Source organism: Amphiura filiformis, unplaced genomic scaffold (assembly GCF_039555335.1).
Source record: "Amphiura filiformis unplaced genomic scaffold, Afil_fr2py scaffold_24, whole genome shotgun sequence".
Taxonomy (NCBI): Eukaryota; Metazoa; Echinodermata; class Ophiuroidea; order Amphilepidida; family Amphiuridae; genus Amphiura; species Amphiura filiformis.
In genome coordinates, this window is record NW_027305488.1 from 1,747,883 (window position 1) to 1,819,971 (window position 72,089).

The window sequence follows — 72,089 nt, forward strand, 5'->3', positions numbered from 1 at the left end:
AGCGGCAAACAGCATGCAGTATGTATCTAACATTCAAGTGAATATTTGAAATTCGCTTTTCCTTTCTATTTCTTTACTCAATACATTTCTTTGACATTTCCATACAAGTTCTATAATGCTTTATTATGCATTTGACTTTGTCATTCATGCAAATCGGCTAATTTTCATTAAGTTTATATCTCGATCTGATCCCCTTATTGTAATGTTCCAATTATGAAATTGAAATTGACATGCAAAGAGTTCTCAGAAACTCTGACCAGTGATTTATCATAATTATTGTCAAAAATCACTATAGAACACTGAGCTCTGTCCTGTTTCGTGTCCATTTGAAATCAAATTTAATTAAATCACCACTACTTCTATTTACTCTATTTGACTTATCGTTGGATGTCTTGGTCATTTTCTTACTTTTATTTTACCTGAATTTCAATCGTATTTAAATGAAAAGGGGAAAAATTGTATTATGGAAAGAAATGAACGCTTTTAAACCAGAAGCGGGTCGTGTAGCTATGTTGTGTTTCTTTATAGTTTTATGTAACAGGATATAAGGATAAAACATCTTTCATCGGCACAAGTATTGAATGAATATATTGAAACCTGATATGAAATCTGATATGAAATTCTAATAAAGTCTTTAAAATGTTGCAGGATAGGAGAGGCCTGCTTTGTCTTGACACGAGTTGTAGCTTCAACAAGCAAATTGCATGCACTCCCTAAGCCTCCGTCGCAAAAGCTTTTTCATTTTTCCCGCCTTCAGATGTGTTTTTGTGTTCCAATATAAAGCATGTAAGCTTAAAATGTATTTTTATATAAGCCACAACTGTCGTTTTGCTGTCTGCCTTCGTGACGATGTTGATCATATCAGAATGTTCTGTTTGTAGTTATGTACGGTATATTAAATTCCCAAAGAAAACTGCATACGGTATCCTGTTAAGGTAGACAAATTTTGTAGTCAATTAATGGATTTACTCCACCACATTTTATTACAGAAATCCAAAATGTATACAAGCTAAAATGAAACTAAGTTGGTGTCACGCAACGTAGATAAAAAAACCCAACTCCAACGATTGCAATAAAAGTTTGGTTTACGACTATGTTATTAATTCAGGACTTAACAAAAAATGTTAAAATTATAGAGTGAGAGGCATTTTCATAAGCCGTAATGTGAGTAATGAAAGTTTTAATCGATAATTTATCAAAGTCATTAATAATTTAAGAAACGAGATTTCAGTGTAATGTAATTATATCAGGTGGAATTGGGCTGTGCATATTATTCCACCCGATCATTTTGCAACATTTTATCGTGTATGTTACGAGACTTGAAAAGGTACGTTGTTCGGCATTGAGAATTAGGCTCTGAGATTCGAGATAAATGTGTTAATGAGAAGCCACCTGAAGGCTTCATGTCCCAATTAAAATAAGGATATTTTAATCTCTAATGTGGTTCAATAAACCGATTATAATACTGAAATAAATAATTCGTAGGCGTAAACACGCCTTCAGACTTGGCGTTCTTGTGAGATATCAAAGCATCTTTAGTGAACTAATCATTACATCACATTAAGGCTTTACATTGCCTGGAGTGAATTCAAAAATGTAGATGGTGTTTCCACGCCAAGGAATTCATCGGTAATATAATAAAACAATAGCAACTACCTACTGTAGGTTCATCATCATCATCATCAGCCGGCTGCGGAGCAGGCGACTACAAGCTTTTTCCAACTATTGCGATCTTGGGCAAGCGAAACAATTTTGTTTGGCTGCAGCATCCCTTCAGTATCTCCCAGGAGGTGCTGGACATACTGTAAGTACAGTGTGCGCGGCCGTTCCGGTTTCCTCTTCCCATGTGGTGGAATATAAAGCGCATATTCTTTCACAGGCTCGCCGTCTTCAAGACGCAGTATATGGCCGAGAAATTTGAGTTGATGAATCTTGACTCTGGCAACCAGTGGAGAGGTGTTGGTCAGATTGTAGATGGTTTCATTTGGAATCCGATCCACACGCTTGATGTTTAACATGTAGTAAGATCTTGTTTTCTATGTCCTTGGTACAGAAAGACAGTAACACACGTTGTCTGAAACAGTTTGATTTTTGTTTCGATTGGCAGGGACGGGCTTTTTGATTTGATTTGTTCTGATTTTGACAACCCTGGATAACCCAAGAAAGCCTCTATTGAAGCTTATTTCCATTGGGGTCCATTTGAACACCAGGGCGGATTGGGAACAGTCAGAGGTTAACATCCTACTCTTTTCGAAACTGGCTGCGATATACATGTACAGTTATGGCTCTCTGCACACGGGACCGACGGCTTAACGTCCCCTCCGAAGGACGGAGTACTTTCATGATTCATTTACCCAATTCTAAATAAACCATGGGGAGAGCGGAAGTCTGAATTTAATCTACAGAAGTTGACAATTAATTTCAGACTTTTTTTCCAAGTCAATATCCCAGCAAATCGCCACCACCGGGAATTGAACCCGGGACCTCATGTACTATTAAGGCAAGTACCCTAACCATTGCGCTACGCTCTCCACAGGCGCTCTCCACAGGCTTCTCCAAAGGCGTTCCAGTTTCCAAAAAGCTGCCCAGGCTAGTGCTTTTCTTCTTTTTAGGTCTCCAGCAACTGTAGGTTACAGTATATCTACCAAACAAGGTAAGCTATTAATGGCAAGTGATGAATGATATTCATATTATAAGTAATTTACTTTTTCGTTAAATCCCATAATTAATGCGGTTATACCCCAGATGTCTTCATTTGACGTCACGCCGATTTGCAATAAGCAGTAACCATGTGCGCATCGGCGTGACGTCAAATGGCGACATTTTGGGTCTAGCCGCAAAGAAAAATGGGATTTACCGAAAGCCAGGCGCGCTACTCCGCGTCGTGATACCTCTTTCAAAGTGCCATCGATTTTCATTTGTTTTTTCCACATTACAAGTGACGGATGTTCAAAGGTTTTTTTGTCTTAATTTAAACTCCAAAGGCATTTCCTTGGTGGTGGGATATTATTCTTACAAATGCGTTGTGTTTTCGGGCAAATCATTATGATTTGATCGTAATTTGCAAGAAACAAAATTTTGTTCCAATTCTCAGTTGCGCACATAAACCATCCGTGGCAGCTGGGTACCAAAAAGTACCCAGCTCAGATGAGTGAATTTATGCCAGGAATTCAAGCTCCGTCCTTCACAATCAAGATTTCCCCAACCCAAAAGTCGTCTCTGGACATGGATGCACCCAACGGGCTCAAAACACCAACTGGACCACATCCTTGTCAACAGCAAGTGGGTTAATTCCCTGCGCAATTGCAGAGCTTATAACTCTGTAGAGCTGGATTCAGACCATCGAATACTCAGCATACGACTGCACACCAGTCTCCGAACCACCAAAGGTAAACCTTGTAAGAGGCCTAAGTACAACTGGAAGAAGCTGCTTCATGCTCCTACTAAGAACCGTTTCCAGATTGAACTTTCAAACAGATTCCAGGTCCTCCAGTGTGACGACAACGACCAGTCACCAATTTCTGAGAGGTATGAAATATTTGAGAAAGTAGTCGAAGAAGTCGCAGAAGAGATTGTTGGAAAATGTAGCCCTTGTGGAATGCCAAGCTGGGTGACAGACAAGACCCTCAAGTTAAGATCAGAAAGAGATGCAGCCAAGAAGACATATCTACTTGTTAGAACTCACCATGCCAGAGAAGTGTGGAGCTCAACGAGTCATATAGGGCTGATGAACTTGCCTCTATACACAAGCAGATGGAAGACCTGCAAGTAGCAAATGAAAATGGCAATTACAACACCACATGGAAAATAATCCATGACATCTCGGGGAAGAAGAAGAGATCAAATCCCAAAGTGAAGAAGAGAGATGGGACAATCCCCTCAAGCGACAAAGAACTACTTGCTGAGTGGAAGGACTACTTCTGTGCCTTGCTGAACAATGACAATGGACCACCAACATCTGATCTCCCACCACCCGCCGACCAGGACTTGCCTATTTGTGCTGATCCCCCTACCCTGGAAGAGACAAGAAAAGCCATTCAAGCAATGAAAACAAACAAAGCTGCTGGACTGGAGTGCGCGATTACCACTGAGGCACTCCAGGGTGGTGGTGAAGCTATGGTAGACATCATCCATAAATTCTGTGTAGAAGTTTTTACAAAGCTTACGCCACCAGAACAGTGGATTACCAATGTTATTGTTCCCCTTCCAAAGAAAGGAGACCTCAGCCTCATGAACAACTATAGAGGAATCACACTGATGTCAGTTGCAGCTAAGGTGTACAATAGGATCCTACTGAATAGAATTAGGGACCATGTTGATCCTGTAATAAGAAGTAACCAGGCCGGATTTAGACCAGGCAGAAGCTGTGCACAGCAAACGCATATCCTCCGTAGAATCATGGAGGCTTTCCATAGTTACCAACTTCCACTAACTATAACATTCATTGACTTCAAGAAAGCCTTTGATTCCATCAACAGGAAGATGATGTTTTCTGTTTTGCGGCACTATGGTATCCCTGAGAGCATCGTAAAGGCAATACGTGTACTGTATACTAATTCGCAAAGTGCCGTATTGGTAGATGGCAACATCTCGGATCCCTTCCTAGTGACTACTGGAGTATTGCAGGGGGATGTTCTAGCCCCATTCCTATTCATTGTTCTCATCGACTATTTGATGACGATGGCTACCGAGGGGAATAACAGCGGTGTTGAAACACACCCACGTCGCTGCAGGCGTTATCCTGCCAAGGTTTTGAACGACTTGGATTTCGCTGATGATATTGCCTTGCTTGAATCTTCCATCCCGCGGGCACAGGCACAGCTAACCAGAACAGCGGCTGCAGCAGAAAGCCTGGGTCTCATCATCAGTGTTCCCAAAACTGAGTACATGACCATCAACTGTAATCCTCAGCCACCACTCCAAGTATACGGAGAACCCATCAAGTATGTCACTGATTTTAAATATCTTGGTTCCATGATGGGCTCTAGCACCAGTGACCTCTCCCGACGGAAGGCGCTTGCTTAGTATGCATTTTGGAAACTGGAGCATCTGTGGAGAAGTCCAACAATCACTGTTGCAACAAAAGTCAAGCTGTTTAACACCACTTGTGTTACAGTATTGCTCTATGGCTGTGAGTCCTGGGTGATATCTACTGATATGGAAAATAAGATCAACGCTTTTGGTACATCATGTTACAGGATAATGCTGAACATCAAGCGCACCGACCATGTTAGTAATGAAAGGGTCTATACCATCACCAACACTGTGCCTCTTATCAACTCTGTCAGATCACGGCAACTACGATTCCTGGGACATATCCTGAGGATGCAGGAAGATGAACCATGCAGAAGATATGCTCTCTACACCCCATTACATGGTAAAAGAAGACCTTGAAGGCAAAGAACATCCTACTTGTCTTATGTGCAAAAACTGTTGGGGGATTTCGACAACTTTCTACTGCCAGATGCCATTGCCACTTTGGCTTCAGATCGTAGTACATGGAGAAACTTTGTAGTCGCCTGCTTCGCAGCTGAATGAAATGAAATGAATGAATGAAATGAATGTTACAAACTTGTCCACCATAACCTAAGGTCTTATGGTGTTTTCTCTTAATGCTAAAACGTCACAAATCTAAGAAAAGAACATTCTGATATACTATTGCTATATTGTAACTACAGAGCAGATAGCAATATGGCAGGTGCGGCTTATACAAAAGCACATATTTAGCTTAAATGCTAACGCATGATGAGAACGCAAGAAACACATTTTGAAGACGTAAAAGGGAATAGTTTCATTTTCAAACCTTTCGTGTTGGAGGCTATTATGCAGTACAATTTCAAATATGTTTGTTGAAACTACAAATCGTACCCATTCATATCGAGAGAAAGTAGGCCCCGATATCACCTCTCCTGCCTCTAGCAATGATTTCAAGATTACTTAAGAATTTCATATCAGTCAACAAATTTCATATCAGGTTTCCTTCATTCAATTGATGCTTGTGCCGATGAAATACGTTTTATTTAATTTAATTTAATGACATCTTTAACGAGGGTAAACCCTGATCAGTGCAAGCACTGCTTTCCACAGGGGCCCTCGATACAATAAAACATAAACAAATGATTTACAAAGAAATAAATGTAAAATACACTTAGAAAGTCATTGCACCAATTATAAATACAAGATATAAAACAAATAAATATTATAAAATTACAAACTACATAATATATACAGAGTAATACCATAAAATATTTAAAAGATTAAAACACATGAGACTATAAACAGGATAGACTAGTTAGGTTTGTAAAATGTGCTCCTTGAGCGACTTTTTAAAGTTAATAATATTGCTTATTTGTTTTAAATTGTCAGGGAGGTTATTCCATGCAGTTGTTCCAGAGTACCTGAAGGACCGTTTACCAGTTTCAGTGTGAACAAAGATTAGTTTTATCCTTATATCCTGTTACATAACACTAATAAAGAAAAACAACATAGCTACACGACCCGCGTTCATTTCTTTCCATGATACAATTTTTCCATTCTCATTCAAATACGTTTGAAATTCAGGTTAAATATAGGAAATGATCTATACATCGAACGCTAAGTAAAAAGTCTAAAGTAAACATTCACAATGGACAGCTCAGTGTTCTATGGTGATTTTTAACAATACTTGTGATAAATCAGTGATCAGTGTTCCAGAAAACTCTTTACATGAGATTGTTATGTAAATTTCATAATTGGAAAATTACAGTAAGTGGTAAGTGGGCCAAATCGGGACGTCTAGAGATCTTTTTAGATAATTCATGAATGACAAAACCAGCGTCGTATAAAAGCATATAGGACCAGACAGATCTTCCAGTGTCTGTGTTTAAAGTAAGAGATGTCAAATCCTTATAAGAAAGGAATAAAAAGGAAAAGGAATTTCAATTATTCACTTGAATCTGGGGCATATGGTTACAAATAGGAACATGTTTTGAGGGATGCCGTATGCGGTTCTCTTTTGAAAAGTTAAATTCTAATCAAATTTGTCATGAAAGGGTAAAAGGAAGGATTTCAAATTGATTTCAACAAGTAGAAAAACATGTAACTGGAGGTGTCTGACAGAAATACATTATTTATGTTATTAAAGGTAAGATCGTGTTTTGCTTTAAATAAAATGTTATCAATGGTAAAGATCAAATATGAAAACACGAAATTATTATTTTATGAAATGCTTTCATAGAAGATACCTATGCAAATACAAATAGACTATTAACAGTATTTCCCGAAAGCAAATTTAACCGAGAATACATCATCGTCATGAGTACATCGGGTTTTTTTTACTTGCGCAGTGCATGACGTTGTACGCATCGGCGAAGACGTACTTTGCTCAAGATAATAATCTTCTGCACTGAAGACTTGATGTCGTTAATGCATATACCAAGTCTGGAGCCTGTGGTCTGAAGGCGTGTTAACCCCTACGAGTTATTTACATAAGTATATCGGTTTAGAACCACATTAACAGATTAAAGAAATCCTTATATTTTAATTCGAACTTCAAGCTTTCAAGCCGTCTCATTAACATATTTATCTTGAATCTCAGAACCCGGGCTCAGAACCTGTGTTTGATACGGAACAAGTCTCGTAACATACACACTAAAATGTTGCAAAATGATTGGAGTGGAACAATTTACACAGCCCAATTCCATCAGATAAATTAAATTACACTAAAATCTCATTTCTAAATGACTTTGATAAATTATCGATCAAATCATTACTCAAAACACTGTTGTCAACGTTTTGGCGTAACAGCTTACATGTATCTTACCAAAATGTCAGTTATGTAAATCAGGGTTTTAAGTAAAATGAAAGAGGCCTGTCACTCTTTAGTGCTTAACATTTTATGAAATTTGTGTACATAATCGTATAATAAAACTTTTTTGCAATCGTTGGTTTATTTTTAATTGACGATGCATAACACTAATGTAATTCTACCAGTTTTTTGCGTGACACTGAAGTTCTATGTAGTTAGATTTCATGTTAAAACCTGTGCAGTGTAACCGAGAATATATCATTGTCATGAGCACATCGTTAATACGCAGTTGTTGATTTTTTTTTACCTGCACAAAAACAACTGCGTAGTGACGATGTGATCGAAGAAAACATACTTTGCTCTGGATTCTGATGAATGACTACCAGTATGCATATCATAATCATGCATTACTTGTTTTTTTTTAACCCTCAGCGTGTTTATAGTGAATATACTGAGTTTTGTTCCTTGCATGTGTACCGAAACTCTTGCTGTTTATAGTGAGGCACAGGTACTGTACAAACCATGCATGTACCAATTAGCATTTATAGACGAATCCAACGAGCCAAGTCATGGTCAGGATTTGGTCGGCCATCTTTGGGTAGCCGCTAGCACCAACCTGGTGTTTCGAGCGCCCCATTGTGCAAATAAAAGCCGCCTAACACCTAGAGAAGATGCAAGGACGAGGAGGGTTAATAGAATAATATATACAATAGAGATAATTCCGCAGGTGATCCCGTCGCATCTATTCCTTTTGTTCGCAAGTACATCCATTTGTAGCGTTTGATATATGGTGTAGTTAATCCGATTATTATGTCACTTCAACAGCGAATAGACCATGTAGAAGCTGTGTGTTTTGACGAAGGGAACTATAGGGCCTATTGTGTTGTAAACTTTAGTCATTCTTTTGTCTACCTGTGTTTTCGCGGAAGGTGTAAAACGGGTGATGGAATGCAGTTTAAAATTTCCGCCAAGGCCGAATCATTTCACATTTTGGGTGCATTGTAGCCGACGGCTACCCAACTACAGGGTGTATCAAAATGATTGGTACCCATCAATTTTAATGTTTATCGAATAGTCTGCCTCTTCCGAATACAACATTGGATACTCTTGAAATGTCTAAAATGTATAGTTTATGACTTGTTTTACAATTCATCTACAAATTATTTGGATCTCTTGTTGAATTTTGATGTGTCAGGCTCATCGATTATCAATGAAAACTGATGGGGTACCAAACATTTTGATACAGCTTGTAAAGGCTGCTAGTCAGGAGTAGGAATGCGTGGATTTGGATTCGTCTATACCGTACATTTGCAATGACCCAAGGTCACACGGGGAAGGTGTAAATATTGTGGCGCGAGCTATAAACAGCTCGTTCAACAGTGTGATCATGACGATGAACATGTAGCTTCTGTTTTGATATCTCTTGAGGTGAGAAGCATTCCGAATGTCCTGCGCACATTAAACGCATCATGAAGAGACTGCTATTTTCAGCAATACATCACACAATTTATCCTCGTGTGTTTATAGTGCAAATATCTCGCGCCAATATCCATCGGTTGTTGAGAAGGATGTCGATGTACGGTACATACAAATGCGGCTAGTGTTTATAGTGAGCAAGTTTCCGGATAATTTCTGACCGGATAGAACTTATACGCCAATGTACCTTATACCTGCTCCCATTTTAAATATTCTGCTTGTTATTTACTTATGAAGTATGTATAAAACGCCAGAAATAACTATAGTTTTATTACCGATGAAATCCTGGGCAACATAAAAAATTGTTTGTGGATGGATTTAATTAATTTATCACCTTGGTGTGCTTTGTAATTTTTTCTTTCTCTATCATTTGTTTTTGTATTCCAATGATCAATGCCGAAGAAAAAACAAACAAACTAACCAGACCTGGTACGAGTAAATCTGACTACAAACTTGTCTACCATAATCTAATGTCGCTTGTGGTCTTCTCCAAGAATTCAATGCTGAAACATCACAAATCTAAGGAAAACGCATTCTGATAATTTTATACTATTGACATATTGTAACAATATAGAGCAGACAGCAACATGCCAGATGCAGCTTATACAAAAACATATTTTTTGCTTAAATGCTTTGTATGGGAAAACATTTTGAAGACGGGAAAGGAACAGTTTTTGCTTTCGCAGCGGAGGCTCCGGTGTGCATGCAGTTTGCTTCTTGTAGCTACGAATTGTGCACAACCATAGAGAAAGTAGGCAACGCCTACTCTACCTTTAGCAATAATTTCAAGATTAATTCCATATCTGTCAACAAATTTTATATCAGATTTTTCTCATTTAATGCTTGTGCCGATGAAATATGTTTTATCCTGATATTCCGTTACATAAAACTAAACTCAACCCAGAAAGTATCGAAACGATTATAGATGGTCAGATATATCGGGAACTTAAATATATAGCAAAAACCTATTTAATGTATATAAAGCGCAGCTTTCTCCTGCGCATTTTGATACCTCTTTTGTTGCTCTACGATATCATTTGGTCGAGTTATGGGCGCTTGAGTGGCTTCAAGTCGGATTTTGAAAGTTGCACTTGGCTCCTATTCAAGCCAAATGCGCTCGTCGTGTACACACACACACCCCCACCCACCCCACCCACAAAATCAAGACAAAGGACACCGATGTGCTCTGTTTACGTAACCACGAACTTAACTTTATTTTACTCCTTCGACTTCCAACTTCAATACTTGCTACCCTTTACTTATTTCTGACTTATCTCATGAACTCTTTCTGCTGACATCTCAATACTTGGTGTGCCCACCATCACTGTCTATCACTGCCTGGATTCGTCGTCGCATGCTCTGAACAAGATGTATTTTCTTTCCTTGGTCAATGTCTCGCCATTTCCTGAGCAGGATGCGCCGAAGGCCTTCTAAGGAAGGCCTTATGCCTACCATTGTTGACCATTGAGTACAATTGATGGTCATCGCAATCAATTTATCCAACACGCGACACACATGCTCATTTGAATTTGGCGGACAAAAGCAATGGTCATTTATTGGTCACAGTACAACGCATTTGGCTTGAATAGGAGCTAGAAGTGCAACTTTCAAAATCCGACTTGAAGTAACTCACAGTCAGCCACCTGGACAACCGATTCTTTAGAAATGCTTAGTCGCGCTAAAAGTCGATCGATACATGTTAAAATCAGCACAATTCAGAGATACACCTTTTTGCTATGAACTTAATTTTCTCGGTCAAATATAAAGCAATAATTTTTTTTCTTCAGTAATGTCAGTTAAAAACTTGGTGCTTGGATATACATTTTTTTTTAAATCCTAGTGTTAAAATTAAGCATCAAATTGTGTCTTTTAGTGTGATATTTTTGATTTTTATAGGCCTTGAATTCGCCCGCGAGCTTTTTACGGAATTCATGTTTTAGCGTCTCAAACTAATATAGTTTGCTAAAGAAAGATATTTCCCACCCCTGTAAGGCACATCGTGTGGGTCTATATGTTATAGTTTTGTCAGAATTTCCGTTTTTGTTTTACCCTTTTTCCCTTCATGCTCCGAAAATGTCTAACTCAGTACTTTTATCTCGAGAGCAACCAGCAGAAATAGTCGATATTTCCTTTGTTGTTTATCCAGGTCAATTTTCCATTGAAAGCAAATTGCCCGACCAGCGATTTGGTAGCCCAAATCCCCAATTGAGTGTTCTGGTTAAACATGATCAGTAGGAGCGCTATAGGCCTGGGAATTTCTTTGCTATATTGAAGTTCTAGCAACACTGTAGCCATGCCGGTATTCCTATTAAACCCAGGGATATCGATCCACAATGCTAGTATTAGCCTTCGATTTCACGCGTTGATTTTGAAAAATGGTCAGCCGGCAGTAAAAATGGTGATATGAAAACGCAAATTCTGACAAAACTATGATATATCGCTCACGGTGATGTGCTTTAGTAAGTTGGGAAAAATCCTTCATTAGCGAACTATCTTACTTTGAAAAGCTAAAAGGTTGATCCAAAAAAAGGCTCGCGGGCAGAGTTTAAGCCTATCAAAATCGAAAATCTTACACTAAATGACTAAATTTCACGCCTAAGCTTAACACTAGAATTTGAAAAAAAAATACAGTATCAAGCACTACAATTTTTCCTGACATTTACTGAAAAAATGAAAATGATTGCTTTTCATTTGGCCGAGAAAATTAATTTTACATCGAAAAGGTGTAACTAAAAATTTAGCTCATTTCAACACCAAATTCGATCGTTTGTATTGCCTCATTAAATGACTGAGTGAGCCTTGCATAACAAAAGAATCGGTTGTCCAGGATGCTAACTGCTCAAGCGCCCATAACTCGACCAATGATATCGTAGAGCAACAAAAGAGGTATCAAAATGCGCAGGAGACAGATGCGCTTTATATACATTAAATAAGTTTTTGCTATATATTTAAGTTCCCGATATATCTGACCATCTTTCTGGGTTGAGTTTATAATAAAGAAACACAACATAGCTACACGACCCACTTCTTGTTTAAAAGCTTCTGATGTAGGAGATTCCTGTGAACATATAAATAGATCATTTGGGAGCACACCCAAAAATCATCTGGTCGTGTGGAACCAAAAACGTGCCTCAAATTTCAGAATTGTAACGATTGTAATATTTTTATGCATTAGATGTTGAGAAACCCATCCATAAGTACAGCTATCACAAACAAAAACCAATCACATCAGCTGCTTTTCAAACTTTCTCTTCCATTAAATCAACCCGTTGTGGTTCTCAGAATGAAAACACTGTATTTTTGTTACCAGCCATTTTGGCTCGCACCTGATTTGTTGATTGAAACCTGAAGGGTCAACAAATTGTTGAAAAAACACATTCTACATATTCTGGAGGCTTTCTCAACATATCTTGACCTCAGTATATCTCAGCTCGGACCCGATTTGGTGCTTTGAAATCATTTATGGTACTTCCCAAAAGCCTTTGCAATTTAACCGAGAATACGCCATTGTCAATTTGCTGATCGTTACTGTACTACCGCGCAGTTTGAACGTGCGCAGTGACATGTACACAACGACAAAGACTCAAGTCTAAATGGTTATACTAAATGGCAAATCCTTCAATAATTTTGCAACATTTTATCATGTATGTTACGAGACTTGAATTTGTTCCGTGCATGTCGAAAAAAGAGCCTCGAGATTTGTAATGTGTTAATGAGATGCCGCCTAAAAGGTTTTAACTCCGCATTATACTATAGTCTCCGCATTAAAGTGTAAGGATATTTATAATCTCTAAATATGGTTCTATAAGGATATTTTCGATCTTTTAATGTGGTTCAATAAACCAATAATACTGATATAAATCATTCGTAGGCGTAGACACGCCTTCAGATCGCGGGCTTCAGGCTTGGAACATGCATTAAAGATATCAAGGCTTCTTTAGTGCACCAGATTATTATATTACAGAAATGTTTTACGTTGCCTGGAGTGAATTAAAATGTATGCCTATGTTATTAAGGGGGTACTACACCCCTGGCCAATTTTGTGCCTATTTTTGCATTTTTCTCAAAAAATATAGCGCATTGTTGACAAGTAAAATATGTATATTATAGGGGCAAGGACTACAACTACTGCACTGAAAATTCAGCAACTCAAGGCACGTAGTTATTGATTTATTGATCAAATAGTGGTTTTCCCTCATTTTTGACTGTAACTCCACAACTGTTGTCTGTGCTGAAATAAAATTTTCAGTGCAGTAGTTGTAGACCTTGCCCCTATAATATACATATCTTACTTGTCATCAATGCGCTATAATTTTTGAGAAAAATACAAAAATAGGCACAAAATTGTGCAGGGGTGTAGTACCCCCTTAAGGGATCTAAAAGGAGCGTTTATTGTGTTTCGACAGTATTTTTTGTGGGACATGAGAGCACCTCAGACCTATAGAATTGCATTCTGAATACGAAGCATGTCTTTTCTGATATCAAATAATTTTCATTTTTGAAAATCACAATATAATACAAATTTTATGACAAATTATAAAAATTGATATTTTTCAAATTTTTGATATATAACAGTCCTCGAAGTAAATTATATAAATCTAATGATATATTCTTAAAGTGTATGTAGCAGGGAGGAAATGCCGACGGTCAATTGAAAATTTTGACCTTTCATATTGAAGATATGGATTTTTTCCCAAAAAGACCTCATTTTTTTTGGTGTTTTAGGAAAAAAATCCATATCTTCAATACGAAAGGTCAAAATTTTCAATTGATCGTCGGCTTTTCATCCCACCTACATACACATTAAGTATAAATCATCAGATTTATAAAGTTTACTTCAAGTACTGTTAAATATCAAAAATATAAATTTTAATGATTTGCCATAAAATGTATTAAATTGCGAATTTCAAAAATCAAAATTATTTGATATCAGAATGACTTTCTTCGTATTCAGAATGCAATTCGATATGTCTGATGTGCTCTATGTCCCAAAATAAATACTGTCCAAACGTTCATACCCCAGCCCTTAAGGTAAGAAATTTTGCAAACAAGATCAAGGTATGATACTAGTTAGTACTGGGTATTAAACTGGCCTCAAAAAGAAACTTATAATTTTTCACAAGATCATATCTTAAAATCCTCTCCATAAAAATGAACAAAAATTGCACACATGATTACTTCAATACTCTACTCTAAACACGTGTCAGTAACCAAGCAGTTGTCCAACTGACACAACAGTAAAATGCACTGACACGGGACAGCTTCCGGGACCACATTCACAGGCGAATAATTGGAACCCAGCCATAGAAATCTGTTGGGCTGTGAATTTGGTCCAGAAAGGTGTTCCATGTCAGTGCTTTTGCTGTTGTGTCAATTGGACAACTGTTTGGTTACTGACCAGTGTTTAGAGTAGAGTATTGAAGTAATCCTGTGTGCAATTTTTGTTCATTTTATGGAGAGGATGTTAAGATATGACCTTGTGAAAAATTATAAGTTTAGTATCCAGTGGTATTACTTTTATAAGAGCAGATGAGTGGCTAGACATGCCCTCGTTTCATCTTTTCTGTTTCGGGAGCTCTATTGTTCAGAAACGAAAACGCAAGGGATTAAGTAGGATGGTGTGTAAGTTGACTTCATTGTTACGTTTGGGGCATCATGCTTCTCATTTGAAGAGGTAATAATAGGTGCTGTCAATCACACTTATGTCTGTCAATAAAGGTTGGATACGTCAATTATATGCAACACTGGCGTCTCAAGTGGGCAATCTTACTCATGTCAGTCATTTAACTAGGCAGGATAGGCCTACATCAGGTCCGAACGCAAATTTGGTGTCATTATGGTCCATATTACTATGACATTTAAAAAAAGGACCCCTGCCTCTTCTCCTCTCGCTTTCTTCTCTTTCTAGTCTGTCTGTCTCTCCCCCTCCCCAACTCTCACCTGTGCCATCTTTTGAATTATGTGGATATCTGAATTATTTTGGATGTTGTATTTCCTTTACCCTTCTCCCCTCCTCCCTCCCTCCCTCTCCTCCTCCCTCTCCTCTCTCTCCTCTCCTCTCCTCTCTCCTCCTCTCTCTCCTCCTCTCTCCTCTCCTCCCTCCCTCCCTCCCTCCCTCCCTCCCTCCCTCCCTCCCATCCACCAGATCATCTCCGCGTCTCATCATCCCCACTCTCTCAAATAATATACATTTAAAATAGATTTGAGTCTGGCAATTTTGCCTGAAGCAATTATCAGATTATCAATTCCAATGAAAGAAATCCTATTAGTTTCACTTCAACGCACTTCTCTGGTGTTGCATTATTACCAAGTTTTAAGGTGTATTTGGGACGAAAATAATTCCCCATTTAATCGCTTCATAATCATAATATGACCGATTTTTGCGCGATTGCACGAACAAGTATACGTAATTCTTGGCAACACTGATTACTATTGATTAATTTATATTAATCATGTTATTGTATATTTCTACACTGGGCTATTTTCACGAGATACTCCCGCTTAGGCTGGAGTACCTATACACCCAACGCAAGTCAATTGAAGCAGTACAATTTATCGCGAATTTACGACCGTAAAATTTAGACACTTCTTTTGTCTAGATTAGCATCAACCCTCTCACGTTTTTCATGTCAGAAATTAACATAACTCCCGAAACCGAAACAGAAGTTATCTTCGTTCAACTTTTCTGTAGTCAACAAAAGACTAGAATAAAAGGATTGTTCACACGTACCATGCAGTACGACAGCAACTTAGCTAATTTCCGGTAATTTTTACCGGCGTGACCTCTGCTGTTACGTAACGCAATATTGAAAATCAGGTGGCAAATACGGTTTTTCAGAAAACATCAAAAAATGGAATACACGAGTCGTTTCCCCCTTCATTTCCATATTGAGCCCATAGATAAGATATGAAACATGAGTATAAGGCAAAAGAATAACGTGTAAAAGTTGAATTATTGTGGAAAAAATTAATGCTTTTGGTGCGCGAAGTAGCCTAAAAAATGAGAGAAAATGCATGTCACGATCACTAAAATGGTTATATCTACAGCTTTGAGGAAACGCCGGTCTAATGCTTTTCTGTTGTGATAAACAATAATTAACCACAGCTTGTATTGAAATTTCAGCGAAAATGAGCGGTGGAATAACCTAGTCGTAGGTTGAAAAGTTGCGTTCTTTGAGTCCTCGTGTCGTAAGGGCACGTTGCAAGTGTCACGAAATGGATCCCAGCCGGCGCTGTCTATTATACATGTTATATTGATTAATATAGCAATTAAAAACGTCTATTGTTATATATTTTATAAATGCAAAATACTCTATTGTGTAACAAAATATTGTAGTCGTCAAAGAAGGTAGTATCATCTCATTTAACTGAAGTACAAGCAGTTTTGAAAAGATTGTTGTTGAGTGAGATCCTTGAACATGTTGAACGAGAAATAACATAGCAAAAGAATACCCTTTGCCCGAACAAGTTGCGATGGCTTAGTGGACAGAGCGAAGGTGTGCAGTGCGGAAGGTTGAGAGTTCGATTCCCATGTTATTTTATCGATGATGTGGAATTTTTCAGTTCGTTTTTCTTTTCTTTTTCCTCTCCTTTTGTCTTTAATAATATAGGCCTAATGAATGTCAGCTTGAAGGCCCACTTTTTCATGATTTATTTCTTGTTCATGTTTAAGCCTAATCCTACATTCGAGTTCATATCTTTTAAAAAAAATGCATTTAAGTTCAGTAGCTTTCAATATGAAATAATCAAATAAAGCATGTCAAACTTAAGTAATTTTTAAAAGTTCAAGAATATATATAGGCCTATCAAATAAAGGAACGTCAACACAGATTTTCACGATTTTTTAATTGGACTAGACCCCTCCCCTATCGGCAACATATTTTATGAGCTTTTATGCATATCAAATCATGAGATGCACGAATTTCAAACCTAATTATTTTGGCATATTTGTAATTTTTACACAATGTCCAACTTACACCTCGGATTACACCTAATTGGAATCAGCCAAGTTCGTTGTCTAGATAGAGCAGCTAACTTTGATGTCTTATTAAGACTAATCCCCCATAGAACACCACAGTTAAGCGGTCAAAATATTAAGAGTTTTCTTTCATTTTTATCTCGCTACTTCTGCTTCAAATGTAACGTGAAAACCTTCTTGACAGTTATTTACTAATAGGCCTATTATAAATATTGTTATAATTTTTGGAATAACACAACTTTAAATTTGCCCGAAATCGTATATTATGGCTTTAATAAAAAAATATGAAAACTAGGATTTAAAAATATGAGTTAAAATCAAATCAAAAATCAAAGAGAGGTGCTTGCGGGATTCGAACCAAGATCGAACCTCCAAATACATGTATTTACCACTACACTGAAAACGAAAATAAGTAATTTTCCGAAAATAGTTAGTCAAGTGGGTCGAAATAATTAGTCTTCTATTAAAAACGGCACAGGACTAATTTCATGATATTGTCGACTAATGACGGACTAATTAAAGTTTGGTCATTACGAATGCAGGACAAATGATAATTCTTGACTAATTCGTTCAGTGTTGATTGACTAATGGCGCGTCGTCAATACGAACAGGTTTGACTGATATCACGCACTCGACTAATTGCAAGACTAATTAATTGTCGAAATACTAACTTCGTCCAGATAAAACGGGTTTCCAACTCAACACAGCGGGGCCAGCGGGAAAGTTCTGTGCCAGGCAAAATTTGGAGGTAAGCTTTCGTGATTTTTTTCTCCAGAATTACACGTAAAAAATCGTTTTAACAAGTACACATGGAACATAAATTAAAGGTGTACATTTTATTATATATTACACTCGTGGTCGTGGCTTTAACTCAGATTTTAGTCCCATTGTTGGAGGTAATTCGAGTCGTCGTGGCTCATGCTGCATATTGTCATGATTATGGGGCTTAAGCTTATGTAAATTATCAGCAGACGACGGTCGTCTCTTTGACATTGTGAATGTAAGTTTTTATGCAAGTCATCTGCCATTGTCTGTGTTGCCAGGGAATGTAGTTAAAATCTTAAAATTAAATCTGTGGCCATTTTTATAGAAAATAGAAAGCATTGGCATTGCATGATTATGTACATGTTCATGTCAATCATGACATGAATACTACTGTTTTTGGATTTTAATTCCTGAACGCGTACTCGAGAGTCTTGAGTTGACGCGCACACCACGACCTTGAAAATGTACGCTCGCGTCAGAGACCATTGCTAAATGTGAATGTGTGGGAATAAGTTATAACTCTAGAATCAGGATTTTTTCTATAAGAAAATGTAAACATGATTTTTCGTGGCAGATTTTTTGAAGAGTTGTTGTGTAGTAATGTATTTACCACTACATGTATGTACCTTCAAAGAAAGATACCTATGAGCCAGTCATTTTGCAAAGTGCTATTAATCAAAGTGCTCATCCTTCCTAAAATGAAAATATATTCTTCTGTCGACTTGTTAAAGTCTGGTTTAGGAAACAACATGCGTCTGTCAATGTAATTAGAAACAGCGTGGAACAAGGCCTGTTTCCTGTAGAAAGTGAGCGAATGGTAAAATCAGCACCGTTTTGGAAATTGTCATCTGTGTAAGGATTTTGTACGCAAAGGATATTATATTATACAAGTCAACAGTATTCGTAGCTGGACAATTTCGAAACATTGAGTACAACAGAACTATTTTTAAATCAACAACAAGAAGACTGTTGGATAAATATTGTAAATCATTATAATATGTTGATTGTATTCATTCATGTAAGAGCATCATCCAATCATATTATACTTTTCATCCAAAGATACAGATTTTTTTTAAACTTAGGCCTATACAAAAAGTGTGTTTCGTTGTACATTATGAAGTGAACGTGTGTAAGAGGCGTTTTTGGCTTTGGGTCGTTGCGATCCACAATACAATGAGTTATTTAGTATACACAGCTTAGCTTGAAAAACTAGCACAACAGTTGCCAAGAGGGGGCAACATTTAACGTAAAACAGGTGCGTTTTTTTAACTAGAGGGGTTGTAGGTTTATTAAAGAAAACAGGACAGGAATGAAAATTGAAGATTTTACTAAGGAATGGGAACGTGTGGGTGTAGAACGGTAATCATTATTATGAGGTAAGCGAGATAAGAACATAATTTCGCGTATATATTTTGGTAAACAATAAATAAATAAATAGACTGACTAACTAACTAACTAACTAACTAACTAACTCAATCAATCAATCAATCAATCAATCAATCAATCAATAAATAAATAAATAAATACTCTTACTATCTTCGTGCATAGTGCTCGATGCATTAAAGCAGAGCTAATACGAGTAAAACATGTGGAACGAAAGATGTTGCTCTGAGTTTCACGCTAATGCGATCATCAGACAATAAATAAATAAATAAATAAATAAATAAATAAATAAATAAATAAATAAATAAATAAATAAATAAATAAATAAATAAATAAATAAATAAATAAATAAATAAATAAATAAATAAATAAATAAATAAATAAATAAATAAATAAAAAATAAATAAATAAAAAAAAATAAAAAAAAGCGCAGTGATTTATAGTGCGCTACGCACAGGCACAACGCCTAGACGTTGATCCACAAGCCTCAGCACACTTTACAGGTTGTCGCTGACCACTATGGCCCCACATCATTCCATAAACCATTAAACAACAATTCAGGGACTTTGCTGCTTCAAGAGCGCACACCCTAGACATTCCACAAATAACCATCGCAACCAGGATCAGCTCCCCGAGTTTCGTACGGGTTACAACGAGACAAATTAGCAGTGAGTTCCTTGTCCAGGGGAATTTCAAGCTAACTCAATTTTTCCACGAGAGCGTACTAGGCACCGCCAGGGTTCGAACCCGCAACCTCTCGCACCACAGTCGAACGCCTTAACGATTGAGCTAACTTGACTGCTTGAATGAATATCTGAAACACATCTTTGTGTAGTCCCACTTTTTGAATCTAAAAATGTAAGTCCAACTTATTACATGTATAAAATTAACATTATCAGATACAGTATCTTATGTATAATAATGAGCCATGTTAAAGGCCCATTCAGTGATCCCAGAGTAAGTGTAAAAAAAAATAATTTGAGAATAAAATACTTAGTGAAGGATATGTTATTATAAAATATATTGACAAAGAATTGACAAAGTTAAAGCCCCATTCAAATACATGTAGCTAATTATTGGAGATTCATGTAAAATATCTTGTCTTTAATAAGCCGCTTTCGGCTTAACCACCAGCAGGCTATGTTAGCACATCCATGACAAAGTATCTGAATTTTGATGATTTTTATGATTCTCCGGATGAGCAAATCACTGAATTTAAGCCGTATTGTTTTTGTGGTGTCAATCCGTTTTAAGGGATGTGGCTGTAGGAACAAAGACCAAACATACATATTCTTGTTTACGCCGTAATATTGTAGTATTTCAACCATTTTACAACTTCAGCTGTGTAACTTGCAAAAATTCCCGCTAAAAAGTGGTTCTTTGAATTCTTTAAAATACATTAAAAATCGCATTGGACTTTTCGTACTGATTATACTATAATGATTACCTGCCTATAATGTTCTGATCACACTATAGACTGGGATTATATGTGACCCCATTGCCAGGCAATTTGTTCCTATTGTTCCTTGTCTGGAAAAATTCAGGGACCGTGCTTTTAAATAACCCGCCAGAACACAATAAGGCCATTGACCTGTGTAGTGGTCATACGTTGTTCATTCGACCATAAAGATTTCTAGTCCCTCAGCAACTCATTAAAATGCGTTGCATCAGGTCAGGGATTCTATTATAATAATTCTAATCCTTTCTTTGAGGTGAATAGATAAAAGAGAGTTCTTGAAAAACAGGTGTGATGTTGTAGATAATATATTATCATCAAAGTTGCTGGCATATAGGACATTTCGTGGAAGTGGCGCTTATTATATATTTCTTGTAAACACAATCTAATGTGGTACTCTGCTACATGGAGAAGGTCGGTCTGCAAATGTCCATGCATGAAGCTATATAGTAGAGATATTATAGCTTCATGTTCAGTGTAAATCAATTAAAATACTATAGCTGGATATCAAAAAATCGTGATGCATTCCTTCTTGTTATGGACGATATTAATTTTGATATTACTGTGACAAAATCCATTCCTTCTCAATTGATTAGGCTCCAGTCTTAGGCTTTCTTTTCTAAAAATAAATCATAGGGCCTAAAGGCAATTAAATATGGGCTAAACCCATATTCGGTATGCGGAAAGTTTTCATAGTCATCTATTACCTATACCAGGGGTCCGCAAATAGCGTGGCTTCCCGAGTGGCGCGAGGCGCCGTTTAGATTTAAAATAAATAAATAAATAAATAAATAAATAAATAAATAAATAAATAAATAAATAAATAAATCCCATGTTCTCCGTGTAAAGACAGGCTAAAATAGTGCAAAATATTGCACCAAATGGCGTCATTTGCACCTCAACTAAAAAAAACAAAAACACGTTAACTTCACAGGGGGGCACCCCTCTGACTCCCCCGGCCGTGCTAAAGCACCGCGAAAGCTGCTTCGCAGCCATTGAGTGGCGCTTTTCAGTCTTTTATTTCATGTGGCGCTTCAACAAACCTATTTGACATGTTTGAGGAAGCCTGACCTATTATACCAGTTTTCACCCCGATGTGGCAGTGACGTCAACGCGTTGAAGCAGCTGTTTCGCTCGCGCATCTATGCGGTGTCTTTAAGCGCGTGCGAGTGTACACCAGCGCTTTGATCGAACGCTAGGGAGTGTAATGAAATTCATACAGTGCTGTAGCCTGAATCCTTCTGGCCTCTAATGACGGCGTCTTTTATTTACCCACAATCCGTCACTTTGCCTTATTCACCAATAGCACAACCCGATGACCGTGCGTAGTTGTTGAAAAACTGAAGGATCCAGTCTACCACATCAGGGTGAAAATGGTATAGCTTATCGCAAACCAGCCAAATTTGTATATGTTTGAATAGCTATAGAATACCCGTGAATATAGTGTCAGAAACTCTCACACATCTTGGGATAACCTTGTCATTAATGTGAGACAGAAAGCAACGCCATTTTGGGGATATATTTGAACATTGCGAGGGAAAACATTGCGGTAAAAGTAAGTTAATCATGAAAATCGTTTAATTCTAATAATATCAACCAGTAACGGACACTTAGCCAAGACTATGTGAGAAGTTTGGGGTATGTAAAGCATTTTCTTGTTATAAAAACAAGGAAAAAGCAGTCCAAAATTAAACAACTCGATATTTTAAAAAGTACATTTTGAGAAGGCCTACGCTGGTTCTTTTAATTCTAGTTCAAAATCTGTTCATCACCTGCAGTCCGATTTGGTATCTACGGTTTCATAAAAGTATTGGGAACTCTTTTGGATGGTATTTTGATTTTAAAAACGATACTGTTAAAAATATCGGTATTTATGCCAGCGACATTTCTATTATGTAAAATGCATTGAAAATTGTCGGCTAAAAAGTGCATAAATTAAAATCGCGAACAGTAATAGCAACAACAACTATCTACATTCCAAGCGGAAACGCTTTTCAAAAACATACCACCTTTTTCGGGCAATCGCTGAAACCGAAATATGAAATTCTAGGCCATCTGTAAAAAAGTGCGTGAGCAGAAATGACCATGAACTTGGGTCACCGAAATAAGTGTTTATATTGGTGTCAGGCCTTTCATAGTGATACAACAATTAGCCCCAATAATGGCTTTCATTTGAACCGTTATTTGTTAAACTGCGATTTTTACTTTTTGAGAAATCAATGAATGTATCAAAAAACTTTTCGAAAGTCGATTTAAAATGGCCTAACCCGTTAATGATATCGATTTTTAATTTATTTAATGCCACTTTTCTTTCGCTTGTATTTTTGTATCTTGTTATGTTTTGTTTGTTTTTGTAGTTTTTTCATTTGTTGTAAGTCGGGTTTTTTTGTATAGCCTTTTTGTGTTTGAGCAACTTTTGCATATATGTTTTGTTGTTATTTTTCGTTCATTTTTCTTTTTAAAACTTTTCATTTGTTTTTGTTTTGTTTGTTTCGTTAATGTGTGTTTTAATAACAAAATATTTTGTGGTAATGCGTACTCAATGTTGTCAAATTTATAATTACAGTGCATAGACATACCACATTGTAACCATCTGTTGGTAAACAATGCTTGGAGAACAACATTGGATTTTCATTTTATTAGTCTCGTGAGCGTTTTAAAACAAGTGGTGGTAATGTCTGTTTACTAGTAATTCATTATCATTTAGTTTTCTATATTTCATTAGATTTGTTCTTGTGTTGCGATGCTGATGTATCAGGTGCACATAGGCCTATGCGTCAATCAAATAACAAAATGCATTTCAGGCAATTTTTACTTAACAGTAACACTCCTCACACGGATGTCGATTACAGACGACAAATTTCCAATTTTTCCTTAAATATTCATAAAAATTCAGAATTGTTTATTTTCAAGACCATATTTGGAATCTGCATGAAAAGTGTATTTACATGAGTACAAACAAGCCCACTTTGCTTCAGTGGTTCTTAAGATAACTCTTGATATTTCAGTTGAGAAATTATGTCAAAACTTGGACTTTTTATGTTGAAGCCTACTATGGCTATCAGTATATTCAGATCAATAAGCATATTACTGATATTACTCTTCATATTAGCATCATAAAGGGTTCAAAAGAAATAACTCCCCCCCTAAAATTACAAAACATTTCTTTGCATAACTTGACATACATTTGGTTGATTTGAAAAATTTAAAAACCTGTGAATAGAGGAATCTTTTGCTACCCTGCCAATTTTCTTCTTTTTTGAAAATCATTTTTGTTGCTCAAAAATTATCACATTTTCCAAAAATGATGCTTTCAGAAAAAGTTGCACTTTTCAACATCCTATACATGTAATGTACAAAAACGTTCTCGATATCAACGTGATCAATGTTTTGAATGATTTAATTGTTAGTTTATTTTCTTAAATTTTATGTATCCAATTACTCAGTCACCCATGCAATCATCTTTCAGTATAAAACAATGATTCATTGACATGAATTTGACATGAATGGGATTTTCAGTTGGTGTTTCAAAATTGGTAAAATCACTATAGGAGTAGAAACAAGTTTTGTAGTGTGATGCTTATTTCTTTCGTTGGCTAGAAGAGATGAAAAATTTATTTGCAAAGTAGACTGAAACAGTTGCAAAGTTCTATAGCAACGGCTCTCTTGAATAAATGCGTACATGAAAAGGAGAAATAGCCAACAGAGATTGGAGGTTGTAAGTCAGCATGCAGCCAGTTAACTGCATGCAGCCAATCTCTTGTGGCCACATCATGAGTGTTACACATTTATCCAAGAAATATCATTTAAAATCAAAATGCAAGATGCTTCAACCGACCCAATACAGGTAAATGTTCACCCTTTTGGTCAAATGTATGCGTGGAGAGCTCATTTCTCTTTCCTAGTGATTTTACCATTTTTTAAACAACTGCTGTTTAAAAAGTTGATAGAAAATCTCATTTTACGTCAAAATTAACTCCAACAAATCTTTGTTTTGCACTGAATTATGGTTGCATGGGTGCCTGAAGGATCAGAGACAGAAAGGTGAAGGAAAAAACCAAGAAATAAATCAACCTTAACATTAATATCGAGAACGTTTTGCACAAAATGTCGTAAAGTGCAACTTTTTCTGGAAGCATCATTTTTGGAAAATGTGATTATTTTTGACCAAAAATAATGTTGTTGCAAATAAAACAACTTTGGGAGGGTTGCAAAACGATTCCTCTATTCACAGCTTTTTGAATTTTTCAAATCAACAAAATGTATGTCAAGTTATGCAAAGAAATGTTTTGTAATTTTAGGGGGGGAGTTATTTCTTTTGAACCCTGTATATCATTTAATGATTAAAATATATTTCTATGATTAAAGCTTAACATCCGCCGTTTGATTTGATGCGGTATAAGAAGCGTTTGGTAGACGTTTTGAAGTCTTTTAAAAGAGCACAGCTCCTTAAGGGGGTGGACAATGACAAAAATTAATAATCAAGTTCGCAAATTATAATGATATTTGTACATGTACGAATACCGGTACCTCAACTGTCTTAATTGTTTCAAATAAAACAAACAACAACACAATACAATCATTATTACTATAATATTAATAATTATACTCATATCACGATAATCAGTTATTGATTATTCTAAATTGAAACAATGACGACACCATAGTAAACAGTGCCGGTAAAGGTCAATCGATAATTTTGCAGCTCATTCAATGAAATCCTACTCAATGTACATAAAAACAGACGATGATAAAAACAATTGACCATCGATCTCAATGCTCTGCATGCTAGTCATAGCCTCCAACATAAAAAAAAGTCCAAGCTTTGAGATATTTTCCAGAAATATCAAGATGTATCTTAGGATCCACTGAACCATTATTGTTTTTACTCATTTTAATGCATTTTCATGCTGATTCCAATAATGGTTATGAAAATTTACAATTCTGAAATTTGTGAATTAAAAAAAATCAAATTCGCGTGGAGAGGGTTATGTTAAAAAAAGTTTTTGAAAAACAAAATAAAAACTAGGCAAAATATCAACGCAGAAAATAAGAGATAGTGGCAATAAAAAGGAAAATATCTAAATAAGCAATAAAGCAAATTTCGGTTTTTACTATAAGAAATACTTTTTAGTAAAAAGAGTCTTATTTTGCCAACTTGGCATAAAAAACGGTTAAAAATGTCTTAAGACCCAATTTTGAACAGAATTTGTATGCTCATTTCTTATAGTCATTTTAAAGGGGCATTACGTGATTTCACTGTCCTCTTTTTAGTTTAGGAATAGGCCTATGGTTAAAAGATATCAACGAAAAAAGTTAATATCCAAAATTTCATACTTGCATGTATAATAAGTGCATGCACATTTATTATGCCACTGCGTTAATTTCGGTGTGCCGCCAGACTGAAAAAAAAAACCCAAGTTGGACGATGTCTGTTACACTAACAAATCTGTAACTTCAGGTAATGCACACAAACATAAGGTTGCCCTAACTTTCTGATGGCATAAATATATATAATGAACTTTTTTGTGTTAAGTTTGGAGGTGAGGCTGTGGATTATGAGGTACCCCTTTAAACGGTTTACCCAATGCTTAGTAACATCTCGTTTTTCATAATTATAATTTATGTTGAACCAAATTAGTCTATGGTTGGGAGGATGTTGAAACTGAAAAAGCAGAGAAATGGGTGCTATCCCTATAAATTATGACGCATATCTATTGTTATTGATAATGTACGTGAAACTATTGATGTTTTTAGTTTGGCCACACATGCAAGCTACCAACGTGTAACAGCTGGTCCAGATGATGGTATCAACATTTGCAAATTATACACAATGCTAAATGTACTGCTGGTAAACTATTTTCGGTGAATATGTTAGGTATGATTTTAAGAAAAATATCAGCAATGATTTTGTTTCCAACATGATGGACTATATGAGTATCTTGTTGATTACGTGTTTGTGTTTTCTCCAAGCGGTAGTGGTGATAAAAACGGAAACGAGTAAGTAACAAAATAGTTTTGATATTTTTTTCTTCCTCTTTTTCTAATGCAGTTAATTAGCTTAAAAGAGTGGTATGCAAAACTGACTAAACGTGTTTAAACCTGGATAAAATTACATCAGCACGTAGCAGTGATGCGCGACTAATTATTACCTTTATAAAAAAAACTATATTAAAACAAAGCAAATAGAAAAAGTGAATTAATCTAATCTACAACTCCTTAACCCTCTCCACACGGGTGTCGACTGCAGACGACAAGTTTCAATTTTTTTTTTCAGAAATTCAAAAATTTCATAATTTTAACTCTTTTAATATTTGGAATCATGCATGAAAAATGCATTAAAATGAGTACAAACAAGCCAATTATTGGTTCAGTGGTTCTTAAGATAGCTCTTGGTATTTTGAGAAAATATCTCAAAACTTTGACTTTTTATTTTGAAGCCTATGGCTAGCACGCAGACCGACGTGAGCGTGTTAAATTCTGGGTAAAATTACAAAACGTGGCGGTGAAAACGAGCGCGAGATAATTAATAATTTAATAAACCAGATTATTAAAAGTAAACAAACAAAAAGGTGAAATAATATAGCGCTTCATATTGAGTCATCCAAAATTGATATAGGTGTTTTAAAAGGCCGTTTAGTTTTTAGACTTTATTTAAATTTTTAGGTACTAAGATTTAAACAGACTTAAATGTCATCATGTTCCATGCATAATGCGTATTAATAATTACGACATTTAATCACCATAGAGATCCACCTTATATGACCAAGAGATCAAGTAAGCTTTCCTTTATTCTATTTCATTATTTGGGTTTGAGTTTAAATTGGACAGAAAACCTTCCTGGGCATTTAGTTATTACCAATAATACAGGGTGTATCAACATGATTGGTACCCAATTATTTTAAAAAACATGGCAGTGGCGAGTATACTTATACTTATAAAACCAATAATACAAGGAAATGAAAAACGTATAAATTAATTCAAGCAAAATAAGAATGCTCGTGAAAGGAAAACGAACGTTTATCACCAAGTTCACTTTCATCAAGTAAGCCTTTCACATCCAAACATATCTATATTCTATTCTATTATGATTGAGAAATGTGTTCCTGAAAAACGCATTTGTTTTTGGAATGAGTTTGCGGATTACCCTGAGGACTTGGAATGGGATCACATTCATCTTCGTAATTTTAAATGTTCAATTGACTCTCGATTTCGCTCATTTTATTTCAAAATCTTCCACAAAGCCATTGCATTTAATGATTTCTTGTTCAAAATTAAAAGGAGGGATTCTCCAGATTGTGCATTTTGCAATAAAATGCCTGAAACAATGTCTCATGTTTTTTGTGAATGTGAGAAAATCAAACCCCTTTGGGAAGATATTATTAAAACTATTAAAAATAAAGATGATATTGATTTTGATATTTCAACCTTTGATAAAATTTTTGGGGTGCCCGATGATATGTTTTTGACATACTTGTTCTTGAGTGTCAAATACTATATCTATGTGTGTAAATTTCAAAATAAAACTCTCAACAAAATTGGTCTTAAGGCTTTCATTAAAATAAACAAAGATTCTGCTAAAAAGAAAAACAAACTCTCTTGCCATTTTCATAAATGGAGATTTGACATCTAGATTTCTGGTATTTTTGTTTTATTTATAAAAGTTTGTAGACTATGTTTCTAGATTACTTTGTGACCTTGTGCATATGTACATGTTATAATTAGTGTGACTGGGTAGAAGTGACTGCATAATTTGTGTAACCAATTACTAACCTTTTTTGCTACTTTTTTTCTATTTTTTTTTATGTGTGATTTGTTGTTAATTGTCTTAATTCCTTCTTGTTTCTGAATAAAAATCAATAAATATTGAAAGATTGAAAAAAAAAACATATCTATATTCTGTTGGTGTTGTAGTTATGGGTTAAAGATCGCAACGGAGTCCTAATAATAACTTGAAAGTATCACTGTCGCCAGTGTAGTACCAGTGCAGTGCCACTGCTGTTACCATGGTAAATCCATCCTGTGCAGGGGCGAACTTCGCTACTCCGAAGGTTCGGTATTCCGAAGGTTCGCTATTTCGAAGGTTCACTATTCCGAAAATTAAAAAGGTTCTCTATTACGAAGGTTCTCTATTCCGAAAACAGAAAAGGTTCTCCATTCCGAATATGAAAAAATGTTCTCTATTCCGAATATGCAAAAATGGGTTCTCTATTCCGAAAACGAAAGAAGGTTCTTTATTCCGAAATAAGTCACCGTGTTCTCTACTCCGAATATGAAAAGAGGTTCTCTTTTCCGAATATGAATTTAGGGTTCTCCATTCCGAAATCTAAAACAGGTTCTTCATTCCGAAATGAGTCACCGTGATCTCTATTCCGAATTATAAAAAAGGTTCTTTTTTCCGAATCTGTCGTTGTTGAATCATGTTGCGCCCTCTGGCAAAGTCCTTGTTTGTTTGGCGGTATGATATAGGCCTGGGCGGTATGATTAAGGGTGCTTTGGCACTGCATTAAATTTTTAATGCTAATTTATTGCACATTCTAGGGAAGTGTGTCTAGGGAAGCGTGGTTACCTTTTTGAAATCGCCGAGTGGGAGGGTTTTCAATGAAATATTTTTTGTGTTAAAACTGAAGCATCCTATGTATAAAAGAATATATGAATATTAACTGCACATCATATATAACGATTCATGATACCCAATCGTGAAAATTTATGTGGTTTAGGAGGCAGAGAATTTTATTTTAATTTTATATACGCCAAAATATTTTCTGAATTTAGTCAAAATTAACGCTCAATTGATGGTAAAATATTTATGTAAAGATTAAGGGATCTAAAATGAGCGTTTATTGCGTTTCGACAGTATTTTTGTGGGACATGAGAACACCTCAGAACTATCGAATTGCATTCTGAATACGAAGCATGTCTTTCTGATATCAAATAATTTTCATTTTTGAAAATTACAAAATAATTCAAATTTTATGACAAATTATGAAAATTTGATATTTTTCAAATTTTTGATATATAACAGTCCTCGAAGTAAATTACATAAATCTAATGATATATTCTTAAAGTGTATGTAGCAGGGAGGAAAAGCCGACGGTCAATTGAAAATTTTGACCTTTTATATTGAAGATTTTTCCCCAAAAGACCTTATTTTTGTTTGGTGTTTTGGGAAAAAAATCCATATCTTCAATACGAAAGGTCACAATTTTCAATTGATCGTCGGCTTCAAGTACTGTTAAATATCGGCCTAACCCCATTCCCATTATTTTCTAAATCTATCCTTTCCCTTTATAGCTTCATTTTTATTAGCTGCTATAGCTTGTGATTTCCCGTTTCCTTCAGTTGTTATTTATTTTTCTTATTTTTCCTGATTAGTTTCTAATTTTAACTTCTTTTTCCCTTAATTTTCCTGATTAGTTTCTTTCTTTCTTTCCCTCTTTAGTTTGCTCCCGTTTCATTTAGTTACTGCAACCATAACCCGTATAATAGGCCTACCCGTACCTTTTTTTTGTCTTCTTCTTTTTTCTTTTTTTGTTTTTATTCATTTATCTCCTTTCTTTCTCTTCAGTTTCTTTTGCATAGGTCTATTTTGTTCCCATGCTGCTTAGCTTGTGATTTCCGTTTCCACGTTATTCATTTATTGAGCCCCGTTCCCATGCATTATTTTAAAAATCTACCATTTCTTACATTTCTCCTTTTAGTTTTGGCTTTTTTCTACATTTTATTCCCATTTTTCATATTTCCTGCTTAGTTTCTGATTTCCCGTTTGAATTTTATCTATTTAATTCTGTTCTCATTATTTTTATCTATTTAATTCTGTTCTCATTATTTTAGTTTTATTTATTTATTTTAGTTTGTTTTATTTATTTATTTATTTATTTTAGTTTGTTTTATTTATTTATTTTAGTTTTATTTATTTATTTATTTATTTATTTATTTATTTATTTATTTATTTATTTATTTATTTATTTATTTATTTATTTATTTATTTATTTATTTATTTATTTATTTATTTATTTATTTATTTATTTATTCATTCATTTTTAGCTTCCTTCCTTCCTCTCGTATCCTCACGATTTTTTATCATCTTGGCGGGTAATCTCTTAACCGAATCCAGTACCATGCATATAATCCACAACCCGACCCATCCATAGGCCTACCTTTTCAGTTTTGTCTTCCTTTCTTTTCTTTTCAATTTCTCTGGCACGGAAAGTTGGTCTGTGCATATTATGCACCCTGTACGTGCGCGTCACATTTCTCAGTACGCCGACGTACTAACGCCAACGCGCTGCTGACAGTTAGTTACGGTACGCGCTACCACTGAGTTTTGACAACAAAAAATCCCGGGAAAAAACCCGGTTTTAACCATATTTTCACTGATTTTGAGGCCAATTCTTGGTCTTGACCGTTTTGAACCAAATAAAGTGCAATGCTTTCCCCGTATATTCTCACGTATGAATTTGGCTGTAAAACTAAACGAAGATTCATAGGCCTAGAATAAATATAAAATTCACGCGACGTAGCCTTAATCTCTTGGCTGCCAACTTCGGTGCAGTGGCGGAAAATGGGGTGCGCAGCTCTGCGTAGGGGCGAAAAGCTCGTAAGATCATTCTTAAAGTACGCGATGTTGTGCATTTAGATAGCCTGAATCATTTCTTGGCCACCTCGCAGTTGGCAGAAAACAGGGCAATATTGCTCTGCGTATGGTTTTGTAATGGAAATATTATTACGCGGTTCACGTTGTCCTTATTACCCACAATGCCACTGCATGCGATTTTGCATAGCAACACGCCAGTTTTTTATGTTATTCTCTTAGTTACCATCAATTTTTGCAAAATGAACCTCAGATGGTTTAATGGCAATATGTACCCGATCAATGTACGAATAAATCAGAGCTGAAAGTGAAAGCATCTCTGAGTCTATTCGCGCACAAGATTTAGCGACTTCCTTTTATTTATATAGATATCAATTTTTAATGATTTGCCATAAAATGTGTATTAAATTGCGAATTTCAAAAATCAAAATTATTTGATATCAGAATGACATTCTTCGTATTCAGAATGCAATTCGATATGTCTGATGTGCTCTAATGTCCCAAAAAAATACTGTCCAAACGTTCATACCCCAGCCCTTAAAGACTAAAGATTACTGTTTCGTCTTTATGCGAATCTAATCTCCAATATCTGGAAGAAACTTTTGAGGACCTACGTGGAATTCTCCTATAACTTGCAAAAATCCAGACCGTGTATACACGAAAACTCGAAAAATGGCATACTGAACCACATGTAGGCCTATACACTCGGTATAATATAGGAGTAGGCCTATAGCACGTGCAGCCCAGCGAGTTCAAATCGATAATGTATTGTGTATGTTTAAGGGCGTACTACACCCATGTATTGGTTTGATTGGTCTAAAAAAATATTTTTCCATTTATAGCAAGGCGATATATGCACGGATCATGTGAAATAAAAAAGATTATGAAAACACATCGTGAAAGTGTAATTTTTCACCTATTTGTCTTAAAGTTGACAGGTTGTTAAGGACGCTTATTTTTGTAGCGATCCACGTAGTCTTCTTCACAACCGGTTTCTGCCGTTACTCACACGTATTAGACTCGCTCCCAGTCCTATAATACGTCTATGTCAATCTTCATAGGGATGGGCGATACCAGCTTTTGTTACCGATTGTCGATCCAGAGCAGTCAGGGAGTGGGCAGAATTTATAGAAAAAATAAAAAAAAATGAAAAAAAAGAATGGCCGCGGAGCGCGCTTGCGCGACGCAGGGGGTTGTCTGAGGGGGATGAGGTAAGAAACTTGTGCAAAATGAAGATCTAATTGAAGCGATTTGGTGGACAATTTTAGCAATTGTTTTAAACATAAATCGGCGAAAGCCCCCTTCTATTCTCTTCGGGCCAGTCGGCGCTCCCCCTGAATCCGTGCCTGAAATGAGTCGGGATGTGCTTGTTCAGGGGATGCGGGGTACGTGTGGCTGTAGGCCTACCACATTAACGAACTAACTTACTCTTCGTGGGATTACGAATCGTAAACACAAACAACACAGGTGATAATAAAACCAGTATAGCAAACATCACTTTAATCAACTAGATGCAACAAGTTTACAACTTTCTTTTTAATTAAAGCCTTCATGTACGATCGTTTTAAATTTTAGATTTTTCTTTTTTTCTTCCAAAATGATAAAATAGTTAAAAGGCCCATTCAGTGATTTGCTCATCCAGACGATCGTAAAAATCATCAAAATTCAGATTTCGGTACCTTTGTCATTGTCATAGGCCTAGATGTGCGAAACATAGCCTATGCGAGTGGTTCAGCCGAAAGACATTTTACACGAATCTGTACTATTTAGATACTGATAGTATCTAAATTAGCTGCTGTGTATTTGAATGGGGCTTCAACCAGTGGCGTAGCTGGGATTTTTTTTTCCAGGGGGGGGGGCAAGCCTGTATGGGGCGGGGGCCCAAATCCACCAAACAAAAATTTAGCCGCCCCTTCCTCAACAGCCCGAAAAGGTTGACCCAATTTTTTTCCGGTGGTTTGAGAAAGTGAAGAGAGAGAGAGAGAGAAAAGAGATTATAGGTGCTAGCGCCCTAAAAGCAACACATTTTGATATTATATAGTACCATTCTCCCCCCCCACTCCTCTCCTTTTTTCCTCTCTCTCTCTCTCTCTCTCTCTCCTTTTTCCTCTTTTTTCCTTGAGCTAGGAGGCGAGGGCCCAAATAGCGCCAAGGGGCGGGGGCCCAAACAGAAACAGGCAATTTTGGCAGCTACGCCACTGGCAGCTACTGGCTTCAACTTCGTCAGTACTGCTGGGTTTTTTTCGTTTTTTGCCAAATTTGTCATTTCAAAATACCAAATGACAATTTGAATGACTTATCCTTCAAACAATTTTAATTTTTTACACTTGCGCTGGGATCACTGAATGGGTCTTTAATATGCAATCATTATGAAAGTTCCCAATACATTTGGAGGCGAAAAACATTGGAAATTTGCAAAAAAACAACATCATAAACTTCACCTCTATCACTCGAAATATCTCGCACATATCACGCATGGTATGCCGCTGAGTATATCCCATAGACAATCCCGGGGACAATCCATTGGAATTAAATCACTACACCACACAATTTATTCGCTACCTGAAGTCCCGGGGGGTGGGGGGCACTTCAATATGAAATGGATTATAGGTGTAGGGCTGGCACTTTCGCACTAAGGGGCATTCGGTGAGAGCAAAATGTAAAAAATATGGGGTCATTGGGTGAGAACATGACCTTATTTTTAAATGGAATATTTGGGTGAGAGCCGAAACAGCGCTGCAAAAACCTCGAAAATCGAATTTCTAGTCCTAAATGGCTTCAAATTTCATTGTTTTTTTTCTTCAAAATAAGTAACAAAATCAGTGATAAATGAAAGTTGCTGTTCAAATTGAACTTGTAAGGGTCTTTGGGTGACAGATCAAATGGAAAAATCAGGTGGTGGTCGCATTGCATTCTCTAAATTCAGTAAATTTTCATCTTCAACCGTGTAATTGAATGGGATTATTTTGAAATTTTAAAACGATTGAAATATCACAAACAAATAGGCCTATGTTAATAAATAATATAAATACAAGCTAAACCGGTGGGGTTCGATAATGAACCCCACAAAACTAACCAAGTAGTGGTAGGCCTATATGGAAAATGCCATACGGCCGGGCGGTTTCACAAGTTGCCGGCTCGATCATGCCATTCGCCGCCTGGGGAAAATAGGGGGTCACTTCGGGTGACAGAGCATGTGTTTGTAAAAAATATGGGGTCTTTGGGTGACAGCGATGCTGAAAAAGGGGTCTTATCCAGCCCTACATACGCGTCACCTCCAAAGTTGCCGAGTGCCCCCGGCGTGAAGTCGAGAATGAAAGATTAGAATATTTGCTTATAATTATTTGTTTTCAATTTTCGAATATTTTTGTTTTCAATACGTTTCATAATAATACATTTTATTTTTTCTATAGTCTGTCAAAAGTAGCCTACCGGTATCGTATGGCCGATACCAATTAATCGTATCGACCCACAGTACCGATCGGCGGTATCAAAGTATCACGTATCGCCCAACCCCAAAATACAAAATTTTAATGGCGACCTCCCACACCACCTCAATGCCTTCGGCAAAATATTTCCCTAAAATATCGCAAAGTAGTTTGATTGACAGATTTCACCTCTGACCTCGATCACAAACATGGCTGCGCCCTGTGGGACATTCACACACACACAAAATGCAATACACACGATAGTTGTGAAAATCAATCGCATTATTTGCCTCGTTTACCGACTTGCTTGGACAAGTTTGCAATAGATTTTCAATTTATCTTGTATCAGAGAAGCAAATAATAAGATGGACTAAGGACAAATATTGCCACGGACATCGAATCCCGCATCGAATAGACGGCGAAAACATGACGAGATATCGAGATTTGTTCCATTGACTACCATGTACTGCACTGCCCGTATGTTTTCATATGCATCAATTGATCATACCTTTGTCTGTGTGTACAGCTAGCTGAGCATGATGTTGGATTGTGTTGCTTGTCGTGTACACGACTCTGCAAGGTGGGTTTCTTTTAAAACCAATACTATAGAAAAATTATCAAATTCGTGGACATCGTGGAACATATACTCTTTGCGTGGCTGTGCGTAGTAAGCAGTTGTACGCAGATAGCCTCGCTAATATGGATGCGTAGAGTAGCGTTGTACGCGCGTGTAGTTAGCATGATTAGTCGCGGAGTAACCGCGTAGTTGAATGTTCCACGATGTCCACGAATTTGATAATTTTTCTATAGTCTAAGTCTACCGTTCACAAACACTTGTTAGGGGCATGATGCAAAAGGGCGGCCCTGAAATTTTTTGACCCTCTCTAAGGGGGGCCGGGGACCTGAAAAAAATGACCAGGTGATGACCACAAATTTTCTTGGAAAAATTTAGTTTATATGCTTTTCTATGGGGTTGACCCATAATTTTCATGTCAAAAAGGGAGGTCCCTGAAATTTTCGAGGCCTGTAAAGTCCCCCCCTACAAGTGTTTGTGAACGGTCCTTTACATTTAATTATTTTGTTTAAAAAGGTGATGATTTAACTCAAAATGAGGGTCTTGCCACCATGTCTGTATGTCAAAAATTAGCTAAGTTTATGGGCAAATGACTGTTTTCAAATTCTGCAGCCATCATTGACATAGGGGATGTGCAATAATTATGAACCGGGGTGATTTCCAAACGGCTCGCCAAAAATCACTTCCCCCCCTTCTCGCCCCGCCAAAATTCGCTTCCCCCCTCTCGGCCTGCCAAAAATTCTTTGCCCCCCTTGCGTATGCCAAATTTTTGGGATCCCAATTTACAAACCTCAAATGGTGCTGTCCATGGTAAAAGGCAGTCTATAATCCTGATACATGGATAATAATATGTAATTTATCATTGGCTAATATTATTTTACATTTTATTTTATTCTCATTTCCAGGTGCAGTAGAACAACTGAGGATAATGGCGCAATTCTTGACAGACCGAAAAGATAATGATTTGGAAGTGAACAGCTGGCATCTGTAAACTATCTGTTGCATGCATTTGAAACTCTCCCAACATGCTGCTGGACCGATTAAGTCAACAATTTAATTTTGTGAAGAAAAATCTTACCTGGAGGTTTAACACTTTAAAAGAAATTAAATACTTGCATAGCAATACATGTTGTGCATAAACTAAATACATGCACGATGCAGTAGTAATTTAGTAAATATGAACTCCAATTATAAAAACAATCGACCTCAAAAAGTGACACTGACATGTGATGCCTACAAGTACAATGCAGAGTTCCTTAACGATATTTTGTAGACTGTAAATTATAGCACACAATGATTGGAAATGTTCAATGTGCAGGCATTTTTATTTGGTTCGCCTCAAGTTCGGTAGGCCTAATGACATCAATGTCTTTACGCGGTTGTGCCAATACAAACCAACTAAGTCTCTCACCAATTCTGAGTTCCCGCCTGTTCTTGGCCTACCCGGGTCAAAGTACCTGAAAAATTTATTATACAAAATTTGAAAAAATAACCTGGCAGTTATAGGCCTTAAATTACTCAGTTGTTATTCGAGGTTGGAAACCAGAGAAATACTGCAATAAAAAAAATTAAAAATTGGATTAAGTTGTACATTTTAATTACTTTTGCTTCTATTGAACAGCTAGCAATGCATACTAATTCAATTTGTCCCTACCTGTTCAATAGAAGCAAAAGTATTTTTTTTAAATACTTTTTTCGAAAATTAAATCAGGTACCGGTACCCAAGTACATAATTACCTGTTAGTTGAGAGCCCTAAAACCAACATTGTACATGTGTGCTCTACGCAATTAACTTTACGAGTGCGATTCAATACTCCACCCCGGCCCAAAAAATTTTGCACCAACGTCACCACCGAACTTGAGTCAAACTAGGGTTCCGGTGGGTGGGGGGTGGGGGGTCAGTGACGGGTAAAGTGTACCTTCATTCCAATAATTAAAAATCTGGATACTGCAAATATGATGAGTATCCACTTCAAGGGTTTAAGTCCAGAAGGCCCCAATTGCGATAGCTGCCATGTAGACATCTCAATAATTTTTGCATTATGTAGTGTACGTATCTAAAATATGACACCTGGCAGCTATTGCAGGTAGGGCCTTCTGGTCCTAAATCTTTGACTTGTAAATGCTTTATTATTGGCAGACAAACTATTTCTTTCATGAAGACTAGCATCGGCAGGTGTCAGTCAATACTAGTCTTTTATGAAAGTACCATATTAAGTTGGGCTTGAATTGCAGTGAGGCCACCAAGGCCATTGCCTGCCCTATTTCAGTTTTGGCCTTGGTGCCCCATATCTTTGTCATTTTCAAGGCATTCTTCATCACTTGTTGGCCTTGGTGCCCAGGCCTTATATTAAGTATTCCTGGACCAGGAGCTAAAATGAGCTCCTGGTCCCAAAGATGGCTCCTGGTCCTATAGTTTGTGTGTAAAATATTGGATACACCAGGAGCTAAAACTGGGCAACCATGGGGTAAAAAAAGCCTGGGTGCCTGGTTAATATAAGCCTTGTTGGTGCCCTTGCTAGTCTTTTGGGAAATTGGGAAGGCTTATGTGCAGGCCTCAAATTTCAATGTGTTGTTGTTGTTGTTTTTTTTTTGGGGGGGGGCACCCATTTTCAAGGCCCCCCACACCAAAAAAAAAACATTAAAATTTGAGGCCTGCACACAAGCCTTCCCAAAAGACTAGTGACTGCCAATAGACAAGCAAATGATCTTTTTGTACTTGCAATTCATTACTAAAGTTATTTTTACACTATATAAAAAAGACAAAAAAAAAAAAAAAAAACACAACAAGAAAGCATGGTGAATACGGCCAGTATGTAGTTTTCATCACTGTTTATTTTGAGATTTGTAAGAAATTAAAAAAAATTAAAAACACTATTTTTTTAATTAAAAAAGTATGAAGTTCTGTGTTTGCTTGTGTTTGGCATCAATAAACAATCAAACCAAAATAGTTCATCACACCTACTAAATAGAGAATAAATGATGGGAATTTTTTTACTAGCCTCTACTATTGTGATGGAAGAAGATATCCAGTATACGTTCCCTACAAATTCCTCAAACTAAAAAAATCAGTCTACTAGTGATTGTAATCAGAGACAAGTCCAAAATTGGATTAAAACATTTAAATGAAATTTAACTGAATTCTAATCTATTCTTATAAACACTTGAGAATGTTCCTGCAATCTTATTGGTTCTTACCACACGGGTCAGCGCATGTGCATCGACGCGATAGGCGTACTCGCTATTTGAACCAATTGGAGGCGCATAGCAACAACAGGACTGATCGATTTTAAGCCCTAGGTATAATTCCTTGCAAAATGTAGGATTTAATTTGATTAAAATTTGTAATTCTTTTGATATTTTTATTTGAATTGAAGTGTTTAAGAATGAGAATAAAGGTATTGTTTTTAGCCGCTGTCGTGCATCTATCATCTCATATAACACGGGCGAGTTCGGGCGACATCATTATTTTTGTTTTACTTAAAATAATGATGTCACCCGTGTTATATGAGACGATAGATGCACTCCAGCGGTTAAAAACAATACCTTTATTCTCTAATTAGAAACATTCAATCTAGAATTCAATCTAATTCGATTTTTAAAATCGCTTTGATTTTTAAAAATCCAATTCGATTCAATCTAATTTGATTTTAATTTAAGGGGTTAAAAATCAATCTAAGCAATTTTTAATCCCTTAAATTAAAATTGAATTAAATTATATTCTAATCTAGATTCTAGATCTAGATTGAATATTTCTAATACTAGATCTGAATAAGTTTTTACACATTCCATTACACATAATTTATGAGTCCCGACTTTAATACTAGTATTGTTCTTCAATTAGCAACATAGTGAAGTGCGTTTCTGAACTCCGTTATTTCAGTCCTTTGTTTTGTCCCCGGGGTGGGCACTCAACTTTGGAAGTGACGGTATGTGCCTGTCAATAGGCCCCCTCTTTTGAAGTCGACTATACCCGATGACCCCCTTTTTTTAAAAGCCATACCCGATGACCCCTTTTTTTTTAGTTGCGGCTACCCAATGACCCCCTTTTTTGGTTGCGGCTACCCAATGACCCCCTCAGGGGCCGGACTGGTGGTTTTAGGCGGCCGTGGCAAATTTATTAAGACCGGCCCTATTACTCAAATAGAGCGCAGCGAGCGAAGCGAGCGTAGCGACTAGCGCATGGGGTCCAGGGGGCCGCGTAAGGACCCCTGGTGGGGGTCCAGGGGGCGAAGCCCCCGGACAACTAAGGGTTTTAGCTATTCTAGGGGGTCAGGAAGCCCGGATTTGACAATGATTTCTGAAGCCAAATTCCATTTGTACAGACTTGAAATATTCTTTTTCCATTGTCAACATAAGTTTATTGTACAAATGCGCGCGAAGCGCACAGACATTGTTGGCATATTGAAGCTAAACTGGTGATGATGTAGTGGAATAAATTCGCGTGAAGCGCGAAAAAATTGACACTTTTTAGGCTAAAATGGCCAAATATGAGATTGATTTGGTCAGAAACTCACATAGGCCTACAGGTGTCATCATGGGGGGCTTGGATGGACCATCCCTTTTAAAATATTGGGAAACTATAGCATGTATAGTTACAAACTGGTGTCCCATGTCCGCACATCCCCGTCACTTCGAAAGTCGAGTGCCTGTAGGCCTATCAGCCCCTATTTCTACAGGCCTTAGGCCCTATCACTATGCAGACAAACAGCGGGCACACTGTGTAGGCCCTTATATTACTCATCCCCCTCAATGATCCCCCTCCTTTCTTCTCTTTTCATTTATTTCTCCTATGTCTGCCTAATACCAAATGCCCATACCGGCCTTAGCCTCATTCCGCAGCCGCAATGAAATACCAATATTACATTGACAGCCAGCCCAATATTTTGCTGTTGGCTTAAAATTTAAAAATTTTACTGTATCGCATCTAGAGTATTGGCCTTTTGCTGTGTTTACGGTCTAGAGAATTGATTCAAAAGGCCATTTGTAGGTGATGCCGCGACGGTGTACTAGTGGCCGGCCTATAATAGCTTAGTGTTGGGGCCTATACCTTAAGCCCTAGGGCCTATGTCTTGGGCCTTACGCCTTCGGCTCTCGGACCTATGCCGCAGGCCCTAGGGCCTATGTCTTAAGATACTCCTTCCCCATTCTCTCCCCTTTTCTTCTATTTTCCCTTTCTTTCTCCTCTTTTTCCTTTTCTCTCTTTCTCTTTTTTCTCCCTTCTCCTTTCTTTTCCTTTTTCTTTCCTTTTCTCTTCTTTTTGAGCAACCGGCCCTGAACCAAGCGGCCCATGTGGCGATCACCACAACGCCACAGTGGCCAGTCCGCCCCTGGACTCACTCACTCACCCCCTTTTTCTAGAATAGCATCATCAAAGTGCAACAAAAAAATGCCGAAACTGTCAAATTTTTTTCCATATTTTCAAAATTATGCCGAAATTTTCAAAATTTTGCTCCATTTTTTCACAATTTTCTACCCGATGACCCTTTTTTAAAAAATCTTATACTCGATGACCCCCTTTTTTCAAAATATTGTACCCAATGACCCCTTTTTTATTTTGTTTGTACCCAATGACCCCTTTTTAAAATAACGCTTTGTACCCGATAGGCCCCTACTTCGCGACTCCGGTAGGCACATACCCGTCACTTCCAAAGTTGAGTGCCCCCCCCCCCCCGGGGTTTTGTCTGCCTCTGCTGCAAAAAGCGACGTGGAATGGCTCACAGGGGCATTGGTCAATGGTGACTGGCAGTTGGTTGTTACTTGTACAGTAGCTCTCATCTTTTGGCAGGTCTGAACCCGGGGTCTGAAAAGGAAAATAGGATTTTAGAAAATTTGTTAGGGTAGAGCTGGGACTGGCACAATACCTCCAGCATGGGGCTGTTACAGCAGCTTCGTTTGAAATCCTTTCCCCCACTCACACTTCCCCAAATGAACACATTCAATAAAAAATCAGCATTTCCCCAGCCCCTTTGGTGGTGGTGGCAGATTTACCCCCAGCTACATGTAACTGTTCTCTTGATTGCAAAAGTCTAGTTTCGTCACTGGAGAATGTTACCCCTGAACCCCCCCCCCCCCCTTGTGGTGCGGTGTCATTCAGCACTGAGTGATTTCATTTATGGGGCAAATTATTAACCCCCCCAGTCAGTCGCACACCACAGGGTTCATTTAGGTGTCATATTTGGGAACGTTCACAAACACTTGTAACAGGGGGGCCTAATGCCCAAAGAAAAATTGCCGGGGGGGGGGGGCTTTAGAAATGTCACCTTAATTTTTCTTGTAGAACATTAATTTTCACTATTTTCTTTAGGGTTGACATTCATTAATCATGGCCAAAAAGGGGGCCCTGAAATTAATATTAGGTCTGAAAGTGGGGTCCTGAAAAATATTTCAGACCCACAAAGCTGAGAGGGGGGAGGCAAATGATTTTTGGCACACATTCTTGGGGCGCCTTTTAAATAAAACGCTCTAAAAAAATGTTCAGACTAAAAATAGGGGGGGGGGGGTATAATTTTGTTAACACCCAAAATAGGGGTTATAGAATTATTAAGGGCTGGTGACTCAAAATTTTAGCGCGCTACGCGCACATTCTTTGACTTCACAATCGAAAAATCTGCGTACAATCTATGCAAAATGTTTGCGCGCAACGCGCGCCTTCTTTACACTTACAAATAAATTTTTAACACGCTCCATGCACTTTCTTCACTATAAAGTTTTGGTGCGTGCCGCGCCTTAGTTCCGGCAATAAATAATTTGTCTTGAGTCTGTGTAGGTGGAAGGGGTGGGGGTCATAAAATTTTTCGACCCAATTTAGGGGGGGTCGTAAAAAATTTTGCCCGCGATAGGGGGCGTCATAAATTTCTCAGGTCACCGACATATTTGAGCCCCCCCCCCCTTTCCGAAGAAAATGCCAGCCCCTTATGTGTGGGAATTCTCTTAACTAAAATCTAAATTAACAGGTTTGGACGTTTTCTTTTGTAATGAAGACATTTGATATTAATAAACAAACACTCGTTGGGAGACACTCAGTGATAAAGTGCATTTTAGGGTATGAACTCGTGAAAATACTATCTCGACATTGCCGAATTCCACAGTCTTGCACTACTGGCGAAGGAACAGAATCCGAAACCGCGGACAAATACCTCGTAATTGTTACGCTCGTAAGGCCAAAATTTCCATTCTTAACTATTTAAATGGAAAAGAGAGTGTATACCACACATGGACGAGTTGATTTACGAGAAAAATTTACAAAATATTGTTGTATAATGCCGAGACTAAAATTTAGCCTAGCCGAAAGCTTGAGATTCCCATTGAGTTTAATACGAACCTGTCAATTCACTTGACCATTATACCAAAAACATGCCCACATTTCAACTCGATTTTCTACCAAACTGGTAGTAGATCTCCTACAATTTTTTGATATTACATAAATGAAAGTGTTATTTACCTGATATATCGATTTCAGTCGAGATCTACGACTGGAATTCCTGTAATTCGTTGCCAAATATTGGTAATTTCCTCATTTTGCACCACACAAACCAATGGAAAACGTTACTTCCGGGTCGCCGAGAAGGCAGGAAAAGTAGGCGGGGCTTGTGAGAAAAACTTCTAGAATCGTTTGAGCCTGGTTTGAGCCGGGACGGTAGAAACACCGAGTGCATTAAAATATACGAACCCAATGTGGTGGTGTGGCGACCTCCACAAACTCGGAAATATCATCTGGCCGGAATTGTTTCAAGTTAAATAGACAGGATTGTCTTCTCTGATGTAAGTAAAAATGGTGGCATATTAATTATGCTCCAACATACATTGTGAACGTTCCCACTTTAGTTGATTTTGTGCAACACGTTGCGACAAATTAACATTTTGTGCCAAACGCATGTACTTGTGATAGCGTTTACATTGTATTCAGTGTTTGTCTTTTACTGAGATGGCGACCGTAAAAATCGCCTAGAACTAAAAAACAAGCATTATCTTATCATTAAGAATTTACTGTTTCAAACCTGAAACAGATGTGCTGGCTAGCGAACACAAATTTTGCATATCATTGTCAACTGGAAGGGGAAAAAAGAAGTTTATTTTCTTTAATAATGATAAGTGATGCCAAGCATGTGTTTTCAAAGCTGTGCATAATTAATGCATTTCCAAAAAATAAATATTTTGGTACTTTTAGGGTCTGACATTAATGCTTAATTTGTGCGTGTGACTGGTTTCACGGTAGCAATTCTGAAATTTTAGATATACTCCAATTTGTAAAAGTGCCCCCATGTACCACTTTTGGGCATGTCCCTTAAAAGCATGTAAGCTACATCGATACCGATGCCACCAATAGAACGAGAAGATTTGCCCCTTCATTTTGCATACCACTTTGACCAATTTTTTTTTCTCATTTCTTCACAAAATGCAAAAAACCCGCAAAAATGCGATGGGTGTAGTACCCCCTTTTAAGGATAAGATGTTTTTAAGGAATGGGGTGCAAGAGCACGGAAAAGCCCCATTAAACCAGGGACCATTTTTCTTACCAGCTTGGGTCTAAAACTCTCTATTTATACTATACTATTACCGGGTGAAAATCATACTTTTCAGCAACAATAAATCCATAGAATATCCGTTTATTTTGGCAAACTTAAAGTATTATTTCCAGTGGATATTTTTTAAATCAAAATATAGCAATGAAAATCAAACCATCATTTTGATTGATGTTGAATTTTAGGTCACTTTACGAAGCTTATAATTGGGGGGGGGTACGCTTCTGCAAAGGATCATGGGTAAATTTTAGATCTCGTACAGTGACGTAGTCACGTAGAAAGGGGCAAGGGATCAGCTGCCCCCCTGCGGATGTTGGCCGCCCTGATATTTAAGATTTTAGGCCCTTTTTTAATACTTTTTTCAAAATGTCCCCCTTAAAAGTTGGCATGCCCCCCCTTTGCCCACCCTCTATAAACTGAGTGCTGCCTGGTCTTGTAGCCACGGTCGACACGATACCGATATCCATTCAATTTGTGTGTGAAATTTGGCCAACTTCAGCACTATTTTATAAGGTGTCACGTAGATTTTACAACATGGGCTTAGTTTAACAAAACCGTTCGTTTTCTGCATAATGGTTTTAATAAGATGTAGGTTACACACTCCAGGATTTTTATAAATAGCGCACAAAATGAATGTCCGACGCCATCTTGAGGGCTGATTTTGGCGATGATCCATTTTTGTAGCCCAGTTAATCAATAAATACGAGGGACATTCAAAAAGTTCTACCTCCACTCTCAGCTTCTGCAAATAACAGCACATTCGTATTTTCCATGATAATAACCAATGGTTTTATCTGGCTAATGAGAAAAATGTGTTTTAATATCTTTTTCCGTTAATTGTAGGCGAAGTATAAATAAAACCGGAATAGCGAACCTTCGTAGTAGAGAACCCTTATTTCGGAATAGCGAACCTTTAATTACATTCGGAATAGCGAATGGTAAAATTACACGTTCGGAAAAGCGGACCTTCGGAATAGCGAACCTTCGGAATGGCAGACCTTCGGAGTAGCGAGAGGACCCCCTGTGCAGTATATCAGCATTGGCATACTGTCCCTGTATAGGTACTCTGTGTCTACCAATCAGGTACCTTGGCGACGGTGTATCTGTGGAGTTCGCCGCAAAATAAAAGGAAACTTGTGTATACATGTATAGTAGCCTAATGTCAATGCCATATCAAAGTAAGTTTGGTCAAATTTCTTTAAAACCTGATTTTCTGGTATATTTGTAATATTTACACATGCCCCTTAATTGGATTATAGTATAGATGGGGGGTTTCTTCTATGGGGGATTTAAAGTCATATTAAACTATGACTATAATCAACTATAATAAACTCCCGGGGGAGGCACTCCCTATCTGAAATGGCAGGGATGTGCCTCGGCCATGTTAAAAGTAGGGGGCATTCAGGTCAAATGTACAATTACAAAAATATGGGGTCATTCAGTACACAATTACAAAAATATGGGGTCATTCAGTACACAACCTGAATAAAAATGGGGTCATTCGGTATGAAAGGATGGTCATTGGGGTAACAAAAAGTAAAATGGGAGTCATTGAGTACAGGATTGCCAAAAGAGTACCATTAAGTACACATAAATAAGTGCCAAACTGCGTAAAACAACTTGGCCACCTTGGAAATGTGAACATTAAAAGGGGGGTCATTGAGTACATGAATTTTTGAAGGGAGTCATTGGGTAATAGGTAGGACCATAACACAAAAAAGGGGGTCATTGGGTACAAGCCAGTTTGAAAAAGGGGTCTATCCTGAGGCACATGATGCATATCTGTCAAAGAAGTGCCCCCCGGAATAAACTATATTAAAAACTATGACTGAGTGCTGGTACTAGTGCAAATGATCATCATGATCATATGGGGACGTGCCGCACACGTGGGAAGCATTTTCAGCCTTTTTGGTATACCAGAGAACCATTTTTTAGACAAATTTTGGTATATGGATGGGTCCTTCTTTCACAATTTTCTCAAGTTGTCCTTAATTTTGCGCACTGTAGCCAACATTTATGATATTCTCCCAAAATTATGGAATAAAATTTATTTAAAAAAATAAGGCAGTTGTGTTAAACTTATTGAGAAAAGTTTGAATTTTGGTATTTCGATGGGTCCAAGTTTTCTTAAACATTGGTATATTGGAGGGTCCCCTTTCAAATTCTCAGCGGTATTTTCCAGTTTTAGTTTTAAAAAACTGCATTTTTCTTAATATAGGCCTATTATTGATCTTAAGTTTTAGAAAATGAGTCAAGGAAGTCTAATTGTATAGGTCTTGCGGTTCATGAGTTTAAGTAAATGTCCTATCAAAACGAAAGTTTTGCTCATTTTGCCAGACCAATTAGGCCTCTATATCAAGCCTTGTGATATTCTTTATGGACCATATACCATTCTCAATCCTCTTGTGTGTCACTTTTATATGTCTCAATGTTTTAGTGCATAATGCTCTCCTTCGACCCGCCTTAACAGTGCACAATATGTCACTGCTCCTATTGCTGTTTTGGCTACTTGTTCATCTGCATTAACAATAAAGATAAATTTATACTCCATCGCTGAGCGAAGAGCGATTAGTTGACCAGTGAGGTATCGCGATTTTCCCAACGCAACAAAAAGCACACATTGGCTAGCGACCATTCGTTCGTCGCTGGTGCTCAGTGGAGTGTAAATTTAGCTTATAACTTTAAATGTTTGAACTAACCAATTTTCCCTTTCCCCCATCACTTTTATCGGTTTTTTTATACAGGTGTGGCGCCATTTACGACAGCTGCGTCCGAGGCAAATTCAACACAACCGAGCTCTGAAAAAGGATCCGTTGACAACGGGAAGGAGACGGGGTCAAACAGCACTCAAAGTGACACGACTTTCCCTTCTAATGCAACAGAAAGTAATACAACTAATCCAACGTATCCCAATGCGACTGATGAACCACAGACTAACGAGACATATACCGTGACTCCTGTGTATGAGAATAGTACGTATTCAATGCGGACGTTAGAGAGCACACCAAATGTTACTATGGAAACAAATGTATCTATGAGCACATTATCACCTGAACAAACTGACTCGACCAATGGCACGTCGTCCTTGAATGATACTGACTTCACAACAACAGACGCGTACACCACTTCATCATTTAACCATTCTGAAGAAACTACAAGTCCCGTGTTTGTATCGCCTAATGAGACATCGTCCACTAATTCTACCGACTCTTCAAATACAACCGATGTGTATACAACTCAGTTTCCGGATGTTTCCGAGCAGCCGAATACAAACGATACAAATGTAACATCTACAATCCCACCAAGCACTCAAATAACCATGACAACTACAAATTTGACAACAGTAATGCCAAATATAACCACTGAATATTCATATCAAAATGAAACTGACATTTCAACACCTAACGTGACTACCTTAAGAACTACATCTTCCAATTTTACTACCGTATCTTATAATACAACTATGACAACTCGGCTTATGTCAACTCGTCCAGCTACAAACGATACCACTACGTCGCAACTCACGACAACCATGTTATCAAATGTTACTCTAAATTCTACACAAAGTTCGAGTATCCAACCCACTAGCCAACAGATGACAACAAATTCGCTGACAAGCTCTGCAGTAGACACACTACCGGTCACTTTTGTCCTTGCTATCGTCGATACCGATCATAAACCTGTTATTGGACCAATTGTACAATTGTCATCAAGAAGTTTTGATACGATTCGAATTCAGCTCCACAGTTCGTCTCATATTGTGCGTAAAACTGTTTTTGTCAAGAAGGGTGATGGTGTTGTTCTGATGGCAATAAAGCCTGGATATGCAACCAATTCTTTGAGGTGGATACACAGTGACAAAACACGTAAGAGTTTTAATGTTAGAAGGTACATTCGTAGAAATAATTTATTGGTAATTATACTGGTCGAATTTAAGGTTTGGAATGTTTATCTCAAAGCATTAATGCTTGTTTCAATTATCCAAACAGGACAGTCAATGAAGTGGTGCATGTATTTAGAACCGATTTCGGAGCATGCTAAGAAAAAAGATTCATTGGGATCATATTTTGTGCATTTTTTAAAGATATGAAAGTTCCTGAATTTTTTAAAAATGAAAAGTTATAGCTTAAGTATAATTTCCTAATTTACTGAGAGACTCCCACCGGACTGATGAGTTCAGTTTCCAATTACTGTGACCACTACCATTAATATATTTTTATATAAATTATTAACTTTCTTCTTTTGCCTTGGGATATGCCTCAAGAAAAACTATTTATAGGTTAGTTCTGAATCGCATAAACTGCACATTTTGACGATCTCCGACCGAATGACCACGTATTCCCAATAACTTTGACCATGATTGTTTCCATTTATGTAGAGACAGTGGGGCATGCCGTTCGCCTAAGATTATACGACTAGCCTTGGACGTCCGTCCAAGAATTTAGCGGTAGGCTGTAAAATGGACGAATCACAGGGCCAGAAACTACAAACGCCGATCATCTTTTAAGCGCATCAATTCTCGCAAATAAAATTGGTCTTAAAATTAATCGTCAAATTTATATTAAAAAATGGATGCCTAATTTCTCGATCAAGCGGATGGGGTATTTTGTTTTATTCGAAGCAACCTTAAAGCCCCATTCAGTGATAAGCTCATCCGGACGATCGTAAATTTCATCAAAATTCAGACCTTGGTACTTTGTCATTGTCATAGATGTGCTAATTATAGCCTGTTAGTGGTTCAGCCGAAAGTTGTGTATTTAAGACTAAATAAGGCATTTTAGATGAATCTGTAATGTATATACTGACAGTATATGAATTAGCTACATGTATATGAATAGGGCTTCAACTTCGTCAATACTGCTGTTTTGTTTGGTTTCTTTTTTCTTTTTCTTTTTTTGCCAAATTTTTAATTTCAAAAATACCAAATGACAATTTGAATGACTTATCCCGCTTCGCTTTTAAGCAATTTATAAACAATTGTATAATGTTTTTTACACTTTCGCTGGGATCATTTTTATCATATAAAACAGATAATGAAACTGAAACTTTCCAAAATCATTTATGAGTCTCTAAATGTTTGTTGTTTCATAATGATGAATTCTGAATGGCTCCCTTGCATAACCATTAAACACATAATTAACTGCAGCATATAATAATGTATGCTGCTTCCCCCTAAAATGTTACAATTACAGAAAATCACATAGGCATGCACCTGTTCCCTAAATATTCAAATTCATTTCCAAACTGAGTTATTGAGGCATTATTATATCAGTTACAACAGATGGCGTTGAAAATACCATCATTAAACACAATTCTCTGTCTCCATGGTAACACTATCAGGGTGCGTCAAATGCTAGGCAGTTGCTAGTTTCGAATTAATTCGGAGTTACAACGTAAATATTTTTCCATGGCGTTTTGGCTAGGCTCTCCCGAATTGTTGTTGTGAGTTCGTCACTCCACCCACACAACCAGTCTGCTTTACCTTGCTGACATCACCACTAATTTATTTAATTTCGATTATGGTTTACTTTCAGTTCTGGTCATACTTCTTGCAAAACTTCAGCCAGCATTGGTCAGCATAGTAGAGGACACGGTACACATTGTAACAACAAGCAATGGTAACAACTTTGTATATACTGTTTGTGTTCCCCTGTTTTTTTTTATTTGGGTTCTTTGTTTTATACATAATTTTTGTTGTTGTATGTAAATCTAACTATTTGAAAAAAAAATGACTGTTTTATGTAATTTTCGCTGGCATTTCTTGTGTCTCTAGATAGCATTTAGCAAATTAGTACTGCCTTCAGTAGATAACATTTAGCAATATTATTATTGATATTTTAGTAGATATCATTGAGCACTTATTGCTATCTTCAGTTGATAATATTGAGTAATTATTGCTATCTTCAGTAGATAGCATTGAGTAAGTATTGCTATCTTTAGTTGATGTTATTGAACAAATATTGCTGTCTTCAGTAAATAGCATTTAGCAATTATTGTTATCTTCAGTAGATAGCATTGGTCAATTATTGCTATCTTTAATAGATAGCATTGAGCAATTATTGCTATCTTCATTAGATAGCATTGAGCAATAATTTATTGCTATCTTTAGTAGATAGGATTGAGTAATTACTACTATCTTCAGTAGATAGCATTGAGCTATTATTGTTGTCTTCTGTAGAAAGCATTGAACAATTACTGCTTTCTCCAGTAGATAATATTGAGTAATTATTGCTATCTTCAGTAGATAGCATTGAGTAATTGTTGATATCTTGAGTTGAAATTATCGAGTAATTATTGTTATCTTCAGTAGATAGCATTGAACAATTATTGCTTTCTTCAGTAGATAGTATTGATTAATTATTGCTATCTTCAGTAGATAGTATTAAACAATTATTGCTATCTTCAGTAGATAGCATTGAGCAATAATTTATTGCTATCTTCAGTAGATAGGATTGAGTAATTACTACTATCTTCAGTAGATAGCATTGAGCTATTATTGCTTTCTTCTGTAGATAGTATTGAGTAATTATTGCTATCTTCAGTAGAAAGCATTGAACAATTACTGCTTTCTCCAGTAGATAATATTGAGTAATTATTGCTATCTTCAGTAGATAGCATTGAGTAATTGTTGATATCTTGAGTTCTGTAGATAGTATTGAGTAATTATTGCTATCTTCAGTAGATAGCATTGAACAATTACTGCTTTCTTCAGTATATAGTATTGGTTAATTATTGCTATCTTCAGCAGATAGTTTTAAACAATTATTGCTCTCTTCAGTAGAGAGCATTGAGTAATTATTGCTATCTTCAGTAGATATCATTTAGTATTTATTGCTATCTCAGTAGATAGCATTGAGCAAATTATTGCCATCTTCAGTAGATAGCATTGAGCTGTTATTGCATCTTCGGTAGATAGCATTTAGTAGAGATAGTATTTAGCAATTATTGCTATCTTCTTTATATAGCATTAAGCAATTATTGCTATCTTCGGTAGATAGCATTTAGTAGAGATAGTATTATTGCTTCAGCAGATAGCATTTAGCAATTATTGCTATCTTCAGTAGATATCATTTAGTAATTATTGCTATCTCAGTAGATAGCACTGAGCAGTTATTGCTATCTCAGTAGATAGCATTGAGCAAATTATTGCCATCATCAGTAGATAGCATTGAGCAATTATCGCTATATTTAGTAGTAATTATTGCTATCTTATAGGATTGAGCAAATTATTGCCATCTTCAGCAGATAGCATTGAACAATTATTGTTATCTTCAGTAGATAGCATTGAGCAGTCAATGCTATCTTCAATAGATACTATTGAGCAATTATTGCTATCTTCAGTAGATAGGACTGAGTAATTATTGCTATCTTCAGTAAATAGTATTGAGCAATTACTGCTATCTTTAGTCAGTAGATAGCATCGAGCAATTATTGCTATCTTCATTTGATAGCATTGAGCTATTATTGTTATCTTCAGTAGATATCATTGAGCTATTTATGCTATCTTCAGTAGATAGCATTAAGCAATTATTGCATCTTCGGTAGATAGCATTTAGTAGAGATAGTATTGAGCAATTATTGCTATCTTCTTTATATAGCATTAAGCAATTATTGCTGTCTCCAGTAGATAGCATTAAGCAATTATTGATATCTTCTTTATATAGCATTAAGCAATTATTGCTGTCTCCAGTAGATAGCATTAAGCAATTATTGATATCTTCTTTATATAGCATTAAGCAATTATTGCTGTCTCCAGTAGATAGCATTAAGCAATTATTGATATCTTCAGTAGATAGGATTGAATAATTATTGATATCTTCATTTGATAGCATTGAACAATTATTACTGTCTTCAGTAGATAACATTTATCAAGTATTGGTATCTTCATTAGATAAAATTAAGCTTCGGTAGATAGCACTAAGCAATTATTGCAATATTCAGAAGATACCATTGAACAATTATTACTATATTCAGCAGATAGCATTGAGCGATTATTGCTATCTTCAGTGGATAGCATTGAATGCTTATTGCTATATTGCAGTATATAGCATTGAGCTATTATTGCTATCTTAAACAGGTAGCATTGTGCAGCTATTGCTTTTTTCAGTAGATAGCATGGAACAGTTATTGCTATCTTCATTTGATAGCATTGAGCAGTTATTGCCTTCTTCAGTACATAGCATTGAGCAGTTATTGCTATCTTCAGTAGATATCATTATTCAATTATTGCTACTCTACAGTAGATAGAATTAAGCAATTATTGTTATCTTCAGTAGATAACAAGGAGCAGTTATTGCTATCTTCAGTAGATAGCATTGAGTAATTATTGCTATCTTCAGTAGATAGCATTAAACAATTATTGCTATCTTCAGTAGATAGAATTAAACAATTATTGCTATCTTCAGTAGATAGCATTGAGTAATTATTGCTATCTTCAGTAGATAGCATTAAACAATTATTGCTATCTTCAGTAGATAGAATTGAACAATTATTGCTATCTTCAGTAGATAGCATTGTGCAGCTATTTCTATCTTCAGTATATAGCATTGAGCAGTTATTGCTATCTTCAGTAGATATTGTTCAATTATTGCTACTCTACCGTAGATAGAATTTAGCAATTATTGCTATCTTCAGTATATAACAAGGAGCAGTTATTGCTATCTTCAGTACCGGGGTAGATAGCAGTGAGTAATTATTGCTATCTTCAGTAGATAGCATTAAACAATTATTGTTATCTTCAGTAGATAGCATTGAACAATTATTGTTATCTTCAGTAGATAATATTGTGCAATTATTGCTATCTTCAGTAAATAGTATTGAGCAATTATTACTATTTCTTCAGTAGATAACATCAATAAAAAGGTTTCAAAACATTTTGCAGGAAACACACTACATTAAACGTTGTCAAAAAGTTAGTGTCAAATATTGTTTTGCAAATGTTTTAGCGAAATAGTTTGTCAGCACTTAAATACCAGAATATCTTAAAACGCTTTACAGTAGAACAAATTATTACTCTCTTCAGTAGGAAGCACCAAAGGAATATTATGTTCAAATAGAACGCATCAAACAAATCTATCATCATTTGAAAGAATCAAACAAATATTGCTATCTTCAGTAGAAAGCACCAAATATTTCTATATATTCAGTAGATGCAATAGACATATATATTCGTACCCATAGGCTCTCTTAAAACAAATGGATATCTTCAGTGAAAAAACATCAAACAAATATTCCTATCATCAGCAAATAGCATCAAACAATATTGCTATCCTCATTAAATAGCATATGGATTATTCGTTTCTTCAATAGATAACGCAAACACATCATGTGATTTTCTATAAGCAACAGGTTTATAAATGACATGAATTTAATTTTTCCAGAGGCTGATCAGAGTGCAAGTATTCAATTTCCAATGTCTACCATGGACTGGACCAATCTATCAGCATCATATCTTCTGACCTCTGACCTCACGCTTCTACCAGACCCAACCAGTAACAACGACAAATCTAAATCTGGCATTGTCTCTCTTGTACCATATGCTGCCATACAACTAACATTACATAATGGGGATATCCCCGTTACCATGGTTATGGGTGATTTTGCTATGGTGATACCGATTAGTGATGACGTGGAGGAATTTAAAAATGGGAATAAGATTCCGGCTTGGTATTTTGATGAGAATTCAGGTATGCATTACAAATTTACTTTTGCTATTATCAACAGGTCCATCCTGATCTTGGTTAGTCAAATTTTACCCCATGCTATTTTGAGGTTTTTAAGGATTTAACAAGTAATAATTTGAAATTTTGGTCAATGAGTCGATTCCTTGGTTTCTTTCATCCACCGTTGTTGGTTTTCATAAAACCACCTTGCCCTCTTAAGAAAATAATGACGCGTACCCAACAAACACAAACATGTTTTTAAAACGTTTTAAATATAATGTTATACTTTGGGTTTTGGTTTAGATAAAAAACGTTTCAATAACATTAAATGTCGGGATATATGAAGGTCATGAAAACGTTTCAAAATGTTTTGTATGAAAACACACTACAACAATATTTTTAAAATGTTTTCAAAATGTTATTGTAAAATATTTTTGGAAACATTTTTTATCAAATATTTTGTTAATACTTAAATAACATTATGTTCGAATATTTGCAGTAAGTTATCAACAACTGTTTTTGAATGTTATGAAATCGTTTTATACCCTTTAAAATTTATATAACCCGACATTTAAACGTTTTCTGGCTACCTTTTACAAACCTTTTACGAATGATGTCATTTACGAATAAAATCATCGAAATCAAATGAATGCCTTTTTTGTAAGCTAACATACTGATAATACTGACAACAACCCAATGTATATAACATTTGATATTTTTTATAAATATTGGAGGCTTCTATAACATCTGTCTGTGTGCCATGTTTGTACGGACTGTATATAGATAGCCTTACAGCAACAAGCAATTGACTGGACCTTTATTGTTTAGAACTGATATTTGCTTCCTTTCTGTTATTATTTTTCATTATTTTTACCTGAGCTAGCGGTGTTTGTGCTCACGAAAAATAATGCCTACGCTCATTGGGAAAGGTATTGGTTAAAATACATGAAACCCCATGGCTTATTGTAATGGGTTTTATTTTCCTAAAGGCACATGTGTATGATTTTCATAGGGAGAGGAGAAATAGCAAAAAACTTCCTCTTAGTGATCTATTGTTTGTCATAACTACAATACCTATGGAAATATGGAAATATAAATGCGACCAATGGCTTCCTCGAATCATTTCCTATAAGACCAATACATTGCTCTGCAGATATGAACTGTGTGATTGATTTGAGGAAAGTAACCAAACTGGAAAAATATGACCAGAATGCTCCGACTCGCCCTAATTTAAGCACAGTAAAAGCTATGGAAACAGATATCGATTATTGTCTTATTTCCTATAATGTTACATTAAATGTATTATGAAGTACAGCAGTTTTTTAGTTAAATAGCTAAAACTGAAAGAAAAAAACTCCTACCATCCCACTCGCTCTCCTTAAGTTAGGCCTATTCCTATAATTAACCAATCTTCATATTCCATATTCTCCCATTCTGTGAATAATATTCAACCATTAGGTTCATGGGTACGGAACGGAGAAGGCACAGTAAGGAAGGCGTCCTCTGGTGTTATGATGTGGCATTTCTCGGCACCTCATTTATCTTGGTGGATGGCGGCAACACAAGTTGAAATCTTAGGTAGGTATCGTAATGCTGCGTCAGAAGATTTTCACCATTATACAAAATACACCATATGCAGTACCATACCACTTCGGCCGTATAAAATTAATGTTTTGGTTTTCGTCCAGAGGATTTTCATGAATTAATGAGGGAGGAAGGTTTTTTTTCAATGTAAAATGAGCATTGTCAGTAGTTTTCGGTCTTTTCCAACAGTAGCCTACTCGAGGAAAGGATGAGGCCTTTTTTTCAAATGTGAGATTCTGAGGGACGGCTCCCCCTAGAGTACCACAAAAAGAGTTGGAAGTGATCCTTGTTCTCTAATGAACTTATTTATATGTATGAAGTTGAAGCCTTATATACCGCAGTGGGCGTCAAAAGAAAGAAGTTTTAACTTAAAATGTTAAAATGTTGCCACTTAAAAGTGGCAACATTATTTAAGACTAGTTTTCTTATTATCATTTATGGTGCTCTACGAAAGACAGAGTGCCTTATAAGAAACACTAAATACACGTCATCAAAAGAATTAAGTACATTGTAAAGCAAAATTAGCCGATGTTAATTAATAATCAATCTAATGTTCAGAAAAGTTATAGATACGGTGCAATAATAACTTGCGTTTGATGGCATGGCTTACTGGGGTAAAATAAATTTTGGAAGCCTATTGTTTCGATGGTTTGGGTTCGAATCTAGCCTGTACCCAATGTTTGCTCTTCCTTCTCTTTCATTTCTTTTTCTTTTTTCTCTCTTCTCTAATACTCTCCAAATGTACACCGAGTGGAAAGAGTGGAAAAAAGAGTGAAATGGAGGACAACCCCTCTTTGAGTGGAAACATTTCACTCTAAAAGGATTGAAAAAAGTAGTCTGTATACTCTCAAAAGAGTGAATATTCCCAGCAAACACAAAAACGTTTTAAAAACATTTTAAATAAGTTATATTTTGGCTTTTGGTTTAGGTAAAAACGTTTTAATAACATTAAAATGTCGGGTTATATAAAGGTCATGATAACGTTTTAAAACGTTTTGTATGAAAACACACTACAACAATATTTTTAAATGTTTTCAAAAATGTTATTGTAAACTATTTTTGCAAACATTTTTGTCAAATATTGTGTCAATACTTAAATAACATTATGTTAAAATATTTGAACCCAGCAAACACAGAAATGTTCTTAAAATGTTTTTTTTTTCAAAACCTTTTAATAACATTTAAATGTCGGTTATATAAAGGTCATGAAAACGTTTTTAAAACGTTATTGAAAATATTTTGGGCAAACATTTTCGCAAAATATTTTTTCAACCCCAAAATAACATTCTGTTTAGAATGTTTTGTATCAAGTTTTCAAGAATGTTTTTGGAATGTTATTACAACGTTTTTATACCCTTTATATAACCCGACATTTAAATGTTTTCTGTAAAACATTTTTGTTTGCTGAGCAGTAGATTATCAAAAATGTTTTTAAGGTTATGAAAACGTTTTATACTCTTAATATACCCTTTATATAACCCGACATTTAAACGTTTTCTGACAACCTTTTATAACCTTTTGCGAATGATGTCGTAAACGTTTTGTGTTTGCTGGGTTGCCTAAAGAAAATGTACTTTCTTTCATTTTAGAGTGTTATCCACTCAAAAATGGGTTGTCCTTCATTCAACTCCTTGAAAGAGTAGGCCTAGACATTCACTCTTTATATTTAGAGAGTAGCCTGCCTTTCCTCACTCTCTTTTTTCTGGTTTACAATCATTATCTTCAAACAAGGCGTGCTAAAAGTATCCCGTTTTTCTGAGTGTTTCTTTCTTTTGGCTTATTTTTTTCTTTGCTCTTTCATCCGTTTCTCTTTCATTCTGTCATGGAGCCTTTCTGTTTTAAGGCTCTTCTTGTTTTAGTATAATTGCCCACAATATTGCTAATGTTCCAAAACGATGTTTAAATGAGAAATAATTTGTTATAATTTCAGAGCCACCTATTTCCAAGCCACCTAAGAAGGGCTTGTTGGGGAGTCTGAATGGTATGCAGTTTATCACCATACTCATCATATCATGTCTTGGGGTGTTTGGTATCGGCGCTATGATAATACTCATTTGTATTAAGCCAAAGGAAATGTAAGTATTATTTAAGCTCTAATCAGTGACGGTCCAGCGGTGTGTGTGTGTGTGGGGGGTCGTCAAAATAAGATATTTTTGGGTGAAACAATTTAGACACTCCCTGCCCCCGAATGTTTGAAAAACTCATTACTTTGTTTTTGAATATACTTGTCAGTGACCAGGACGTGCTATCTTCAGTAGATAGCATTGACCATTTTAACCAAATACAGACTACAAACAAAAAATAATGTCGGCCTACCAGTTATGTTCACCCCTGTATATCTAAACAAAGACAATATGTCGAAATTAAAATCAGCAGCCAATACCTATACCCTTTTGCTCTGCCTTAATTTGTTGAAATTGGTTGAGAAATAAAAAAAAACCGGTGATCTAAAACCCAAGGAAGGAACGAATTCAAAAGTTGCATTTTAATATTCTAATCAGTGGAAGGCACGGTGCTATATTATAGTTCTCTTGTTCGAGAATGATTAGTGTTAAATATATAGTTAATTTCAGTAAACTTAAGTTGATAGCATTAAACAATTAGCATATTAGGTTAGCATTAGAAGATAGACAAAGAATTCTCAAAATACACGTTTACGCTACGAAAAAGAAAAAAAAACATGTGTTATACGGGCCGGGTCAGACCGACCCAGATTTTGCATTGTGTGGATGATTTTTAGTTGTATGCAATTAAAAACAGCTTTTTTGGCCGAATTGAGTTGATTTTGACTGACATATTTTGAGTAAACCCAAATCTGATTTTTCAAGCTTTCGGTGATTCTTTGAGGGTACTAGCCTCTCGCAGAAATAAATAATAAAAAAAATCCCGACCGACCGCTCGTAGAACAGAGTTTTTTTCTGTATTCTCAAAATGTTTTGCAGTTATGTCATCAAAGATTGATTCATACTTTGATTCCATCTTAATCTTTGTCATTCCAGGAAAGGAATACAACAAAATGGTTCTTCCAGAAGCAGAAAAAGCAGAACAGATTCTGACTCTGTGATTACTGGAAGCAACACACACCTTGCTAACAACATTGAACTAAAAGAGAACCCTAATGACGAGGACCTGCCGCTTCCTCCGCCTCCTCCACCACTAGAACCACCAACAGTGTCAATAGGGATGGATAACCATGGTATGGACTCCGACACCATGGATGAGATCATTTTACAAGTTCCAGATAATGACACTAAATTTGACGAAACAAGTAGTTACATATACTCTACTCATCTGGACGTTTCCGATTGTAACGATAAAATAGATGATTCCAGTAGTTTTGTGTATACTAATAATACTTTTTTGAATGTCGGTGGGCAGAAGGATAGGTCTGATACTGCTAGTATATTAGACGCGTTCCCATCTGATGATGATTCACAATCTGCGTCTCACGGTCCAAGTGAGGATGAGAGCAGCATCAGCTATCAGGAAAACATTGTGGTGTAAGTGGGCACTTGGCCAGGCTGAAAGTCTCCGAACATTTTTGTAACCTGGATACAAGGCTTCATTAAGCTACTCTCCTTCTTTATATTTGAGATATTTTCCGTTTGATCACTATATGAACCCGGGGGAGGGGGCACTGAAAAGTGTATGTTATGTGTCCACCGATGCCGAGAAGTAAGGGCATATTGGTATAAAATGTTGTCTTTTGATCTGGTTCAATGGAGTTTCTGCAAAATGTAGCTTTGCAAATGTTGTTTACAATCCTATAAGAAACTGAAAATTGAATGTGTCTGACTTCATACTGATTTTGTTTGATCACACCACATTTTGTCTTTTATTAACCCAAATGCAAGTGCGTTTTGGCGAAGGGGGAAGGAATGGAGGAAGGAAGAAAGAAAAGATGAAGAGAAAGTTGTTTTGTCCGGTCCGGTTTTGAACCACGAACCCGTCGGGTGCAGAGCCAAGACCCGGCATAGCAAGCCATGAGGAATCGGTCAATGTTTTCACGGTTGATAGGCATACCCTGCACAATTTTGTTCATTATTACTGGTATATGTTTTAAGGCAGTAGAATTCGAATTTTATATGATAAATAAATTTCATTGTAATTGTAATTTACATTCCAAAAGGTTAATTTTCTTCTCATTTCCTCCAATTCACATATTGGTTGTTGTAATTTGTTTGTATTTTGCGACTTGTAAATAAACTTTATTTGCCTTTGTTGAAAGCACAAAGCAACATATTGTTAACTTAAGTAGAGCATTATACTCGTAGTCATCTTTTATAAATAGCAATTTAGCCAGTGGTGTCATATTTACACAAATATTGCTATCTTCAGCAGATAGCATAAAGCCACACAAATATTGCTATCTTCAGTAGAGAGCATAAAGCCACAGAAATATTGCTATCTTCAGTAGATAGCACAAAGCTACACACATATTGCTGTATTTTGTGGACATGGTGGATAGCCTAAAGCTACACACATATTGCTATGATCTTCAGTTGTTAGCACAAAGCTGCACAAATATTGCTAACTTCATAAGCTAGTATAAAGCTACACAAATATTTCTATCTTTAGAAGATAACATAAAGCTACACAAATATTACTATCTTATAGAGTAGATAGCATTAAGCTACATAAATATTACTGAAAAGTATATTCTGTAGCTATCACAAAGCTATACAAATATTGCTATATTCAGTAGATAGCACGAAGTTACACAGATATTGTTATCTTCAATGCCAAAAACAGATTGGTATTTAGGAAGTTAAAGGTCTAGCATTTAAATACCTTAATGTTCAGATCCTAAACTAAATGTTATCTTCCGTATATAACACAAATTTACACAAATATTGCTATCTTCAATAGACAGCAAAAAGCCACACAAATATTGCTATCTTCAATAGATAGCAAAAGCCACACAAATATTGCTATTTTCAATAGATAGGAAAAAGCCACACAAATATTGCTATCTTCAATAGATATTATTATGCAGTACAAAAATTAATATTGCCATCTCAAGCAGATAGCACAAAGTTACACAAATATTGCTATCTTCAGTAGATAACATGAAATTAAACTAATATTATCTTCAGTAGATAGCATCAAACTACACAAATATTGCTATCTTTAGTAGATAGCATAAAAGTCGCTATTTCAGAGATGCTAACATTAACATCCAGAAAATAGGGAGGATTCAAACAAAAAAAAAGGATGTTTTCAAAATTACATGCAACTTCAAAGGCACAAATCTTGCCAGAAATAGGGAGGTTGCCAGATTTTTGGGTGTCAAAATGGACAAAAATGTTTACAAAAATAGGGAGCCTCCTTCTAAAATAGGGAGGGTTGGCATCTGCTATTTTCAGTAGATAGCATGAAGTTGCAGAAATATTGCTATCTACACAAATATTTCTATCTTTAGTAGAAAACACTAACCTACACAAATATTGCTATCTTCAGTAGATAGCATTAAGCTACAGAAATATGGCTATCTTCAGTAGATAGCATTAAGCTACACAAATATTGCTATCTTCAGTAGATAGCATCAAGCCAGACAAATATTGCTATCAGTAGATAGCATTAAGCTGCAGAAATATTGCAATCTTCAGTAGATAGCATAAAGCTACACAAATATTGCTATCTTCAGTATATAGCATTAAGCCAGACAAATATTGCTATCTTCAGTAGATAGCATTAAGCTACACAAATATGGCTATCTTCAGTAGATAGCATTAAGCTACACAAATATTGCTATCTTCAGTAGATAGCATCAAGCCAGACAAATATTGCTATCTTCAGTAGATAGCATTAAGCTACAGAAATATTGCTATCTTCAGTAGATAGCATAAAGCTACACAAATATGGCTATCTTCAGTAGATAGCATTAAGCCAGACAAATATTGCTATCTTCAGTAGATAGCATTAAGCTACAGAAATATTGCTATCTTCAGTAGATAGCATAAAGCTACACAAATATGGCTATCTTCAGTAGATAGCATTAAGCTAAATAAATATTATCTTTAGTAGAGAGCATTAAGCTACATTAATATTGCTAGGTTCAGTAGATAGCATCAAACTACAAGAATATTGCTATCGTCAGTAGAAAACATCAAACTACACCAATATTGCTATATTCAGTAGATAGATAGCATCAAGCTACACAAATATTGCTATCTTCAGTAGATAGCAAAAAGCTACACGAATATTACTATCTTCAGCAGATAGCACGGTAATTGCACAAATATTGCTATCTTCAGTAGATAGCATAAAGCTAGAAATATTGCTATCTTCAGTAGATAGCATAACGCTACCGAAATATTGTTATCTTCAGTAGATAGCATCAAGCTACACAAACTTTGCTATTTTCAGTAGATAGCATTAAAGTACTTTATATTCCTATCTTCAGTAGAAAACATCAAACTACACCAATATCGCTATATCAGTTCATGGTGTTGTTCATTCCTCTCCTGATCCATATGGATTCCTTTTATCTATCGCTTGATACGTACTAATAACGCACTTACAATGGCGGTGTTTTGGCATGCTTGCAGCTCAACTACGATAAAGCACCAATGTCCCTACCAAACTTGGGGTGAACCAAAGAATAGTTTGCTCTATCTGCGAAGTATAGTTACGATGTTATGGGCAGAAATTTGTCAAAAATCAACACTTTGGTTGGGGCCAATCTACTAATACGGTTAAGATTGTTTAATTGTAACCGTATTAGTAAATTGGCCGCAGCCAAAATTGCGTTGACCTTTGACAGGTTTCTGCCCATAGTGTGGTAACTAAAGCAGATATAGCAAACTACTTTTTGGATTCCTTATGACCAAACAAATAATTGTACACTTTTCAACACTATTGGGATATTTTTCGACTTTTGACCCCTGTTTGAGAATTGACCCTGTCTACAATTGCCAGAGCTTTGAAGAGGGCAGCCCAGGGGACTTTTTTTAGTACCCTTCATGCAAGTCAAAAACACGTTCAAACCTTTGTTAAAGCCCCTACAGACTTCTGAGTGGATGTAGAATATTTGATACAACACATTGTTATTTTATCTATTCCCATTCTATTTACAGTGATGTTTAACATCTAAAGAATGTTTGATGACGTAAAATCGATACTATGTTTCCACCAGATATTCTACATAACATATTGTTATGAATTCGGCAGACGGCCGAATCCGGCTTTTGGTAAATTTATTTTTGGCATGCATTACTTTTGAATTAGAGAACAAGGGATCAATGCCTTACCTATAGAGGGCAGCATATCGATTTTTTAACGGTTATCGTCTTTGGTTGGAAAAAACATAATAATATTTGGACCAAAAAGCCTGAATTCTGACAAAAACCTGCAAAGTGGCATCCAATTTATTATGATTGTTACAAATCACTCATAAAAATGAACAAAATACTCATTTGATTTTGATCAGTTTATTTTATTCGTGCTATCACACAAAGACAATACAAGCATGTGCATACATTATACATGGCATATCAGTATACAAAGGGTTTAAAAACCTTTTGGGATCAACCCAAACTTGCTTCATCTTTATTTCTCTTTCTTGTACAATAAAATACCAAATTAAACTGAGCAAGTCAGTATGATATTAAGACCAGGTTTTCTGTTTCTACAGAGGGGTTTATCTAAGTATGGGGATGCATTTTAAACCATTATACCGTTTTAAATTTGGCAAACAGCCGAAACCATATTCAGCTAATGTGGAAATCCATGTTACAAATGAACTATTTTTGAATTAGCTAACAAGGGATTAACACTTTAGATAAAGAGGGAAGCATATAAATTTTAACTGTGATTATCATTGTCCATACTGCGCTGCACTAGCTGGCCCTGTTTGCCACCCTCTTTCTCTTACTTATCATGCAGAAGCGGCTGAACACTGTTGCAAAATTGATATGCTGCCATCTAGAACTAAAGTGCCCGATCCCTTGTTCTGTAATTCAAAATAATTCACGCATAACATGAATTTATCAATTTCGGCTTTCTGCCGAATTCACAACGATATGTAAACAGTTATGCTAAAACATGGACACGTGTGTATTATACATTGTACATCAAATCAAGGTGCATTTTATATATCTGGGAATACACAGTGGTTATATGTATCAGTTCAAAGCACAGCAAATGGGAAATTCCACTTGAAATCCACACTCCCCCTGTGGAAGATTTAGATCAAGTCTTCCATAGAGGGAGTATGGGTTTCAAATAAAACAGACAATTAGGTAACTTCCATTTGAAATACTCACTCCAATTGTGGAAAATATATAGGTTAAGCCATAACCAGGGAGTATGGTTTTCAAAATAATTAACCCTTGCCAATTCCATTTGAAAAACATACTCCCTCTGTGGATCACTTTTCCATAAGCGGTGTGTATTTTAAATGCATTAACCAAATACATACCTACAGAAGGTTTGAACAGTAGTTAATCTGAGAGAAAATCTTGCTAAGTTTATCTCATACCCAGTGATTAAGTTTGTTCAGCTTACAAAGGCAAAAAACATGAGACTCATAACATTCTGTATTGATATAGAATGGCATGCACACAGTTGGACGCACCAAACACTAGTCACAGTTGTGCGTTGTGTGACTGGCGCACGCTTATATGAACAAGCATAAGTTGGGACTTTATTGATGCGGGCAGTAACAAAAGCCAAATAATTTTCACTTATAAGCCGAACAAACTTTAGAACGAAGCCAACATTTTCAAGGGGAATTTGGGCCCTTAGGTTCACATCTATGGACCCTTATTAACTTTTAGAGCCTGACTGAACTCAATTGGCACGTACTACTACATTCTTACCAGTTTCCAGATTTGAATGTTAGATTGGTCCATTTACATGTGACACTTTATAAGACTGGGGCCAAGACTTCGTATTCATTATCAATAACAAAAATGCTAAATAGCGATTAGGATTTATGTTGAAGTCAGCACTAAGTCCATCTTGCCAACTTTGGTAACAAACCACAGAATTGCGTCTACAAGTATATATGCCTCAAAAGGGGGAGGAAGGCATTGACAAGAGATAAAAAGCAGACACCCTCCCAACGTTACAGTTTGAGCAACTATATTACTGGTACAGGTGGCTGTCCAAACATGTATTTCTGTACGACAAATCTATTGTAATGTTTTGTGGAGGAAATCTGCCTTTCATTTCTTTCATCAAAAAACCCAACCCTCTCTTAGAGGCATATTATGTTTGTAGACCAAATTCTAGGAGCCCGCATAGCAGATCAGTAGGCCCAGTGATTTTCACAGGCTTTCAGCCCAAGGACCTCTTCTATTTCTAACACTAGTTATACCATTGAGCAGGTTTGAATGTTAGTACCTGTGCATGGAAGGTGGGTAGATTGTTTCAAGACCTTTTCTGAGATTAACAACTGTATTCACAACAGGAATCAATTAGAATAATATAGTATGAATTAACATATATTTCTTGACAAGTAGCAAATAATGGGCTGTTCTGTTTGAAATTCATGCCCCCTATGGAAGACATGGCCATAATCTGTCACACAGGGAGTGTGAATATCAAATGGGATATCTTATTTTTTCTGATTTTGGTGTTTTAGGCATTCCTTCAGTTTATTGCATGTCAATATTAGGTTTTGCCTGGCATTTGCCAAATGTTTGAAATAAGTACGTAAATAAACCAACATGTTTTAAGGACCTGACAAACAATTATAAGCATCGTTCCATCTTTCATGGGGTGGATAATAATGTTTCAAAGTATTTGCTGCAGATGTCAAGAAAATATTCACTTCATAGTAATTATGCTGGTCTTGATTAATACATATATTTATTACAGTTTGTTTCTAAATAGAGTTGTCGTAATTTGCATAGACTTATTTATACAGAGTGGCACATGTAGGGCCTAATGGGTATATACAGACCTAATTCATAGGTTATTTGGCACTTGTGTCAATATATATGTACGCCTGATTCCAGAAAAAAAAATACAACACTAACTTTTTTGGATTGGAAAAAAATTATTCTGTTTTGCCAAATGAAACATAGATAAATCCTAATCCTTTAGTTAGTTATAACTGGAAATGAAAGTCAAATTTTAATATTTTTGTAATTTGAGGAAAATGGACCAATTTTTTTCTTATTGCGGTCAAAAAATTCAGAGACTTTACACAAGTCTAAGCAATTAAACTTGTGAGTACAGGTTATAAGTTTGCTCATAATCTTAATATTTTATCTAATTTTGAAAAAAGATATTTAGAAACTATATTTTCCAAAAATTAGAATGCATAACATGAAATTAGTCTTAGTAAAAGTCGTTGGGCTTGACTGTCACAGTATACTAAAAAGACCATTTTTTTAGCCCTTGTTTCCAAAAATTTGACTTTTATTGGCAGTTAGAACTAAAGGATTGGGATTTAGCTATACAGGGTGCGTGCAGCCACCTCTATTTCAAATTCAAGGACTTTTCAAGGACTTTCAAGTACCCAAAAATTAATTTTCAAGTACCTTTGAACGGAACGACCCAGAGATAGGTGTGTGTAAAAAAGTAGAAAAACACCCAGTGGTCTAGTCGCAGCAGCCCAGTGCATACCTGCCAACTTTTGAAAACTAGAAATAGGGACACTTGCGAAGCGGAGTGAGCGTAGCGCTCACGACTATGGCCGGGGGTTAAGGGGTCCACTTAAGTGGTTGGGGGTTGAGGGGACGAAGCCCCCCGAAGCCAGATGGTTTCTGCACATTACGCACCACAGGAAAGGCCATTTCAGAGGGTAAAAAGAACATTTCAAAGCTCATGGCTTGTTCTACACTTTTAATAAAAAGGGCTTCCTTCTTCCAGAAAACATGCTTTAAAGTTTTGAGTTTCCTATATAATACTTTTATGCACAAGAGACACTCTTAAAAAATGTTTTTTGGCTTTATTACATGACCAATATGGCTGATGTTGATATACGTGAAGCAGAAAAATAAAACAATAATTAACCACTTGTGCTTGCATCCACTGCCTCCCCCACCCCACCCCACCAACTGGCACCCCATCCTGGGCCTTGATGGTCAGTGTGCTTTTGGTTAAAATTTCAGGACGACAAACATTTTAGCAGATTTAGCACCCCAAAAGAGACCATTTTTGACATAAAAACCTGTTTTAGACTTTTTTTGAAAAAATGCTTCCTTCATCCTAAAAAAGTGATTTTAAATGTTCAGTTTCCTATACTTTTGTACATGAGAGACATTCTTCAAAGTGTTTTTTTGGCCTAATAACATGGCCTACATGATTGAAATTGATATATATAATGCGCAATATAAAAACAATGATTTTTTTTTGACCCCCACCCCTCTTCGGGTACGTGGGAGGGGGCCCACATGGGGGGGTACTAATGAATGTGCATGAAGATTACATTGTATGATAAGAGTAATATGTAAAATATGTTAAACATACAGAGTGATGTCACTACAAATTGGGACTAAAATAGTAGGCCTATCCCAAAGGAAATACATAGGCCTACACACACTCACCCCCCCCCACCCAACCTCCCCCACCCCATCCCCATGTTCACAACGATGGCTACACAAAGCCAAAGGATACAGCTAAAAGGTTCATATCAAACCTTTGACCGAAGTTTGTTTCTATTTAGACTTAAACATGACTTGATATTAGAGTATACATATAGGCCTATACAGCATCAGCATCATCAGTCCAGCATCATCTCAAACGTCATCGTTCATTAATACACATTACATACTTCTTACTTGGGTAATATTCATTGAGGAAAAAGAGATGAGTTTTTGAACGCAAAACCGACACAATCATATAACATGCTGGTCCGATAATGGACTAAAATTCATCAATTTTGGGCATGAAAAGGTGTTCTCAATAAGATAAAAATTTGACCACATGCATGTTAAATGAGTACCTTTATCTAGTCGAGTCATCCAGTCAGGGTTCTAAGGAATTTTCATTTTAAAATTGGAAATATATGAGTCCAGAAAGAGAATGTGTATAGCCTACATAAAATGAAAAATATATAGGCCTACAAGACAGAATTATTTCCAAACTTCTTTTCTTACTTATTTGTAACATAAATTTCTATTGTTTCAGCACAATTTTTCTTTAAGGACTTTCCATAAATTTCAAGGACTTTTCAACAAAATTCCAGGACTTTCAAGGCCTTGAAAAGGCATTTTGATTTTCAAGTACTTTCAAGCACTTTTTTGGCTTTTCAAGGTTCTGCACGCACCCTGGCTATATTTCATTTGGCAAAACATGATATTTTTGTAATCCCAAAACAATTAGATGTATTTTCCTTTAATAAGGAGTAGTTATGGCCATAATTTACTTGCATAGTAGTTACAGCACCATGTATTATGTTATAGCACTTAACTTTCATAGTTTACAGCATTATGAAAATGAGTTGTTCTGACCAAAGTTGTTTTGTTCATATTTTTAATAACCCCATGGGCACTACCAGCCAAAGTATCTAAGAGCTATTTTGATTGGTTGCAATGCAAATAGGCTTTACCGTCTATTGAGCCAATCAGATATATGGTAAGAATAAGAATAGGCAACTTGCATTGGCCTCTAAAAACTGTTTTGATTGGTTACAAAGTGGCTTATACCATCTATTGAGCCAATCAGAGATGGTAAGAATAGCTAATAAGATCTAAGCTCTATTGTGATTGGTTGCTCAGATGATAATGTAATATGATCAACCAATTAGAGGCTATGTAAGATTGGCAGTAGCACCCATCGGGTTTAGATCCAATCACACTATATAATCATATAAATAGTACACAATTCTGTCTTATTCATTCTTGCAAACTTAGTACTACATACAATACATTCTATTCAGCTAGGCCCGCTAATCTAACTACTCAACTAACACTGCGCTATTCCAGTTCAAATCCACAACCCCTATGGAAGACATGACCTTAATCTTCCACACGGGGGTGTAAATTTCAAACAGGGTTACCCGAATGGGTGGCTCAATCTGCCACACAGGGAGTGTGAACTTCAAACGGGGCTACCAGAATGGGTGGCTCCATTTGAAATCTACACTCCCTGTGTTAGAAGATTAAGGTCACATCTTCCATAGGGGGTGTATGAATTTCAAAGGGAATAACACACTTTTTAAAATGTTTACAATATTAATCTTAAGCAATTAATATAACTATTTTTTTCCATCAGTTGCATTTTTTTATCTTCTTACTGTATTCAGCAAAACACAAGTAATTAAAAAATCATCACAAAACAATTAACAAGTGAACATGGATCACATAATGTACAGTTATCAAAGTTTCCTGAACAAAAATCATGTAAATCCATCACAAATATACATTGATTCCACATTTTCATCATATTTATGAAAGCTATAAATTCCGACTCATTTTTTTATCAATAACTTGAACAATTTCAATATTCAAATACTTCAGTTTGAAAAAGTTAACACAACTATTGTGTACTCAACACTATATTTTTGATAACATATATTTAACATGGTAATACTTGTAACATTATGCTTGACGTAACATGCACCCTTTTAATTGAGAACTCATTTCAGTTAGATATTGCATGGTTTTATTGTTGGGAGGTGTTCTGTATAAAAAGATCAAGATCATTGCCAAATTCGCAGGTGCAATATTTCAAATATTGATAGTTCAAATTCAAGTTGGGCTTCCAAATAGCGGGGTGGTAACTCTGAAAATGACAAGGCACTTGTGTGTATTCATTTTTACATCATCAATAATTAGTATTCAGGAGAAGAATATCTTTTTCTTTTTCAGTAATTTTAAAACTGTTAAAAATCAATTCTGTTTCGAATCACTCCCAATGGCTACATGACAATAATTGGATTAATTGTTTTAAGGGCTGGGGTATGAACGTTTGGACAGTATTTATTTTGGGACATTAGAGCACATCAGACATATCGAATTGCATTCTGAATCGAAGAATGTCCTTCTGATATCAAATAATTTTGATTTTTGAAATTCGCAATTTAATACACATTTTATGGCAAATCATTAAAATTGATATTTTTGATATTTAACAGTACTTGAAGTAAACTTTATAAATCTGATGATTTATACTTAAAGTGTATGTAGGTGGGATGAAATGCGACGATCAATTGAAAATTTTGACCTTTTCAGTATTGAAGATATGGATTTTTTTCCCAAAACACCAAAAAAAAAAAAAATTAGGTCTTTATGGGAAAAAAATCCATATCTTCAATATGAAAGGTCACAAATTTCAATTGACCGTCGGCTTTTCCTCCTGCTACATACACTTTAAGAATATATCATTAGATTTATATAATTTACTTCGAGGACTGTTATATATCAAAAATTTGAAAAATATCAAATTTTTATAATTTGTCATAAAATTTGTATTATATTGTGATTTTCAAAAATGAAAATTATTTGATATCAGAAAGACATGCTCCGTATTCAGAATGCAATTCGATAGGTCTGAGGTGCTCTCATGTCCCACAAAAAATACTGTCGAAACGCAATAAACGCTCATTTTAGACCCCTTAAGTAAATTTTGTGTACAGTATAATTACTCCATATGTGATCAGGCCTAATAAATATTTGATCAACACAAATTTGTAAGCTGTCCAGTTGAGGGTGTATTGTTATATAAATACTGTAATAGTGGAAATATTTGCACGCATTTGTCAATCCTAAATTGTTTTCCTTGTTTTTCAACTTGTGATATTAAGGTCATTCTATTAACACATAAAAAGGGAATATATTGCAGTATTTTTATTTTTGCAGTAACAGCTTGGACCAGAAAAACGCAAAACATTTCCACTTTTGCAGGTATATTAACAATATTGCTAAATTTGATTGCAGCATTTGATTTATAAGGAGACCCTTAATAACAAGTTGTCATATATTTCAGTTTAAAGCAATCCCCACTTTTAGTTTATATAATATTACAGAAAACATTTTGAATATGATGTGTTAGAAGGCAGAAATGGGCAATGAATACTGATGCAATGAATATAATTCCATTGGTAATTACATATACCGTATTGTCTGTAATAAACACCTGCCCCGTGGGTGCACAATTTTTCGAAATGGAGTCATTTAATGAAAGCAAATTTTCAACAAAAAAAAAATGTTTTAAAATCTGGATAAAGATCAAAAGTATTATCCACTTCAGTTCGTTTTCGGGCTCAAATCCTATAAGGCAGCACCCGCGTATGCGGATGCTATCACAGTAAATACGACAGAATTACACCTGTAAGTGCATTTTAAGCAAAAATTCTACCATAATTGGGCAATGAACTAGATGGAAGTTAGAATAGGTTTTGACCATGAAATTTAGTGATTGTGAAAGCCAGCACTTATGCAAGCTTTAAGCTTAAGGGTAGACGAAGTATTGTTGGTCGAAGCAGCCTAAAAATCGATTTTCATTATCTAGATCAATATATTATTGAAAAATAACACCTTGATATTTTGCAAAGGTTCATTCTACAAATCGTATACTTTTCAAACTTGCTTAATTTATTGTTGTTAATGAGTTATGTACGTTTTACAAAAGTGTTGTTGTTTCAGCCCTCTTTACAACGTAACTCAAGAACCGCAGCACCTATAAAAGTATATCTGTGATATTTTAATTCTTCTACACACTCGCTATGAATTGAGCAATGCAGTTTTTGCCAAAGCTCACTACCATTAAGTAAGATGCTGTGAACTACCAAATCACAGTTTAAAATAATTAATAACCTTAATCACATCATAGGGCATTGAAATTTTTACATTTCGGTCACTTTTTCATTTAAATATCGAAGTGTAGCGGGGGCATTTATTACAGACAATATGGTAATACAAATTTTAAGAATAATTTACTCTCTGCTATGAGTATCTTAACAATCTAGTAATACAAAACATTTCAGACAACATTTGGCAAGAAAACATTCTTTAACCCCATGAGAACTACCTGCCGATTGGCCAAAAAGAAGTTTTCATTATTGATTGGACCAATCAGCAAAATTGTTAGAATAATTTCACCATGCAAAAAGATTGGGTCAAATTATTTGCAAAGCTCCATTCTGATTGGTGATTAAAGTGAAGATATCACGTAATTGACCAATCAGAGGCAATGTTAGATCAGCAGGTAGTGCTCAGGGGGTTAAATATGCTGCAAATACAAACCCTAGGCATATACTATATAAAAACCACATTACTTTCAATCACCTTAACAATAACTGTTTAACAATAACAACAACTGCTAATCACAGTCCAACTCCCTATATTACTTATTTTTGTCAAAATCCAACCCTCATTCTTGAAAATTAAAGTTTCAATACTCAACCATATGTATTTAACACAAAACAACACAACAGAGAATCGTTTTTATGAATGAGAAAAGGGTGCATCATTATTTTGCTGCGGAACGACCAAAAAACCAAGACGAATAGTGAACATTGGTGAGAGAGAAAAACCATAATTCACCAAAAAATGGGCCTTTTAATTAACAATCATCAATGTAAGATTTCTTTTTGTTAAATAAGTCCTTAAAAATATCTTTTATTTTAAGTTAAGTTAAGCTAGCTCTTTCTGTGATAATCACTGACGATGGTAAATTCTACACATCTCTTTTTGGCTTTGATATTTTCTCTAAATAGGTTTATAAAAAGTTACTTTAGTCTACATCCGATACAAAATAGTTTTTATTTTGACGTAAGTCATTTTGACACACCTGATTGGTTCCATAATCACATTTATATTAGTTTTATCAACTAATTGGTAAAAAAAATCTTTGTAGGTAACATTAAAAAAGTGGCTAGATATTCTCGACTTGTTAATACTTAAAAAAGAAATTCCAAGACTTCAAAAATTTGATTCTGTGATGATCAATTACGACAAAAAAGTTCCCTTTCTTACTAAA

The 72,089-nt window shown here is 36.0% G+C and overlaps 1 protein-coding gene across 1 annotated transcript; it reads left to right on the forward strand.

Annotated features, from left to right (window-relative positions):
* The first annotated feature begins 26,673 nt into the window (after positions 1-26,673).
* Positions 26,674-58,911, forward strand: LOC140143604 (uncharacterized). Its single transcript, XM_072165417.1, has 7 exons — positions 26,674-26,844; positions 46,710-47,831; positions 49,500-49,583; positions 53,346-53,651; positions 55,086-55,205; positions 57,142-57,286; positions 58,211-58,911. The coding sequence occupies exons 1-7, from the start codon at positions 26,766-26,768 to the stop codon at positions 58,713-58,715; spliced, it is 2,361 nt and encodes a 786-aa protein (XP_072021518.1). The 5' UTR covers positions 26,674-26,765; the 3' UTR covers positions 58,716-58,911.
* Positions 58,912-72,089: the final 13,178 nt, after the last annotated feature.

Bases quoted from the DNA above. Each gene is read 5' to 3' on its own strand.
- LOC140143604 (XM_072165417.1), top strand. From the start codon at position 26,766: ATGATGGACTATATGAGTATCTTGTTGATTACGTGTTTGTGTTTTCTC. The intron at 26,845-46,709 runs GTAAGTAACAAA...TTTTTTATACAG, and splicing joins GGTGATAAAAACGGAAACGA to GTGTGGCGCCATTTACGACA. The intron at 47,832-49,499 runs GTAAGAGTTTTA...GTTTACTTTCAG, and splicing joins GATACACAGTGACAAAACAC to TTCTGGTCATACTTCTTGCA.